The 65,877-nt window shown below is 42.0% G+C and overlaps 1 non-coding gene across 1 annotated transcript; it reads left to right on the top strand.

Moving 5' to 3' along the window:
- Positions 1–20,843: 20,843 nt before the first annotated feature.
- Positions 20,844–20,950, top strand: LOC115873976. Its single transcript, XR_004048732.1, has one exon. It is a non-coding gene; the product is annotated as a U6 spliceosomal RNA (small nuclear RNA).
- The last annotated feature ends 44,927 nt before the right edge of the window (positions 20,951–65,877 follow it).

Raw genomic sequence — 65,877 nt, 5'->3', positions numbered from 1 at the left:
CTTTGTCTTCAGCAGTTGTGTCAGGAAGGTGAGCATCATAGAAAGCCATTTAATAGAACAAGGTATTCTTGCGTTGAGGGAGTACTTGAGTGGAGGGCCAATGTCCTTCTGTGACCTTAATACAAAACCTATAAATATAGGCACATGGATCTATTTCCACATCCTCATATATAAATATATTTGTATATGTACATGTCTTTATTTAGACCTCTATAAATGCCCTTTGCCTCCCAGTTCTTTCCTCTATTCCCCTTGACTTTCCTTCTGTCCCACTATCATGCTTAGTTCCCACCAGGGTTTCAGCAATTCCTCTTTGTTACATTACCCTTGATCATGCCCTACCAGGCCTCCCACACCCACCTCACCACCAATTTGGATCACTTGTTATTCCCTTGTCCCTGGGTTTGTTAACGCCACTTCTTTTACCCCCACCTCCCCCTCTCCCATGTCCCCCCAGAACTGTCGGTCTCGTTGTTTTCTCCTCCAAATTTTTCATCCAGCCTATCTTATTTAGATAGACCTTGGGAGATAATAACAAGCACAAAAACAAGACAGAGCAAAACCAAGCAACAATATACAACAAAACAACAACAACAACATACCACTGACAACAAATCAAAACACAACAAGAAAGAAAAGCTTGTAGTTAGTTCAAGGATCATACGTTGGCCTTTAGGAGTGTTTTCCAGTCCAGTCAGTTGGGGCGCCATGCCCTGGCCCCAAAGTCTGCCTTCAGCATTCCCTGGGGACCTTGCTGCTCCATTCACTTGCTGTTCTGCTGCACTCCCCCAGTGCTTTGCTTCAGTGTGACGGGATCAGATCGGGTGCAATTCCCACACTGTGTCTTCGGTGCTGTCCCCCGCAGGGCCATGGGTCAGTGAGGGGCATCATGTCTCATAGTGGGGCTGGCCATGTGGTCCTCTCTGTGGACTGGCTGCTCTAATTGGGGTCATCATCCTCAAGGCCTGGTGGGCCAGGATGTGCTCCAGTCTCTCCTCCTCCCCCGTCATCTGCTCCTGTGTGTTCTGATCAGATATATCCCTTTCCCGGAGCTGCAGATTCAGTGCCCTCCTTTGAAATAAATTCTTCTGGGGGGAGGATCAGGCATCCACTTAGTATTTGGGACTGGGGCCAGCCCCTCAGACCTCTCCACTGGATCCCTACTCCACGCCAGCATGTTGCATTCACACCTTGGAGCACTGGGTTGAAGTCTGGTCCCTCTTTTCCTGTGGAGATATAAACAATACCCTTCCCTTGGGTGAGTTAACATCCTGTGGCCCCGCTACCCATTTCTTCCTTATTTTCCTCATTTTCCCCCCTTCTTCACTCTTCCTTATTCATCTGAATTCTCATTCTACTCAAGGCAAAATTGTACTTGCATGTGATATCAATGACATTTTTCTATAATTTGAGCATTGTATTGGGTCACTTTTCTTTGGAATGGGTACAAATATGGATCTCTTCCAGTCAGTTGGCCAAGTAGCTGTCTTACAAATTTCCTATCACAGATGAGTGAGTGCTTCCAGTGCGTCATCTGCTTGTTGAAACTTTTCAATTGGTGTCCCATCAGTTCCTGGGCCTTGTTTTTGCTAATGCTTTCAGTGTAGCTTGAAGTTCTTTTTTTAGTATCTTTGGTTCTTGATCATATGCCACCTCTTTAAATAGTTGACTGTTGCCTAGTTATTTTTGGAACAGTGACTGTATATTCTTTCCATCTTCTTTTGTTTTCCCTCTTGAGAGCATCATTTAATTCAGCTCTTGAATACACACACGCTGTGTGTGCTAACAAGCAAATCTGAGGAGACAGCCTATAAAACTTCCTGTAATCTGCCCTTGAATTCAAGTGACTCCACCCAGGGGCTGACATGACTGCTTGATAGAGGAGTTGGTTTTTCCAGTTAAGGGAATAATACATTAGGAGGAAACCATTAAATTTTAGTGTGTTTTAAACAACAACAACTAAATCAGAAAACCACACAGACTTCCTCTAAGGCAGCGGTTCTCAACCTGTGGGTCGCAACCTATTTGGGGGTTGAACAACCATTTCACAGGGGTCGCCTTAGACTATTGGAAAACACAAAATTTCCCATGGTCTTAGGAACTGAGGTGGGTCCAGCCAAATGCAGATATGCCCACATACGAGTACCCTGAGGGAAGACTGTTACCCATGCTCCACCATGCTTCAAGACAAAATTTCATTTATTTTTCATTAGAAATAAACATTTCACAATCTATAATTCCATATTGTTTTTGTGATGAATCCCTTTGCTTTAATTATGTTCAATTTGTAACAAAGAAAATACATCCTGCGTATCAGATATTTACATGACGATTCATAACAGTAGCAAAAGTACAATTATGAAGTAGCAACGAAAATAATTTTATGTTTGGGGGTCACCATGACATGAGGAACTATATTAAAGGGTTATGCATTAGGAAGGTTGAGAACCACTGGTCTAGAGAAACAAAATCATAAATATGGGCTTCTCAAATTGTATCTCCAGCCTGATTAGGCCTAACAGCACTGATAATACATTTCTATCCCTAAAGGCATGGATAAGTTGATTGGCTGGTCCTCCTTACAATGGAGAATGTGATCAAGGAGAGGGATAGTCTCAGAAACTCAGAGGCACATCTCAGGTACCCAATAACAGACCTAAAGGCTTCTGCATGTGCAACAAAGCAGAGCCTCCTCTCCTCTAGTAATAGAGCTGACAGTGCCAAGAGTCTCATCATACGAGTAGCTGAATTATAGCATCAGCTGAATTGCAGGTCTAGAACAGTGTCTGATATTAAAGTAAGGGCATTGATCGGCAAGAACTGGGACCCTGAAACATGGGATGGGAACATATGAGCTGATGATCCAAAAGAGGAGGATATTGAGCCCCTAGAGTCGATTGAGCCACCCCAGTCAATAGATCCACCCCTCCCACCTGAGGGGATTAATCCACTATCAGTAAAACAACCCACACCTGAGCAGATTAACCAACCTGTTTAAGCTGAAATTCCAGGTGGGGCTGCATCTGTAGCATTGCCTGGGGGAGATGTCTTACAAGATAATGCTGAGAGCTCCCAGGAAACATCCCCATTACCCATTATTTCCCCTAGGGCTGTAACTAGGATTTAGTCTCAGAAATTTCCTAAAGGTGAAGTTCAGATGATGACTCAGGAAGAAGTGCGCTATACTCATAAAGATCTGCTCAAGTTTTCTAACACATGCAAGCAGAAGCTTGGGGAATATCCATGGGAATGGTTACTAAGGGTGTGGGATACCGGTGCAAGAATGTAACATTAAACCAGTCTGAGTTTCTGGATATGGCGCCCCTAAGCACAGATTCTTCTTTCAATGTCTTAGGGAGAGAGGCTAAGAGAGGATCTAATTCCTTATTTATTTGGTTCACTGAAGCATGGGCTGCCAGATGGCCTAGATTAGACCAAATTGAGGTACCTGACCTACCTTGGTACATTGTAGAGGAAGGCATCCAAAAGCTTAGGGAAATTAGTATGTTGGAATGGATCTATCAGAATGCTCCCATAGACCCACCACAAACATTAGGAATAAATAAGTTTGTATACAATGCTCCTGGCAAAACTATTCCTAAACTTCTTATAAAAACAATGTCATGATGACTACTTACTATGAAACAAAGTGACCAAAGTCTCAGGGGTCAGATATCTTGCCAACCAACTAAGGGTGGCCTCCCAACCACCGTCAGGTCCCCTGACCTAGCTTCCAGAGGCACGACAGCAGAATCCCTCCCTGAAATGTGGCACTCAGAACAACCATCCCGGGTAAGGGAGGTTCCAGTTGCATGGCTCAATGGACCATTGAGAGAACACAATTTCCACCCGCCTGCTACTTACATCTGTGCATCCAGAAAAGCACTCCCATCACTTTACGATGAACATATTTAAGTGTGTTGTGTGTGTTTGTATGTGTGTATGTGAGAGAGAGACACGCACACACACACACACACACACAATCCTCTTGATGTCGTATGTGCAACACTCTGATTTTAAGATCAAAATCCTTTCTTAATAGTTATGATCAGCATAAACGCATCCCAATGCTGGCTGGCTCTTCCTGCAGTCCACACTGGATTCATGCTAAACGCCTTCAGTTGCAAGAGATAGTGGGTGCAACTCACAGACCACCAGGTACCACCCTTTGCCCTCAGGTCCCCTGCAGCCAGCCTCAGGGGCCACTTCACTAAGTTTTAACCACATGGCTATAACTTTTGAATAGTCTTGTTCCCTTTTGATTATTTTTAAATATTCAACTTTCTTTTTTTAAAAAAAATCATTTTATTAGGGGCTCATACAACTCTTATCACAATCCATACATACATCAATTGTGTAAAGCACATTTGTACATTCATTGCCCTCATCATTCTCAAAACATTTCCTCTCTACTTAAGTCCCCGGCATTAGGTCCTCATTTTTCCCCTCCCTCCCCGCTACCCCCTCCCTCATGAGCCCTTGATAATTTATAAATTGTTATTTTGTCATATCTTGCCCTGTCTGACATCTCCCTTCACCCACTTTTCAGTTGTCCATCCCCCAGGGAGGAGGTCACATTAGTTCCTTATAATTGGTTCCCTCTTTCCAACCCACTCTCCCTCTACCCTCCCAGTATCGCCACTCACACCACTGGTCCTGTAGGGATCATCCGCCCTGGATTCCCTGTATTTCCAGAACTTTCTTTTATAACACATACCCTTGGTCCTTCTTTGTGTGTGTTGGTCAGAGCTTGTGTGGAGGGAAATGAGAGAGGCGGAGGGCTTTCGAAGGCACCCTCACAGGACTCATTAACACAACACAAACACAAATCACAAAGTAGAGGACAGCCTGTCCAACAAGTGGGCTAAGAATGTGGAAGGCCAGAGAGGTCGCCTTCGGGGCCCTGGGAGAAGAGAAAAGGGGTGTCACTTCAGTATAAAGACAAAGCTGAATAAAAAAGGGCTTGGGGCTCTTCATGAGGCACAGCTAGGGAGGGGGGTGGCGGGAGAGCCAGCGAGGGAAGCAGAAGTTGTCACAAAGTTTGCATTTTCTAGGATCCATAGACGCAGTTCAAGGTGCGCGCACTTGTCAAGGTGAATGGGGCGGGGGCGAGAAGCACTGTGAACTGACCAAACGAGAGCACAATGCGAGGGAAGCGGGACTTGAGTGAACCGCGTTTCCCCACAAATGATGGTCTAGAGCAGCAGTTCTCAACCTGTGGGTCGCGACCCCTTTGGGGGACCAACGACCCTTTCACGGGGGTCCCCCGATTCATAACAGCAACAAAACTCCAGTTGTGAAGTAGCAACGAAAATAATTTTATGGTTGGGGGGGGGTCACCGCAACATGAGGAACTGTATTAAAGGGTTGCGGCAAAGGAGGCTTAGACGGTCCCCACCCTGCAGGAAAGGTACTAGGTAGGCAGATCCAGAACTTTGTGGATAGAAGTCTCTCTCTTCTTCTTTTTTTTTTTTTTCAGGGATGTTGGCATTGACCAAGATAGCTGTAGGACAGGTCAAAGGACACATAGAAGCTTCCGCATCTGGCTACCAAGTCAAGATGCTTTGCAGGGTAGCCTGGCGGGCTAATATGGTTCTTGTGAACTCACCAGAGCCGGTTTCCCAGCTGTTGCATCTGGGTACTCACTCACAGCCATCCGGTCGATTCCGATTCCTAGTGACCCTAAAGAACAAGGTAGAACGGTCCCCGTGGGTTTCCGAGACTGTGACTCTTTACTGGAGTAGTTTGTCTGATCTTGCTCCCGTGCATGGTGATAACAGCACTCACTCCCAGAGTTGTTGAGGGATTCATGTATTCTTGCTTGTGGTACTCGATGAACCGGGGCTCCTCCCTTTGCCCCTATAAACTCTTAACTTGGAGAGCAACTTTTGTAAAACACTATGCACAGTACCTGGGAAGAATGATGTACACACTGAACATTCATTTTCTTACCGTTTTATAGGGCTCTACAAATGCTATCATATTCGTTCCTCACCAGTCTGTTAAATGAAAGACAGCACTTCTTGCAGCCCTGTTATAGGAGGGATTGAAATCGATGATATACTTAAAAAAAATAAACCATTTCGGATCGAGTCAATTCTGACTCCTGTTGCCCCCCTGTGTCAGAGTAGAACTGCTCTCCACAGGGCTTTCAATTGCTGCGTTTTAAAAATAGATCACACCAGGCCTTTCTTCCAAGGCACTCCTGAGTGGCCTTATACCTCCAACTTTTTGGTCAACAGCCACGCATGTAGGGGGGTAATTGAAGGGGAGGAAGACCCTCTCTGCTTTTGAGATTTAAAGCACAGTTTCTCTAACGGTGGTCTTCGGAATCCGAGTGACCTGGATCGCTGCGTTTGGAACACTAACGATTTTTCAGTTTAAGGAATGTAAGTTTTACAAGGGGGAAAGATAGTTTATCAGTCAATCACATATCAGAATTAACGACATTAAACTTATTTGTAAAAGAGTTAGTGGGTTGGGATACAATTGCATGCATCAACTCATGGTTGAATTGCAACCACAGGTTGGCCACAGGTATAAGAATTGGGCAAACATCAACAGAAGGATTCTGTGGGAAGCAGTTGGCCATGGGAAAGACAACAAAGAATATTATTTGTAAATTGGGTGTTCCACATCCCTTTATAGAAGCAAACTCTTTAGTAAACTCATGTTGGCTTACTAAGTGCATCTGTGAGTACTGTCCTGGTGAGCTGGCTATTGCGTATTTGCTAGCATACCACTGCTAATGAGGAAAAGGACCATCCTACAAATAACCATGATCAAAGAACTCAAGCAGGGCCAGTGCTTGACAACTACACAGTGCATGTTTAAAGACTCAAGATTTAGGGTTTTTCTAAGCATGGCTCCCTATCTCAAACTTAAAACTCGTTTTTTTCATTTAAAATTAAACCCTGGTCTTTATTTTTTCTTATTCTACTTTCATGCCTCTAGAATCCACGGAAATCAACAGAGCACAAGATGCCTTTGCATCCAGGCAAATACCCCCTATTCAACCAGTATTTGTTGGGCATCCATTATGTGCCTGGTACTGGGTTGGTGCTGGGGGTACAGTGGTGAACATCGTCACTACTCTCACTGGGCATGTTATTTGTCATACTCATCAGGAGTTGGCTCTCTAGGGCTCCCCTTTGCTGATACGGCCGGTAAGGTCATCTGACTAGTAACATTTGATGGTGCCAATGACATCCAATACCCATTATCTCCTCTCTAAGAAATGGCTTGTGAATACTCTTTCTAGTAGTCCTGGAAATTTCCTCAGCTCATGTTTCAAGGCATTGAGTCGTCACCAAGCTTAATTTTTCCTTTCAAACCAAACTACATTTTTCTCTTGAGAGGTATTCCCCTCCCCCGCCTTTTATTAGATTATTTCCAAACTCTTCGTCTACTTTTTAGACCATCAGTTCTCCTACTGTTGTGAGATGCAAACCAGTTCAGTGGCTGGTTCATCAATCCAGGCAACAGATTCAAGTGGCATCAGCTGAGATGTTGGTGATTGACAAATGGAGAAGTGGATGCTTTAATGCATCAATTTATCCACTTTTGTATGTATCAGTATCATTCATGGAGTTGGTTCCAATCGTATATCTCCTAAGTTTACCTGGGGAAATTCTGACTCAGTAGAAGCCAGTGGCCCTAGGATTATACTTTGAGAAACACTGAGTTAGAGCACAGGATGTTCATGAGAGAAGGGCACACATTAGGATGAGAGGTCAGGAACACGCCACCAGGAGTCTTTAGAGCCAGGGTCAGTAACCTGGGCCTTGGACATTCTGCTCAAGGTGATAGATGGGAGGCTAAGGCACTCTAGGGAGCCCCACAAACAGAACTTTGGTCTGATGGGAGCATTTGCCTCATCAGGGGAGAAGGAGGAGGTTGTATGAGGTGTGGGAGACCAGCAAGGACAGTAGGGGCAAGAGTCCCAGGGAGCAGTGAAGAATGGGGGTGTGGCCTGGCATGCTCTTGTATGAACACATTCCTTCTGCATGCATGCCGGAAGCCCAGGCCAGGAAGGAAGCAAAGGAGCTGCTCTTTCCCATGTGGCATGTGGATTTTTGTGGATGATTTACTGGGATTCTTCCGAAAGCGAGGGATTACTCAAATGCCTCACGGAAGCCTCTTGGAAGAGATCTGATACTGCAATCTGTTTTCCGAAGTCGACTCTTCAGAGATATAAATGTCAGTGATTTGTTGTGATTGCAAAGAAAAAGAGATTTCCCCAAACTTTATTCTTGGAAACAGAACACATTAATTCCGAACAGAATCTTAAAACTCACTTAGTCCAAGTCTCTAGATGACAACTGAGAAGATAAATTTCTCTCTCACTAAGCCTTCAACTAAATACTCTGAACTTCAAACCTCGTGGTTTTCAGATTTTAGGCTACCTGTAAAAATACAGGCTCCTGCTCCTTCTCCTCCAAGATGTTTACAGGTGTAGAGGAGGCTTGAGGTCTACCCTTCAAAACAAATCACAACCATGTTCCTACTTCCACTCCACTCCCAGTGATTTGGATGCAGGTAGTCAAGGTGCACACATTAAGAAACATTTCCATAGATATCACACACACACACACACACACACACACACACACACACATCTAAACATTCATCTTTTCAGAGTTCACATCCTTTGGGCTTGTTATTGGAAACAGGCCAAGCCATGGAAAAGGGCATCTTGCTTGAACCCCCAACAAGATGGGTTGACCCAGTGGCTCCCACAATGGGCTCCAGCATAGCAATTGTGAGGCTGGTGCAAAACTGAGCAGTGCTCTGTTCTGTTGCATCTGGGGTCTTGATGAATCAGAGCTCCCTCAATGGTACCTTGCAATCACATCATGACATTTAAGGAGTTCAAAGTAAAAGAAGCTGAGTTCCTGTCTCAGATCTCTAGTGATATACTGTAACAGAAATATCACAAGTGGCTGGTTTTAACAAATGAAAATTTACTTTCTCACCGTTTATGAGATCAGAACGGTCAGATCTAGGGAAGGCTTTCTCTCCACGTCAACCTCTGGGGGAAGCTTCTTGTCTCCTTTCAGCGTCTGTGGGCCTGGTGTTCCTTGGAGGAACAGCAATCTCCCCATGGGTCTTGGAGGTTCTCAGCACAGGAATCTCTGGCCTAAAGGATGTGATCTGCTCCTGGCTATTGTTTCGTGGTGGTTTGTGGTCCCTTTTCTCTCTGCTCCTCTCTCTTTTCATATCTTGTAAGATGAAAGGTGATGCTGGTCACACCCTAGGGAAACCCCTTTTACATCATATCTGGGCTGTGATCTAAGGGTGATGATTTAAGAAAGGGTGATGCATACCATCCAAGTCCTGCCTCATTAGCAAAACAAACAGAATCGAATCCTCTTTAACAACAGAACCTTATCCTGACTCATTAACCACTGGCAGATGGTAGGATTTACAATGCATTACCAATTGGATGTTAATCATATAGCACTGGAAATCATGGCCTAGCCACATGGACATATATTTTTGGAGGACACAAGTTGGTTCATGCTATTCCCTATTCTTACCTTTTTCCAATTCTCTGAGATGGATGAGCACATAACTCAACTTCAAAGAAAAGTGTGACAAATGCCCTAAATATACCCCCCCCCAAAGTCAAGATTTATTTACTCACCCAACAGCCTTTGTAAGATCAGCTGCAGAGACAGTGTTGTTCTTAGGTGCCAGGAGGTGTGGACAAACTGCGGCTCTTGGGTCATCTGAGGCTCTTTCTGTACATATATGTGGCTCTGAAGTAAGACTGAAATATTTTAAAGGATATTATTCAGATAATGGTGATTTCATTTGTAAAAATGTACTTATGGCTTTTGAGTAATTTTTAAGTTGTTGTAAGGGACAGGATTGGATCTTCTATCTCAATGTTTAACGACCTCTGTTAGATGCCATCAAGTCAGTTCCACCCCACAGATTCCCTATGCCCAACAGGACAAAACACTTTCTCCCACAGAGTGACTGGTAAGTTCAAACTGCCAACCTTGCAGATCACAGCCCAACATTTAACTACTATGTCACCAGGGCTCCATGTTCATGGATTGGAAGGCTTACTATTGTTAAAATATTAATACCCCCTTAAGCAATCTACAAATACAATGCAATTCTGATCCAGATTCCGACTTTATTCTTTAAAGAAATGGAAAATTAATGACCAACTTCATGTGAAGAAGGAAGAGGCTCAGAATAAGCGAGAACTTCTGAAAAACAAGAACAAAGTAGGAAGCTTTGCACTACCCAACCTCAAAACCTACTACACAGTCACAGTAGTCAAAAACAGCCTGATACTGGTACAATGATAGATACACGGAACAATTGGGACACAATAGAAACCCACAAAGTATCCACCTACAAGCAACTTGGTTTCAACCAAGGACCAAAAGCCTTTCAATGGAAAAGGCACACTATCTTCAACAAATGGTGCTGGTAAATTGGACCTCCTTGTGCAGAAGAATGAAATAGGACCCATACCTCAACCAATGCATAAAAACGAAATCAAGATGGATTAGAGACCTAAATGTAAACCATAAAGCTATAAGGATCATCAATAAGAAAACTGGGACAAACTTAATGGCCCTATTGAAGGGCATGCACGGACTTAAGAAGCACATACAGTGGAGGACAAAATAGATGACCAGGACCTATTAAATCGTGTCTAGCAACACTTAAGCTTTGAATCTGTACAAGTCAACAATTCATGTATTGTGGACTGAAAAGATGCCCTGTATAATGTATAATTTCTTTTCTCTACAGTGTTTTAGATTCTGTAGCATTGGATACATTCATGATACTATCCATAGGTCAGCAATTCAAAACCACCAGTCACTCGACAGGAGCAATATGGGGCTTTCTACTCTTGTAAAGAGTTACAGCCTCAGAAATTCCTATAGCACCGTTAAGAGTCGGCATCGACGCAACGGCAGTGAGTTTGGGTTTTTGATATCCATAGAATTACTTTATGGAGATGATCTTTTCTCTGTCATAAAATGATAATGCTGTCCCCCAAATGGACCAGAGACACAGATAGATCATGGATACATGAATGAATTTGGGGCTCTCAATTAATGGTAGACCTAATCTAAGACAATTCATTATTATGACATGGCCCTGCTTGATGCTCGCCCTCACGAAGAGATCTCTGAAGATATAGATGCTCTAGAAAAGCATGGTGAAGAAACTAGATAGTGCCTGGCTATCAGAAAGAATTGTGTCTGGAGTCTTAAAGGCTTTTCTGCAGACTAGTAGCCCTCTAACTAAGGCATCAGCTAAGTCCATGAGGACAAAGCACATTGACCTGTGTTATCTGAAGACTAAATACTGAAATCCAAATTCAGAATGGTATCAGGGCTTAAATTCTGAATACCTGGTTTGCAAAATTCACTTACAGGGTCCCCACATAGATTAAGCCTGTAGTGAATCCCTTCTGACCCTAGTCCAGGGGTGTGAATAGCCTTGCTATCAAAGAACATTGTGAAGTTGATTATGGTAAATGTAGTTATCATTTGATCTCCCTTGTGACCCATTTTTTCTTGTGTCAGATTTTAATATTTTCTGCTTTCTTTTCAACTGAAGTTTTTCTGTTTTGTTTTCTCCTTGGTTTAGGGGATTTTTGTTTGTTGCTTTTGTTTTGTATGATTTTCTGTATATGAAATCCAGGATAGGTAGAGCTATTGATTAAGTCACTAGATAAATAATTACCTAGGGGAATGAATGGCAGGGGAGGTTTGGGGGAGATGGGGAACTAACAAGAATGGGTATGAGAAAGAAGAAAATATTCTGAAATTGACTATGGTTTGCATGATTCATCTTAATATGATTGAACTATTAAATTGTATGATGTACAAATGATAAACCAATGTGACAATATCTAAAAATCATATTGTAATGACTTTGGAACCGGTATGCTTGGTTCTGATCCTATTTCCCCTATTAACACCCCCAAGCTTTGTTTAGATCCTGTCTTCCCTAGACCTTGGTCTTGCCCTCTATCAAATGAAAGTGGGGCCCCTTTAGACATCAGCCATGTCTCACAGACTCTCTCCTCCCTTCATTACATCTAAGCCATATGCAACCTTTAGACAGAGCAGGGGCAAATTCATGGCATGATCTTGCCTCTGGCTTTATACTCTATGAGACGTGTTCCAAGTTTTCATATTATATTCAAAAGTGTGGGGTACATAAGTTGGGGAGGAGGAAAGAAAGAGGTTAGAAGTTTAAGAGTTGGGGAAAAGGAGAGCATCTTGGGCAGTTTATGGTAGCTCTGTGGCAGGCCTAACAGAGAGCACAAGAAGCACACTGGAAGCGCAAAACTTGCCGAACTCCAAGACCAAGGCTTAAACAGGCCAGATCCTGACAGACAAACCAAGGTTACCTTGACAGCATGCCCTGGGATTAAGTTAGCAATCCAATGAATATAAGACTTTGGACCCTTGATGCTCACAGAGCCCGAGTCAAGACCCTGGATTCCAGGGGATATAGGCCAGAGGATGCTGGACCATCTAGGCAGGCTGGGGCCAGCCTTCCTAGCTCCTTAAAGAAAAAAGAAAGACGTGGGAGCTCAAAATTAGGAGCTATACAATCTTATAATGCAAGAATGCGTCTACTGATGAGGAAATGGAGATTCAGAAAAGTGAAGTAACTTGCCTCAAATCACACAGCCACTAAGCAGTGAGGCCCCAAATCAAAGCCAGGCTGTGTGATTGAAAGGGCCTCTCTCCCTGCTCCAGGATGTTCCTTTGCTTAAGCCTTCTTTGGCTAATCCTTAATGGCTAATTAGTTGCTCCATCATTAAACTGAAAGAAGTGGGGCTCCCATGACCTACTGACCTTGGTGGGTCATTAAAAGGAGATAACTTTGAGTCAAAACATGGTAGCTTTTTTCTAAACAAGTTTCATATTACCAGCATCCTTTTGTTTCCAAATATTCGCCTTCAACCCTCCCCCACGGAAACACTTTATTACTTCTATTTTTTTATTCTTAAGAAATGAGTAAATATTTGTAAAGTTTTTGGAACGCATCTAGCATATAGTAAATATTATAGAAATGTGTGTTGAATAAAATAAAACAGAACAAACATTATTTGCACTTAAAAATCCCAGATAATTCGGAAGTATAAAGAGGCATGTCAAAATCAATTTTAATCCCATACTAACGAAATCATAATAAAATGCTTAACGCAGGTGTAGGCTCTTAATACGTGCAAATCAGCTCTTACCAAAAAGAAAAAAACATTTTGTGCATATTGTTTTGTAAGCTAATGTTCTCATTTAACAATACGCTGAGGAAATTTAATGTCAATAAATATAGATTTATGTCATAATTTTTAACACATTTACAACACTCCATGGTGTGAATGCTCCAATATGTTTGTTAATTAAATGCCATTGATGGATATTTCAACTATTTCTGAGAAGCTGCTTTTTCAAACAAGGCTGTGATGCTTATCCCTCTTACAGCTCTTTGCCACCTGTTTGGTTTCTACACTTTTTAGGGGTACCCTACCGAAAACGTGCACCTATCCATATTCACCCCAAGGATGCCTGGTGGTGTAGTAAGTTATGTATTGGGTTTCTAACTGCAAGGTCAGCAGTTTGAAAACACCAGCCTTTCTACCCCCGTATAGAATTACAGTCTCACTCAGAAACCCACAGGGGCAGTTCTACCCTGTCCTTTAGGTCACTAGGAGTTGGAATTGACACAATGACAATGAGCTTGGGTTTTTAGGTATACTCAAACCAGCACTATATTTCTCAGATTAATAGTTTGGTTGGAAATCCTTACAAAACTTTATAAAATTTTGGTGAGTTTCCATATTTTGCTCATTTTTCTGGTGACTTGAGTGAGGTAAAGTCTGTGGCAGTAGAGCCATGGGGATCTTCATTTGCTGATGGGCACCACTCAAGATGAGAAATCGTTGCAAAGTATAAATCTAGGAAAATTAGTCGTGATAAAAATTGAAATCGAATCCGCAAAGATCGATATCCTAGGCTGACTGAGCAGAAATGCACTGGTATGGGCCATTTTGAATAAGAAAATTATATGATTTACTATGCTAGGAATAACACAATCAAGAGGAATGGCATGACATTTATTGTAAAAAATCTTGAAGTAAGATGCTGCCTTCAAGGAAACCCAATCAATACAACTGTTATGCACAAACCACAAAAGCTAGCGGTGAAGAAATTAAAGAATTCTATCAAGGATTTCATTTGGAAATGGATCAAACATGCCATTGACATGCGTTGAGAGCTCTTGGTGATCGGAATGCAGAGGTTGGAAACAAAGAGGAAGGAACAGTAGTGGGGCACTATAGAGATAAAGCTGGAGGTGACAGGATAGAATTTTGCAAGACCAGCAACCAATTCATAGCAAATACCTTTTTCCAACAAGACAAAGGGACTTCTCCAGATGGAATACACAGAAATCCAATGGACCCCGTCTGTGAGAAGAGATGATGGAGCAGCTCCGTCTCAGCAGCTAAAACCAGGCCAGGGGTTGACTGTGGCCCAGACCATCAATTGTCCATCTGTAAGTTTAGGTTGAAACTGAAGAAAATGAAAAGTCCCTGAGAGCCAAAATATGAATTTGAGTCTATGCCACTTGAATTTCATAAACAGATTTGATGTATGAAACACTAATGATGGAATTCCCAATGAGCTGAGGGAGGATATCAAGACTATCATTCGTGAAGAAAGCAAAAGGTCATTTAAAAGACAGGAAAGAAAAAAGGGATAAAAGTGGGTCTCAGAAGAGACAGTAAAACCTGCTCTTAACCATAGAGCAGCTAAAGCAAATGGAAGAAAGGATGAAGTCAAAGAGCTGAATAGCACATTCCAAAGGGTAGCTCGAGAAGAGAAAGCCAAATATTATAATGAATTGTGCAAAGACCTAGATTTAGAAAAAAAGTGGGGGCGGGGGGAGAACATGCTCAATATATCTGTAACTGAAAGAACTCAAGAAAACATTTAATCCTCAGATTGAAAGATTCTATGGGCAAAATATTGAATGCCGTAGGACGCATCAAAAGAAAATGGCACAGAGCCACTGTGCCAGAAAGAACTGGTTGACAGTCCACCATTTCAGGAGGTGGCATAGGAGCAAGAACCAATGGGGCTGAAGGAAGAAGTTCAAACTGCACTGAAAACATTATCCAAAATCAAGGCTCTGAAAATTGATGGAATTGCAATGGAAATGTGTCAACATGCTGATGAAACATTGGAAGCTCATCCAGGCCAGGAAATTTAGAGACAGCTATTTGGTCAACTGAGTTGAAGAGATCCATATAGTCATCCATTACAACGAAATGACCCAGCAGAATGCCCAAATTATAGAAGAATAATATCATTGATATCACATGCAAGCAAATTTTTACGGAAGCTCATCCAACAAGGATTGTAGCAGTACATTGAGAGGGAGCTGCCAGAGGTTCAGGCTGGATTCAGAGGACATGGAACAAGGAATAACACTGCTGATGTCAGACGGATCTTGGCTGAAAGTAGAGATACCAGAAGGATGTTTACTTGTGTTTTATTTATGATGCCAAGGCACTGGCTTTGAGAAGAATTGGAATTCCAGAACACTAACTTGTGTTCATATGGAACCTGTACAGGGATAAGAGATAGCTGTGCGAATGGAACAAGGGATTACTGTATGGTTTAAAATCAGGAAAGGTGTGTGTCAGGGTTGTGTCCTCTCACCATAGTTATTCAATCTGTCTGCTGAGCAAACCACAGAGAAGCTGGATGATATGAAGAAGAGTGTGGCATCAGAATGGAAAGAAGGCTTATTAACAACCCTTGATATTAGATGAAACAAGCTTGCTTGCTGAAAGTGAGGAGGACTTGAAGCATTTGCTGATGAAGATCAAGGATTCCAGCCTTCAGCATGGATGACAACTCAATGTCAAGAAGACCAAACTTCTCACAAGTGGACCGAGAGATGACATCATGATGAAAGGGGAAAAGGTTGCAGTTGTCAAAGGTTTTTGTCCTCCTTGGAACCACAATCAGTTCTCATGATCGTACTAGGTAATTCTGCTGCACAAAACCTCTTTAGAGTATTGAAGAGCAAGGATGATACTTTGAGGACTGAGGTGCGCGTGGTCCAAGCTATGGTATTTTCAATTCCCTCATATGCAGGTGAAAGTTGAACATTGAATAAAGAAAGCTGAAGAAGAACTGATGCCATTGAATTGTGGTGCTGGAGAAGAGTATTGAGAGTATCATAGACTGCCAAAAGAACAAAGCTGTCTTGCAGGAAGTACAGTTGAAGTGCTCCTTAAAGGGAGGGCTTCTGAGACTTCATCTCAGGTGCTTGGGTCACCTTGTGAGGAAAGAGCAGGCCCTGGAGAAGGACATGCTGCTTGGTAAAGCGGAGGGGCCGTGAAAAGGAGGAAGGCCCTCAAGGAGATGGACTGACATCATGGTCCATCGATGGACTCCAATATAAGAACAGCTGTGAGGATGGTGCAGAACTGGGCGGTGTCCCATTCCGCAGCACATCGGCCGCTATGATTCAGAACCAATTTGATGGCATCTGACCTTAGAAACTGAACTTCTTTTGTAGCATGTTCTCCCCTCCCCACACCTTATCCTCCTCTTACTTCTGCTCCTCCACCTCCTCCTCCTGCCTCTTTTAAATGGCGACTGGGTTGAAAGTTTACATCTCTCTTTCCGATTTCTTTATGAAGGGAAGAAGTTCTTCCAATGCCCTTTCTCTTTCTCCTCCAACAGAAAGACCACAGATGATGCCTTTGAAAGAAACAGAGCAGCATGGCTCCCAAGTCCTACATCTCTGAGTTAATGGTTCTAACCACCCCCCCCCCCACACCTTTTATTCTCTCATTTAACAGGCATTAATAAGGTGTCTATTGTTATTGTTAGATGCATCAAATCGTTTCTAACTCATAACCACCCTAGGTACTTTGCCTAGTCCTGTGCCATTTCCATTGTTGTCGTCACTGTGTCAATCCAACCTCTTCAGGGACTTGTCCCACTGAGAACAAGTACAGTGTCTGAGAAACCACGTTCTGCCATCCTTGTTTCTTAGGAGCATTCTGTCTGTACTTCTTCCAACAAAGATTTGTTTGTTCTTCTGTCAGTCCATTGTAGTTACAATATCCCTTGACAGCCCCTTAATTCAAAGGCATCGATTCTTCTTTGTGTCTTAAATAAAATATTCAAACAAGGCATTTTCATTTCCTTCCCATTGGATTTTATATTTGTTGAGTATAGATGAGTAAATTAAGCGTTTGTTGAATGACTAAACACATGTCAAGCACTCTGTCAATGTTGGCAATTAAAAAATGAATAAGATGTTAGCTGCTCACAGTTCAGTGGTGAAAAGAAAAGATGTCAGTACTTATTAAAATCTTAGAGAGTGTAGAGTGAGTTCCCCTATGTTAGGTCTTTGGAAACGTATTGTCCTGCACAGAAGACAATGCAGGGGTTACTATTTGAATTTTACATGTAGAAAAATGGATTCAGAAACATGGTGAGTTTCCCAAGGATTCATGAGCATCAGAGGCAGGATTCCAAAGTCTCTCTTTCTTCCATTTGCCTAATTGGCATTGTTCTGTAGCCTTATGAATATCCCTTCTCAACGCCATAAGCGTTATAATTTCAGAAGGGCTGTCTGGACCCCAGGTCCCTTCACCTCTTTGCCTCGAAAACAATAACCCTCAAATATTTCCCACAGCCACATTGCCCAACAGTTTAAAAACAAATGAGTACAGCTCATTTCCTCTTGGAATAACCTTAGCACCCTTTCAGAAGCCTAGAAAATACGTAGCAAAACTGCTCTGAATTCTCTTGCTTTGAGTTTCATTTTGCTTCTCTTTATTTCCCCTAAACCGCTTCAGTTAACCACACATGGTGTATTTCACTAAGTGCTGCCCACAAAACAGGCATCGACAGCACAGGCGTTAGCGTTTGAGAAGCAACATACAGTATTACAAAAATAAACTTGCCCGTCTTTAGGAAAGTTTGTCTTTCACTAAACCAAGGGTCTCTTCTTGTATTCTCCTGGACCTGATTTCCAACATCATTCTTTGTTGCCTTGCAAAAGAGAGTTTCTTCATTAACCTTTCCACCATGCAGATAATGGGCTGGAATTCTCTCCAAGCTGTAGCGAGGAGGGACTGTAGTACGGTTGGCATCTTACCAAGATATTGGTCTGTGCTTTCCAGTGGGTAATAGCCTTATAAAAACACGTGCTTGATCAATAGCATGGATTTCCTGTTTGTTTGACGTTCAAAATACCTCTAATTTGCAACTATCAGGCAACTCCACAGACGGCTTTTTAAAGCTTCAAATATTCACTCCAGTGTCCCTACTCAAATGGACTTAGAAAGAGTTCTCCAGGGATGGTAGTGCTGTACTTGAACAAGTAGAGTCTTGACGCTTGAATAAGGCACTCCGGGCTGGACCTCCGCAGTGGCATCTGAATCTGCCTGAGCTTCCTTCCAAGGGCAATGTTTGAAAGTTCTTATTGCCTAGAATGTGATAGATTGATTTCTGATCCTGACACACCAGGCTTTCCCCAAATAAACTCACACACACTTACTTCTCCCACCTTGTTGACTATAACCTTTCATGTAATAAGCATCAGTTCTACCTCACCCCACCTCCAGGTCTAGTCACAGGGAGATCCGAACCTGAGGTCACCAATGTCTGTCTAGACAGTCCCTAGGCTTTGATTGAAGAATGACCCAACTGGCGGCCAGTACTTTAGCTATCCACTGGTTTTTCTTGCTCTCCATTCCACCCAAGGGTCCTTTTAAGGGGAGCTTGGCAGTTTTCACAGAAAGATACTAAGGAAACTTGGAGAAAAGAATGCTGATGCAAATTAAAAAGCAGAGGAGCGATGACATTTGTAAGCTAACTTTAACATTTTGTCCCCAATGCTCTTGTCTGGAAGAGATCATGAGGGCACTCAACCTTCTGAGGTCTTTCCTTTGGGTTGGACACTGCAGAACAAACAGAAAATGAGCAAAGTGAGTCACAGCAGATGATGCCATGATCATGGCCAGGTGTGGCACGATTCTCAGTCAGCTCCTCTCTGAACTTGTGCGGAGCTCTGCTTTTCACTTCTTCTCTGCAAGCACTCTGATCCTTGGTGTTGCCCTTTCTCTCTAGCCTCCTGGAGAGGAAGGTTCTTGAGAACCCTTCTTAGTGACCATGCAGATAGGCCCTTTGCTGAGGTCCTGCTCACTGAGGGAGCCATGAGTGTGCTTTGAGCCACTAGGTAAAGTCAAGGTGTCATTCTGTGTATGAGAGAATCATTGTTGTTGTTAGGTGCAATCAAGTTAGTTCTGACCCACAGTGACCCTAGACACAACAGAACGAAATACTGCCCAGTCTTGCACCATCTTGACAATTGTTTCTATGCCAGAAGCCACTGTTGCAGGGTCCATCTATCTTATTGAGAGCCTTCTTTTTCACCATCCCTCTGCTTTTCCAAGCATCATGTCCTTCTCTGAGGACTGGAAAGTTGTTCCTGTCACAGGCAGCACTGTACTTCACGATGGATTTTGCAATGTCCACACCATGAATGAATGGTGACAATGAATACCACACCATTCCTCTTGATTGTGCTGTTCCCAGCATAGTAAATGATATGGTTTTCTGATTCAAAATAGCATGTTCAATACCAGTCTCATTAATGCCTAGGATATAATCAATTTTTAAAATTCCATTTCATTTTTGTCAATTTCTAATTTTCCTTAATTCATACTTCACCCCTTCCAAGATCCAAACATTAAAAGATTTTTGTAGCTGTTTCTCTTTACCTTGAGTCGTACCTTATCAGCAAATGATGATTCCCAAGCCTCCACTCTCACAGTCTTGACCCGAGTCACATCACCATGGTCCACTCCAAGAAGTCAACAGCTCTTCAGTCCCATTTCAAGTGCCCTCAGACTTGAGGGTCCCATCCTCCAGCACTATCTCTGACAATGTTCTGCTTCCATTCTTTAGGCCTTCAATAGGTGACAATGTTTCAAAGTAATTGTGCTTAGCTCTGTATAAGCAAAGCAGCTCCTCCCTCCAAAATGGGAAGCCGAGTCCTTCTTCGTTGTCTGTTCTTATCCTGAAAGCTCCACTGAAACCTGGTCACTTTGGGGATCAGTGACAGAACTTCCAGTATCACAGCAACACACAAGCCACCACAGTACAACCAATTGACGGAGAAGTTGTAGGAGAGAATCACTAGCTTTTCTTTATGTCCAGCTCTCAGCTGGAAATTTTTAGACCTGCCATGCAGTCTTTTGTATAAGCTTCTTCTTACTGGTTCCCCGGAAGACTTTCCTTGGCCTTTGGACTGGTCCCATAGCCTAGGAAGCTAAGCCTGCTTGTGGGGTCTGCGTACATAATTGGGATACTCGTAGCCTCAGAGAACATCTAGAAGGGAAGGTATGTACATCTTGATGCGTGAATTCTGCTGCATCCATTTTCAACGATGGTAGAAACTTGATTTTGAAAAGTGGCAGGGGTGGGGGAAATGTTTTTTTCTTTCCTTTCTAATTCTTGAAAGTTTGGGGGGCTAAATTTAAGATTTCTGGATAAATGATGTGACATTCAGATAATTAAGGCTGGTTCAGAAGTCTTTGCCTTGCTCCATTCCTTCTCAAGTATAATTTTTGCATTCAAATAATTTAAGCCACTTAAAACTTTTCCTTAAAATGTTTGATTGTTCATGCCACCATAGGAATTATTTTTCCCTTTGCCACATGGAGACAGAGTGATCCGAATTGCAGTTACTGTACTATATGACTTAATGTGCTCAACTCATTTTTCTGCAAGTTGCCTCAAAACAAAGAGGGGGTGCTTGCTTTGGCGGCACATATACTAAAATTGGAACGATACAGAGAAGATTAGCATGGCCCCTGCGCAAGGATGACACGCGAATTCATGAAGCGTTCCATATTAAAAAAAAAAAGAGGGGAAGATGCATCTCATTGTGTAACTTCAGTGATTTGCTACAAGACACACATTTCTGGCAACTCTTTTTTGCTTACTTTATGGGTCTTGCTTACTTATGGGTCTTGGTGGCCTGGCCATTACACAATAGGCTTCTAAATGCAAGGTCAGTAATTCGAAACCACTGGCCACTCCATGGGAGAAAGAGGGGGCTTTGCACTCTCCTGAAGAGTGACAGTCTCAGAAACCCACAAGAGTAGTTCTACCCTGTCCTATAGGGTTGGGTATGAGTCAGAATTGACTTGATACAGTGAGTTTGGTTTGTGGTTTTGAAGAAAATCATATTACAAACCTGGAAAAAAATAACCCAGGACTTACAGAAACAAGAACTTGTGGCAATTTTAGACTTATCGAATCCAAAGTCCTCATTTTACAAGTAAATGAATTGGTGGCAAAGCGAAGCCAATGGCATATCTGTGAACAAAGTAAACGGAAAGATTTACAAATGATATGATGCCTAGGATTGGCTTCAGAATGACTCAAGACTGAGGAGCCAAGGAACGAAAAGGAAGGTAGGGCTAGAAATGCAACAAGTTTGCACGGAAGTTGACCACTGTTGAAGGTGGGTGATGAGTACCTGCAGGCACGTTCCATTATTCTCTGGGCTTCTGTACATGTTGGAAGTGTTCACAATAAGGTGGGGGTGGGATGGGTGTTGTTTTTAATGTAGGACCCTTTCACTCTAACAAGCAGTTCCCTACTGTACCCTCCATAATATTTTGTAAGCAGTAGGTCCTTAAACAGGGATGTTGATTGACTGGTAAAGGAGGAAAACATCATGGTGGTTGTCACAGAGGATTCGGCCCCATAGTCAACTGCCTCCTACATAGTCAAGGTCAGCTGCTGCACAACAGTCAGCTATGACTAAAGCTGACCTTTCACTTCAACTCTGACATGAAAATAACACCCACGTTCATCCCTATCCACTTAGGGACTATGGTAGGTAGAATAATGCCCCCCTTTCAAAGATGCTCATGTCCTTCTTATACCCTGGAATCTGTGACTATATTACATTACATAGCAAAGGAAAATTAAGATTTCAGCTTCTGGTAGTTATATAATCTGTTGTCAATTTGAGAGGATTATGAGTGAAGGGGTGGAGTCTAGCCTGTCAATCCTGGTATAGTCAATGAGCCTCTGTGTCGGCATGGTCTTCCCCTGAGGATTCTGGGAATTCCTGTATTTCCTCCTTGGAGGGGGAGACACCCTCTTTCTCAGCTCACTCCCTGTGAGACATTTCTGAGGAGAAGTCACAAGGACCTACCCTGATGCAGCCAGAACCCTGGGGGCTGGAGCAGCCACATGAAGACCCCTGCCAGCACTGAGATGCTTCTGTTGCTTCTGGATCCACAAGACTTCCCACCCACTGGCCTGAGATCTTCCTGCATTCGGCATCATTGCATGTGCTTTCTGAGTCAGAAGAGGACTTTATAGACTGGTATCGGACATATGGGCTAATATCAGACTTATGGACTTGATTTGGACTGGGCTGGGATGTTTTCTCAGTATTCAAATGCTCTTGTATATAAGCCTCTTTCTTTTTTTTTAACACTTTGTTTTATTTTTTTATTTTAAACATTTTATTAGGGGCTCATACAACTGTTATCGCAATCCATACACACATCAATTGTGTAAAGCGCATTTGTACATCATTCTCAAAACATTTTCTCTCCACTTAAACCCCTGGCATTAGGTCCTCATTTTTCCCCTCCCTCCCTGCTCTCCCCTCCCTCATGAGCCCTTGATAGTTTATAAATTGGTATTTTGTCATATCTATAAACCTCTTTCTTATACACATATGAGTATCCATGAATTTGTTTCTCTAGTCTACGCAGACTAACACACAGGTAGAATTAAATTGTCTAATTAAATGACCTTGAGATGGAGAGACTATCCTGGATTTTTCAAGTGGATCCAATGTCCCCACAACGAACTTCTAATGTAGAAGGAGGTAGGCAAGTCAGTATTTGAATGACGTGATATAAGGATTCAACTGCCATTGCTGGCTTTGAAGGCAGAGAATGGGGACCATAATTCAAATGATATGGAAAAAATGGGAAAGGAAAAGGCGTCTCCCCTGGAGTCTCCAGAAGGAATATAGTCCTATAACCCCATGATTTCAGCCCACTGAAGACCACTTCAGAACTCTGGCATCTAGAACTATAAGATTTGCATTGCTTTAAGCCAGTAGCAATAGAAAACCAACGCAGCGGCTAAGTTACATTCATACTAAATATCATTTTTATTTTAATTTGTATGTGTGTGTGTGTTATCTGTTGGCACCATAGGCTTGCATGTCATTTTTATGCACTGCCACTACATCCCGAAGCTGAGCTGGCAAAACCACCAATCACTTATGGGAGATGGATGCGGCAGCCTGCTTCCATAACGATTTACAGCTTTGGAAAGGGAACCCTACACGGCACCTCTGTCCTACAGGGTCACTATGAATTAGAATTGACTTGCTGTCAATGGGAATCTTTATATTCCATGTCTCTTTTCCCACGTTTGTCACAAGTCCTATATCTTTTGTCAGAATGGAGGTAGTCTCAACACAGGGGAAATTGTTGGGACTCAGGGTTCCTGATGAATCATTTGTCACGACACAAACATGTCGTGACTTTTTCTGACAGATGAAAGCTCCTCTCTGTGAAGCTTGCTTTTTGTTTTGTCTGCTGCCTCCATATCTGTGGCCATTATATCTGAGAAGAAAATACCAAGAATATCCTATTGATCAAAACAAACATCAGACTCCATCTTCAAGATATGTCCTGGCCCAAACCGATGGTCCTAAGAGTAAGGATGGGAGGCTCTGTGTTCCTCAAGCCCTTACTGCTCAAATGTGCACGGTTACGTCAGAAAGCGCTGCTCCAAAGCCATGGACACCTGTATGAAACCAAAAACAGCAAATTGGGAAGCCATGTCTTCTTGACAGATGTTTCCATCTCTTTAATCCTTCCCACAAAGAAATCTGCACTCCTCAATTTACATCGTGTTTTGACATCCTCCAGGGATGCAAACTGTGCTCCTTTGTCATGCTCTTTGAGTGGAGCCAGGAAAAAGAAGCCTCAGGGGCCATATGGGGACTCTATATAGATGTACCCCATCCAGCCACATTCTCTTAACACCGCCCTCGCTACCCTCATAGAATGAGCAGGCACATTGTCATGATGGGAGAAAAATATGCTGGTGCAAATTTCTGGGCTTTTTTCGCACCAGTACAATTTTCAATTTTCTTAAAATTTCTTCCTAAGAAGCCCCCATGGTTCTCTTGTATCCTTTGAGAAAAACTACCAGGACAAACCCTTTGGAATATCAAAAACAATAACCCCAACCTCCCAAGCTGACCTCTCCTGTTTTGATTGAACCTTTCTTTCCTTTCCTTTCCTTTTTCTTAAGGTGCCTTAACAAGACTAGAGGGAGCCCTAGTGGTGTAGTGGTTAAGCCTTGGGCTGTGATCTGCAAGGTCACCAATGAAAAACCAAGAGCTGCTATTTGGGAGAAAGATGGGGCTTTCTACTTCCATACACAGTTACAGTCTCAGAAACCCACAGGGGCAGTTCTAGTCTGTCCTATAGGGCCACTATGAGTCAGCATCGACCAGAAAGCAGTGAGTTTGGTTTGATCTGTGTGTGTGACAAGACGTTGACAAGTGTATTACTGAAAGAAGTTTTCTACAGCTATTCACTGATCACAAACACATGTTCAAGCACACTTTGTTTGGAGTAAGCCCTTATGTGTCAATGTCTGAATAAGAATCCTAGTAAGAATTCTTTTTGTTGTAAGTCTTAGTATCAACCTCTGAAGTGAAGTGTTAGAAGGCACATGTGCCACAAAAATATATGTATAGATATATACACGCATATAATATACATATTCTAATTTAAGTAGACATTTTAATAAGTACCCATTAAGTGGCATAAATATAACAAAAACATTGAGATGAAACAGTGTTCTATATGCTTCCACAAATCTCAGATAGCTTTAATAAACTAAAGTAAAATGGAATTTTGGGGAAATTATATTCAATATCTTTTTTGTAGTTCAATAATAGCTGATGTGTCATGAATATCTACTATGTGTCCCATGTGTTACTAAATCCTCGCCACTTATTCTCTCATTTGCTCAACATCGTAGTCCTGTAAATAAGTAGGATTAGTACATCAATTTTGCATATGAACACATAACTGTAATTTAAAAATAATTAATTAACTGTGGGTGAGTGTGCAGAATCTGACCTCAGGAACTCAGGCTCGGAATTAAAGTATTGCTGGTTTTCTTTTTTAAATTTTATTTTAGTGTGTTAGGTGGAAATTTGCAGTCAATTGGGTTACAATTTAACATTTTTTATACAAATTGCCCTGTGAAAATGATTACATTTTTCACAAGGTGTTGGTCTTCTCATTATTTATATTCTATTTTTTGTTTCCATTTATATAGCTTACTTGCCCTTTCTTGTGTTCTCATCGTTGTCTTTGGGTTAAAGTTGACCATTTGTTCTCATAGAGTCTATGATTTAAGAGAGCAAGGTACGCTCAAGCAAGCGTGTTTTTTAATGGAACTGTCTGTTAGTTGGGGGAAAGTGATCTGTCAGAGTGCCTAGAGTTCCCAGATCATAGAGCCTAGCAGGATGATCATCTGTGGGGTTGCCTTGTTTCTATAGGCCCTGCAGGCTTGGCCATTCTGAGAAATTTGAGTTTTATTCTATAATTTCCTGCCATCCTATAGATTTGTTACTCTGGTTCGCTGTAATTATCGAGAAACGTGACTAACCATGGAGCCCTGTGCACAACAGAAAAAAAACAGCGCCCTGTTCTGCGCCATCCTGTGTTTGAGGCCATGGTCGCAGCCACTGTGTCCACCCATCTTCCCATCTTTGTTTGATGCTCCTCTACTTTGCAAGCATGATGTCTTTCTGCAGGGACTGGTCTCTCTTGACGTATATCCAAAACACATGAGACGAAGTCTCCCCATCTGTGCCTCCAAGGAGCATCCCTGGCTGTACATCTTCTAAGAAAGACTGATCTGTCCTTTTGGCTGTCCACAGTAATTTCAATATTCTTCACCAACTGATCTAGGGGCTGCTTTGTTCTAGAGAGGAAAAAGCACCCACGCATCTGCAAGTACTTACAGGAGGCCCATCCGACAGATATCCAAGTTCAGAAAGGTGGATCTGGTCTCCACAGAAGTGCTTCCTTGCTTACCAGCAATGCACTTCAGTATCCATACTGTATTCAGAGCACCGTGCAGATCTAAACACATGACCCATGAGACAAATGCTGGACTTCCTTTTTAGCCTAATGGTTCCCTACGCTTTCTGTGCTTAAGACAGTGGCCAAGATAAGGCGAGGATTGTATGGTTGTGCTGTAGGAGATTTGCTAGACAGTAATAGAACAAACAAAAGCTTTTGTTTGTTTAAAACAGCGGTTCTCAACCAGTGGGTCGCGACCCCTTTGGGGACGAACGACCCTTTCACAGGGGTCGCCTGATTTATAACAGTAGCAAAATTACAGTTATGGAGTAGCAACGAAAATAATTTTATGGTTGGGGGGGGGTCACCACAACATGAGGAACTGTATGAAAGGGTCGTGGCATTAGGAAGGTTGAGAACCACTGGTTTAAACAAACAAAAGTGTTAAATCTAGGTGTTAAATCTTAACCTAACTATACCTGCAACAATCCACTTTTCAATGTCCTCTGCATGATAACAAGGCGAGTCACATCCCTGGTCTATGGTCAGAGGGGATTCCCTCAAGGCTTAGTCCACACTTTTTTTAAAAAAACGGAAGCATCTTTTCAATGGGTCACAGGGGAAATGAAATAAGATATTACATTTTAACCTAACTAATATCTACTCCAATCCACTGTAGAAACTCTCTGTCTGATAACAAGGGCCTTCCCGTCCCGTGGCTATGCTCCGAGGGAACTCACTGGAGGCTTCATCGGTATGGGCGCCTGCAAATGGACTTAAGGCTTCTACTGTCACCTTAGCCTTCGGCAAGCGAGGTGCTCACAATGGAAACTCTGGTAGTCTTTATTGCTGTTGCTGTCGTCATCGTTGTTCGTTGTTTGTCTGTTTTTCTGTCTATGAAATCCATGATAGGGAAATCTATAGAGACAATAACTGGATGAATGGTTTCTTGGGAGTGTGGCCCGAGAGGTTGGGGAGAAATGGGGAGGTTAAATTGATGAGTAAAAGATTGAAGAAAATGTTCTAGAATTTATTGTGGTAATGATTGTACAAATCTTCTTGATGTGATTGAAATATTGAATTGTATGATGTAAGGATTATGTCTCAATAGAACTGTTAAGATATTTTAAAATAAGGTGAAAGAAGATACTATAGTGGATGTTAAGACATCATTTTTTTCTCTTTTTTTGAGTGTGATTTTTAAATTAAATAATCATTTTATTAGGGGCTCATACAACTCATCACAATCCATACATATGTCATTTGTGTCCAGCACATGAGTACATATGTTGACTTCATCATTCTCACAACACCCGCTTTCCACTTGAGCCCTTGTTGTCAGCTCATTTTCTCCCTCCCTCCCTGCTCCTCCCTCCCCCAAGACACCATTTTTTTAAATTGGAAAGACTTTTTAAAGAAAAAGTCTAGAAACAAAACCTTTTTGCTTGCAACCAGCAGTTTGTTACAAAGAAATAAATGTATTCGCTTTTCTGTCTCTTCAGCATACTGCGCAATGATGAATATTGGCAGAGAATACCAGTTCAGTCCCAGTCTAGCCATCTCTAAAATGAGGAGAATGAGCTAGACTAATTTTAGGGACCGGTTCGTCACAGATATGTCCTGCTTCCAAGTCTACAATTTGAGGAGACCCTGTCTTTGAAACCATAACAAATCACTGCCGTGTACACATTGGAAGAGTCGACTTCGGAAAACAGATTGCAGTATCAGATCCCTTCCAAGAGGCTTCCGTGAGGCATTTGAGTAATCCCTCGCTTTCGGAAGAATCCCAGCAAATCATCCACAAAAATCCACATGCCACATGGGAAAGAGCAGCTCCTTTGCTTCCTTCCTGGCCTGGGCTTCCGGCATGCATGCAGAAGGAATGTGTTCATACAAGAGCATGCCAGACCACACCCCCATTCTTCACTGCTCCCTGGGACTCTTGCCCCCACTGTCCTTGCTGGTCTCCCACACCTCATACAACCTCCTCCTTCTCCCCTGATGAGGTGAATGCTCCCATCAGACCAAAGTTCTGTTTGTGCGGCTCCCCGGAGTGCCGAGCCTCCCCTCTATCACCTCGAGCAGAAAGTCCAAGGTCCAGGTTACTGACCCTGGCTCTGAAGAGTCCTGGTGGCGTGTTCCTGACCCCTCTGTTCCTAATGTGTGACTACTACCTTCAGAGTTACCTAGAGGTGTTCTAAATTCATTACCTGGAACCATGGTACATCATTTTGGCATTACGTAGTTGTCAAAAAGGTCCCCTTCATCTACGCACAAACTCTAGGAAGTCATATTTCAGGTTTACTATCTTGACCTTCTAAATGGAGAAAAGATAAACACTGTCAAGGATTTCATTTTACTTGGATCCACAATCAATGTTCATGGAAGCAGCAGTCAAGAAATCGAATGATGTATTGCATTAGGCAAGTCTGCTGCACAAGACCTCTTTAAAGTATTAAAGAGCAAAGACGTCCCTGAGGACTAAAGTATACCTGACCCACGGCAAGGTATTTTCAGTCACCTCATATGTATATGAAAACTAGACAATGAATATGGAAGAACTGATGCCTAAAAATTATGGTTTTGGCAAAGAATAATGAAAGTACCATGGACTTCCAGAAGAACAAATGAACCTGCCTTGGACAAAGTGCAACCAGAATCCTCCTTAGAGGCAAGGATGGTGTGACTTTCCCACATGTTCTTTGGCTATGTTATCAGGTGAGACCAGTTACTAGAGAAGGACATCATGCTTGGTTACGACCATGGCCAGCAAAAAAGAAGACGGTCAAGGACATGACTGATACAGTGACTGCAACAATAGGCTCAAATATAACCACCCATGGTGAGGATGGCCCAAGACCTGGCACTGTTTCTTTCTGTTGTACGTAGGGTTGCTATGAGTCAGAATTGTCCCGACAGCACATGACAATAGCACCTTGACCGTCTTGTATCCTGAAATCTCCAAGTGGAGCCAGTGTGTGTTTGTGTGTGCGTGTGGTGGCGGTAGTTGTTGTGGTTGGGTCAATGGGCCTATTTTGAATTGTCCAAGATCCCCATACTGAACTAGAGAGGCAAGTCCAAAACACGGAGCTTATGAGAAAGCTGAGAATCTGAAACCAAGAAGATCATTTGCGAATACCAGGAGATCATACGTAGAAGATTCCACCTAGAGTCAGAAGCCAGACTGAAGCAAGATTGAAAGGACATGATAAGAAGGAATGGGGTTAAGTATCAGCCTTCAAAGGCAATCGTGTTGAATTACGCTTGGATCTCCTTTACTTGTTTATAAGGTGTATGGTTCTGAAAAAGATCCCCCCACCTACTTAACATCTTTCGCTGTTTTTCCACTGCCTACTGAATAAAGCTCACCATCCTGATGCTGGAGTATAAGGTACTCCACAGTGTGCTCCCTTCTTCATCTTTCATTGTCTCTTTTTGGCCTTCCTGGACAATTTCGAATCCTCTTACCTGCCAATGTCTTTCCATTCTTGAAGTCTTCTTAGTACTCTCTCTCTTGTTTAATTGCCACTGCTACCTCTTGTCTGTCTGATAAACCCCTCCTCTGATCTAACACCTCTCTTCTGTGAGACTTTTCCTGAGTATCTATCTTGAATAAGTTTGCCTTCCGATGGACCCGTGACATCCTGCCCTGTCTCCAATGGCTTTGTAGTTGGTTTTATATATTTCTTCTTCTCGCATAGATTGGGAGCAGCTTGAAGGCAGCCTGGTCCCTGGACCCCAAGCTCTGTCCATATCCCTTGAAGGACACACTTAGCCACGCCCTTGTGCAGAGTGGACATTTAGGACTCTTGTTCGATTATCCTATGCAGGAAACAATTATTAAGTGATATAAGAGTAAAGTAGACCAGACTGAATCAGATGAGATGAGATATTTCTGGAAAGACAGGAACATAGGCACGAAAATAAGGGTCTCGGCCTCTGTCCTCAGGAAGGTGTGTGACATCTTTCTGCATGCTCCTTCTGCCTGTGAGATGGCTCAGCTAACTCTCTTTCTGTTTTGTCCACATCCCCAAGGGCCAGGGTATCAAGTGGGCCTGAGTGGATGATAGACTTAGTAGTACCTTTGTAGCAGAGAAACACTCATTTATTCCTCACGAATGTGCCCCTGCGCTCAGTCAATTGTTTGAGGCCCTCCCATAGGTCAAATGGGTCACCACCACTTCCTCCATCAATGATTATGATGTTGGTCAGAGATATTAAGTTTCATATTAAAAAAATGTGCTCACGCAGAACCTGTATATAGAGCAATAGGCAGGCCTTTGAACTGAACAAAGGGCTCTTTTGTGGTTTGGCGCCGTTGGACTGGTTTTACTCACAGGAACCCTATGTGGTGCAACTGAACAGTACCCTGCCTGCTACTGTGCCACCCTCAAAGGGCTAGTGTCTTTGGGTCCATTACTGCAGACACTATGTCCATGCAGCTCATTCTAGGTCTTCCTCATTTTCAAGTCTCATTTCAAGTCTTATCTAACATGGTGTTAGAACCATATTAATCCAATGAGCAATTCCCCCCCCCCCTATATCTGAAAGCCATGAAAAAAATCCAACGAGAGTATAGAAAAGTCCTTCATAAATCCCATGTTTCTTGGGGGTGGGATGGGAGGCACCACGAAAACAAACACAAAAATCCAATCCAACAAAACAACAAAAAGAAGACGAAGACGACAAAGCGAAGACAAGAAAAAACTTGACTATGGGGATGATATTTTTTTGTTTTATATTTAACCATTGATATAGTTGTATGATTGCTTCAAAACAATGAATAAGTTCCAAGGACCAATGGGTTTCCTGTATGTAGCTTTATAGAATGCAACCCGATCAACTGAAAAAAATGACAATCTAACATATTTGCGGCATATTCAATTTCATTTGGTTATTGGAACTTAATAGAGCTCATGTTAAGTGCACATATGCCCTTGGCTACATAAAATGTATGCTTATAAAGAATAGAATCAAATGTTCTGCTATGCAAATGCTCCAGATTTCTCTTAATTAATAGGAATGTAAAGGAAAAAGCCAAAATCAAATCTCGAATGGTGCCTATAACCAGGACCCAACAGACACATTTTCTTGGCAGCAATTTATAAACCACACACTTATTCCTACTGTGAAAAGATTCATTTCCCATTCTCCTTAGAGAAATTTCAGTAGTCTCTGGCCTGGTTTCTTGGGTGCTTGTGGCAGTTACATAATCTCCTGTCAACTTGTGTGAAGAAGTGGAGTCAAGCGTGTCTATTAGGTCACAGCCTGATCCCCCCTTGTGGGCGTGGCCTTCTCCTGAGGATTATGGGAACTCCTGTCTTCCTCCCTGGAGGTGGGACACACACTCTCTCTGTTCCACATTCTGTGGACAAGCCACATGAAGCTATACTGATAGCAGCCAGAGCCCTGGAGCTGCATGGAGAGCTGTGCTAGCGCTGAGATGCTTCCACAAGACTTTCCACCTACCAGCCTGTGATATTTCTGCATTCAGCATCATTGCTTGTGCGATGTGAGTCTAAAGAGGAATTTATGGACTACTATCAGACATATGGGCTAATATTGGATTTATGGACTTGATCTGGACTGGGCTGGGATGTGTTCTTGATATTCACTTGCTCTTTGATATAAAGCTCTCTCGCACACATATTAATATCTCTGAATTTGTTTCTCTAGTCTACCCAGACTAACACAGTGCTAGAAAAACAGAGCATGGGTCTCTACAGCTCTTCAAAAATAATTGACTTCATTTGGGCCAAGGTTCTGTTTCCCAACTGGAGAAATGACAATCTTTTTGCTCCCCAGGGTTATGTATGATTGAGAGTCTCCATGAGCTTTGCTGTTCAGTTCTATGAATGTTATTTGGTGTAGACCAGGTCATATTGTAGCAGCAAATTAACCCTCACATCTCAATAGTTTAAGATGATAAAAGTTATTTTCCACTCACTCAAAGTGCCATGCAAACAATCCTAGTAAAATGAATCTCCAGGGTGGGCATGCTTCAGTGGTGACTCAGAAATTCTAAGATCCTTGAATTTCTGGTTGTCATCTCTTAAATGCTTGGCTTCTGAGGCCACCATGGAAGAGGAAGAAAAATGTAGATGATGCCATCCCCAATGCTAAGCATTTTGACCTGGGAGTGACATAATTCACTTTCATTCACATTCCATTGAAAAAAATACTAAGAACATGAGCCCATGTAGGTGTAGGAGGTAACTGGGATATGTAGTCATTGGCTAAGAAGGTAATTCCCATTCAACACTGTGTAAAGGGAGTGCCCATAGTCACTGATACCTGTCTGTTTCAGGTTCTTCAATCTATAGTTTATCTAGTATTCATTTCACAAGCATTTATTGGGTGTCTCTTGTGTGCCAGCCTCTAAGCTAGATAGTGGACATTTAAAGGCAAACCAGTCAGAGTCTCTGATCTTTTTTTTTTGTTGTTGTTTTGTTTTTTGTTTTTTGAGGTTTTTATTTTTATTTATTTATTTATTATTTTTTTTTTTTAGTTTTTTTTTTTTTAATTTTTTAAACATTTTATTAGGGGCTCATACAACTGTTATCCCAATCCATACACACATCAATTGTGTAAAGCGTATTTGTACATCATTTCTCAAAACATTTTCTCTCCATTTAAACCCCCGACATTAGGTCCTCATTTTTCCCCTCCCTCCCCGCTCCCCTCTCCCACATGAGCCCTTGATAGTTAATAAATGGGTATTTTGTCATATCTTGCCCTGTCCGACCTCTCCCTTCACCCACCCTTCGGTTGTCTGTCCCCCAGGGAGGAGGTCACACACAGTTCCATGTAATCGGTTCCCTCTTTCCTACCCATTCTCCCTTTACCCTCCCTGTTTTGCCACTCACACCACTGGTCCTGTAGGGCTCATCCATCCTGGATTCCCTGTATTTTCAGTTCCCATCTGTACCAGTGTACCTCCTCTGGTCTAGCCAGTCTTGCAAGATAGAATTCGAGTCATGGTAGTGGGAGCGGGGAGGAAACCTTTAGGAACTAGAGGAAGGTTGTATTTCTCATCATTGTTACATCGCACCCTGACTGGCTCATCTCCTCCCCGAGACCCCTCTGCAAGGGGATCTCCAGTGGCCTACTAATGGGCTTTCAGAGTCTCTGATCTTAAGGAGCTTGAGCACACAGTCCAGTGGTAGACATGGTCACACAAGGACACCTGTTTCCTCCTTCCTGGCAACTTAATAATAAGATCATGTCTACTTATCCAAGGACAGAGACTAGCCTTGACGAGCTCATACGCTTTCGATTCTTTTGTCCTTTATTAGCAGAAGGTCAAGTGATTCAAGAAGAATTTGGATTATTGATCATCCCTTGGCTCTATTTGGCGGTATCAGGGGAAAAATAGAGTTAAAAATCAAGGTAGTACAACTGAAGAGTGTTGATGTTAGCCCAGTCCGAGTTCAGCTAACTCTCTCAGACTTTTCCCACTTTTGTTCTCTTAATATATGAAGGCAAGATTTCACTATAACTAATTTTAAAACAAAAAACCTTATATTACATAATCATCTATTTAAAAACTTTCTTGTGGGTTTTCATAGCTCCGAATAAACTCTAACCTTTTTACTCTAGCCTGTAAGCTCTTTGCAACTTTATATCCTGATGGCCTTTTTTAAAAAAGAGTCATTTTACTGGGGGTTCTTACAACTCTTATTACAATCCATACATACATCTATTGTGTCAAGCACATTTGTACATATGTTGCCATCATCATTCTCTAAACATTTTCTTTCTACTTCAGCCCTTGGTATCAGCTCACTTTTCCCCTCCCACGCCCCCACCTTTCCTAATGAACCCTTGATAATTCATAAATTATTATTTTTTCATGTCTTACCCCTATTGCTGCCTCCCTTCACCCACTTTTTGGTTGTCCATCACCCAGGAGGGGGTTCTATGTCTATCATTGTGCTCGGTTCCCCCTTTCTCCCCCAATCTTTCCCTTACCATCCTGGTATGGCTACTCTCATTGTTGGTCCTGAGGGGCTCATCCGCCCTGGATTCCCTGCATTTCCAGCTCTTATATGTACCCATGTACATGCTCTGTTGTAGCCAGATTTGTAAGGTAGAATTGCGGTCATGATAGTGGGCGTAGGGGGGAAAGCATTAAAAGGCTAGAGGAAAGTTGTATGTTTCATTGGTGCTATACTGTACCCTGACTGGCTCGTCTCTTCCTTGTGAGGCTTCTGTGAGGGGATGTCCAATTATCTACAGATGGGCTTTGGATCTCCACTCCACACTCCTCTTCATTCACATCAATACAATTTTTTGTTTTGGGTCTTTGATGCTTGATCCCTGATCCCATGGACACCTCATGATCACACAGGCTGGTATGCTTCTTCCATGTGGGCTTTGTTGCTTCTGAGCTTGTTTAACTTCAAGCCTTTAAGACCCCAGATGCTATATCTTTTTCTAGCCGGGTACCATCAACTTTATTCACCACATTTGCTTATGCACCCATTTTGTCTTCAGCAATCATGTCAGGAAGGTGAGCATCACAGAATGCCGGGTTATTAGAACAAAGTGTTTTTGCATTGAGGGAGCACTTGAGTAGAGGCCCAATGTCCATCTGCTACCTTAATACTTAACATGTAAATATATGTACATAGATCTATTTTCCTAGCATTATATAAAACATATTTCCATATGTACATGCCTGTATTTATTTTTTTTAAAGTACATGCCTGTATTTAGACCTCTATAAATGTCCGTTGCCTCCTAGTTCTTTCCTCTATCTCCTTTTAATTTCCTCTGTCCTACTATCATGTTCGACCTTCATTCAGCTTTCAGTAATTCCTCTTGGCTACATTGTACTTGATCAAGCCCCACCAGGCATCCTACGCCCTCCTGATGCTCTTATCACACTTGGTCTTGCTGGTCCTAAAACATGCCAAGTTTAGGTTACCTTCTGACTAGAATTCCCTTTCCTCTAATCTTTGCCTAACCGACATGTTCTTGCCACTCAAGTCTCAGCTCAAATGTTATTATTTCAGAGAGGCCTCCCTTGGCCACCCAGTTTCTTCCAGTTACATCACCTTGTTTTTGCGTTCTACACAGCACTTACATCTATCTGCAATGACTTTGTTTGTTTATTTTTATGTCATTATGGGTTGTCTTCCCCCACTTAAATGGCAGCTCCATACCAACAGAGATCTTGATTGTGTTGTTCATTGCTATTCCCTAATAACTAGAATTGTGGGGTGTAATAGAATCTTTGTCATATCAATGTTGCATGAATGTATGCATGTATGAATAAATGGAAATGGTGATTTTACTGTCTTGTCACTAATGTCACTGTCTTTACTCACTCTATTACCATCACTGTCACTGCCAGTATCTCCACAATTCTTTCTCCTTGTGCGCCTTGGATAAAGGATCCCTGGTGGCACAGTAGTTGAAAGCACTCTACTACTAAGCAACAGACTGGTGGTTCAAATACACCAGTTGCTCAGCGGAACAACGATATAGGAGTATGGCCCCATAAAGATTGACAGACTTGGAAACCTTATGGGGCAACTCTACTAAGTCTTAAAAAATTGTTATGAGTTGGAATCAACTTGATTGGCACCAGGTAGGTAGGTATGGTCACTCAAATATTTGTAGTATCCTCAGTATCTGTAAGGAGCTCCAACTGCTTACTGGGTAGCAAATGTCACCCAAAGGTCCGCCTCAAATTGTTAAACTAACTGTACTGGAATGGAAACTCATTAATCTCCTCTCTATAACCCCTCTCACATCCACCTGAATGCTTCCTGACCAAACCAAAAAACTGAACTCACTCTCATTGTTGTTCTAGATGTCAAATCAGTTAGAAGCCTCAAGGTCAATGCTATCCGTGACTACTTTGTATACCTTGTTCCCTATACTCAATTGATGTACACCTCCTGTTAATCCCACTTCAATAATCGCTCCTCCAAGAAGCTCTGGTGATGCAGTCAATGAAGTGTTCGGTTGCTAAAGGAAAGGTTGGCAGTTTGAGCCTACAAGGTACTCCACAGGGGAATGATTAGGCAGCCTGCTTCTGTAACAATTGTAGCCTTCAAAACCCATTGGGACAACTCTATTCCGCCCTACTAGATCACTATGAGTTGGAATTGACTCAATGACAGTGGGTTTGGTTTTACTATCTCTCAAACCTATCCATATCCACCATTTCCCCTCCATTCTTGGTGACATGGCCACAGTTCAGATTTCATTGCCATTGACCTAAAGTCATGATTTTTATTGCAAAGTCCTTGCTCAAAATTTTCAGTGAATCTCTACTTTCTAGGGAAACAAAGATCTTAATTCTTCAGCATACAACAACAACAACCATTAAAGGGCTGCCAAAATGCCTTTCCAATATTATTGGTGGTGTAGCATTGGGCTCTTAACTGCAAGCTTGGCAGTTTGAACCCAGCATCTCCTCCATGAGAGCAAGAGTAGACTTTTTGCTTCTGTGACAATTTACTACCTCTGAAACTCAAAGGGGCAGTTCTATTCTGCCCTATAAGGGTGCTCTGATTCAGAGTTGACTTAATGTCACTGGATTTTTTCTTTCTGCTTATGCTACCTAAAACAAAGTCCTCAATACACCATGAGATTTATTGCCTCCATGCTTTCATTTCATTATTTAATCATGTATTTATTTAGGTGTTCAGTCTTGTGGTTTTGCTGACATCACTCTTTCTGTCTGAAATGCCCTTCTTGTCATCCTTCTACTTCTAAACCTACTATTTTTGGATATCTAGCTCAAATGCCACCTCCTCGGAGAAATCTTCTCTAGTACCTTATCTGTAAATGATTTATCCCTCCACGGAATGCCCATAGCCCATACGCTCTGGCTGTAAGGGTGAAGATAAAGTGCTTAGTACACAGCTCTTTTCCACCACTGGATCAGAACTACCTTGAGAATAGATTAGTGTCTTATTCTCTTCGTTGGTCTCCGCTTGGCACATGTCATATATTCAAAAAACACTTTATGAATGAGTAAATTACTGAACAAATTTGTTCCTTTGTTTTTCCGCCTGCATTAGAAATAGCAGCATGAGGATGGAGGGCGAGGCTTGAAGAGACAAGCATTCCAGGTACTGGGAGGGGTCACGAACCGATTAGGAGGAAAAGACAGAAAATCTACACAAAGCTGACACTGTCAATTCCTATTCATAATGACCCTCCAGGACAGGGTCGAACCACCCCTATGGGTTTCCAAGACTTAACTCTTTACGGGAGTAGGAAACTTCATCTATCTCCGGTAGAATAGCTGCTGATTTCAAACTGCTGCTCTGAGGGTTAACATCCAAGCATAGAATCTTCTACGTCACCACAGCTCCTTGTTGGACCTGACAACAATCCTGTATTACTGCCCAATGCCCTCATTTTATTGACTTGGAGCATTGAATAAAGTCAGGTTTCAAATAGTATTTTCTTTAATCAATAGGCAAGTTTGTAAGCCATATTTCAGAATGTCATCAATAATGACTGAAGTGGTTTTTAAAGAGTGCTTGGGTTTAAACTTGGGTTACATTAAGTTATATGAAAAGTTCACATCAAAAGAATACATCATTTTCAGCAATGGTGAATAAATGAAGCATTACTCTAATAGATTAAACTGTGTATTTGTTTATCTAATTTATCTCTCCATCCCTTCCATCCTCCGTGTGTTCTGCATAGTGAAAGAAAAAGAAAACATGCATTTCAATCTTTTAATGCAATGTCAAGCCGTTACCTAGGTTGCCATGGGACAGTGTCCTCAGCACATTTGTCAGAGTTGTTATCCATCAACCTATCTCTTCTAGGCAGAAATGTGATTACTTCTTGGAACACTGTCAACAAGTTTGAACTGCAGAAAGTTGATCTTGTTTGAAATTATTCATAGAGGGTTGTGTTACTGGAAATATGAACACTTAAAAAATAACTATATCCTCATTGTATTTTGGTTATAAATCACAAATCAGTACTTGGAAATGTTGATCTTTCTTTTTTGTGCTGGACCTCAGATATACTGATTTCTATTGATCATGATGGTCATTGGTTTTAGTCCATGGTGTTTCATCATTTGAAGACTATGCAGGGCTTTATTTGTTTATTTATGAATATATAATAAACACCCATGAATTGAACACATAACCCAATCCTAGAACTAGTTATGGACTACCAAGAACATATTTCTATCTATGTGGTCCACCCCATCTCATCACCATATCTCCTACTCACTGAAGTTTGATCACATGTACGTGTTTGCCAAAACAATATCTTTGTTAGTTTATCACATTAAAACGATATCAAAATTAACAAGAGCTAAAGAACTTGTGGTTTTTTTGAATTTAACTTTATGACATATGCATTCATATTATTTTCAATAACTGAAACTCACTACTTTTTTTTCCTTCTTTTAAATAAACATCCCTATTTTTTCTTCTTATTGTGATTAGGTGACAGTTTATAGAGCAAATTGGTCTTCTGTTGAATAATTAGTATACAGTCTGATCCATGGCGTTGATTGCAATACTCACAATATAACAACACTCTTCCCACTTCCTCTTCATGTTTCCTATTTCCCTTCTTCCTTTGTTCCTATTGCTTCCTCCCTGGTGCTATTGTTCACCTTGTAGGTTTGTCTGTGGCTTGACAGAAAGTTGAGCTGTGCGGGGAAGTTCAGGTCCAGGCCTGAGTGGTGTCTAAGGGTTTCATCAGTTTCTATAAGGCCAGTAAACTTGATCTCTCTTTTTTTTTTTTTGGTTTACTTATATAAAACATTTTATTAGGGACTCATACAACTGTTATCGCAATCCATACACACATCAATTGTGTAAAGCGCATTTGTACATCATTCTCAAAACATTTTCTCTCCACTTAAACCCCCGACATTAGGTCCTCATTTTTCCCCTCCCTCCCCACTCCCCTCGCCTTCATGAGCCCTTGATAGTTTATAAATTGGTATTTTGTCATATCTTGCCCTGTCCGACGTCTCCCTTCACCTACTTTTCGGTTGTCCGTCCCCCAGGGAGGAGGTCACATATAGTTCCTTGTAATCGGTTACCTCTTTCCTACCCACTCTCCCTTTACCCTCCCTGTTTTGCCATTCACACCACTGGTCCTGTAGGGATCATCTGCCCTGGATTCCCTATATTTTCAGTTTCTATCTGTATCAGTGTACATCCTCTGGTCTAGCCAGACTTGCAAGGTCGAATTCGAGCCATGGTAGTGGGAGCGGGGAGGAAACATTTAGGAATTAGAGGAAAGTTGTATTTCTCATCGTTGCTACATCGCCCCCTGACTGGCTCATCTCCTCCCTGAGACCCCTCTGCAAGGGGATCTCCAGTGGCCTACTCATGGGCTTTGGATCTCCACTCTGCACTCCCCCCATCATTCACTTTGGCAAGATTTTTTGTTCTGATGATGCCTTATACCTGATCCCTTCGACACCTCGTGGTTGCATAGGCTGGCGTGCTTCTCCCATGTGGGCTTTGTTGCTTCTGAGCTTGATGGCCACTTGATTACCTTCAAGCCTTTAAGACGGGCACCATCAGCTTTCTTCGCCACATTTGCTTATGCACCCGCTTTGTCTTCAGCAATTGTGCTGGAAGGGTGGGCATCACAGAATGCCAGGTTGTTAGAACAAAGTGTTCTTGCATCGAGGGAGGACATGAGCAGAGGCCCGAAGTTAATCTACTATGTCAGTGTATTGCCATATAAGTATATGTACTGTATACACTCTAGTATAATCCGACCCGAATATCAGCCAAGGCACCTAATTTTACCACAAAAACTGCATTAAAAATGTGCTCAAAAACTCGGCTTATACATGAGTATATACGGTACATAGGCCAATACCTCTATTTTAATGAATTAATGTATTTCCATATGTACATACCTATGCTTAAACATCTACCCATAGATTTGCTTCCTAGATCTTTCCTCTGTTCCCTTTTTCCTTCCTCCTGCCCACCATCATGCTTGCCCTTCCGCCTCTTAGTAATTCCTCTCATTAAAGCGCTTTCTTATATGGGTGTCACTGAATTTGTTTCTCTAATCAACTTAGCCTAACATAAATACCCATGCTCATTAGTGAGTAATTATGTTTCTACAAATTTAGATGGCATCTGTGGAAGGTATATGTGATTTGTAAATCTTCTTCATTTTTTGCTATAAAAATATAAGTGAATGAGCTGATGTCTTGGGGAAAGGGGGAGGTACTTTCTTGCTCTCAAAATATTCAACCCTATTAATGAACACCGATGTTAGATAGTTAGGTTTTGACATGGAGACATATTTGTATTATAGTTCCTCAGGATGTCAGCAAGATTTATTGCCTCAGAATCCATAGCCCTGAAAGGCAGTGCTTCCTCCACCCTCATGAGAAGTCCTGCTGTGACTAAATCCTTCCGTTCTCTGAGTTTCAGTTTGCTAATTTTTAAAATAGGGATATGGGTCCTGCCTCTGGCTCCCTCAAAGTCGGTGTAGAGTCTATGTAACATAATAGAAATGGAAGCATCTAGCCATGAAGAAGGGACATACATGAAGAAGCTAATAAATGGGTGCAAAGCACAGCCACACAGCCCCTGAGGAACCCCCCAAATAGACTTCAGGCTAGGAGGGGCAGCTCCCAGAATTCCCCCAGGACTAGTGGGGAGATAGTCATAAAGGTCAGCAGACAGACCTGGAATTATGTATTTTATTGTCATTTTCAATCTTTTGATTTCTTTTTCTTTGATCTCTGTTATTGTTGGTTTGCCTACTTAAATAAGAAAGGCATGGGAATCAAGCTCCAGGAGAAAGCAATGGGACCAATAGTCCCCAGGGACTTGGGAGGAGAAGGAGAAGCGGGAAGGGAGCAGTGAGCAAACAACGCCATAGACAAGAGAATAACTAGGGAATTAAAATCAACACCAAGGAGGACATAGCGATCCTGGGGGTGTTGGAGCAACAGCAATCTAGCTGAGAAGAAGTACTAAGAGGCAGAAGTAGGGCGAGCCTGATGGTGGGGCAGGAGGAAGGTAAAAGGAAACAGAGGAACGGTCTAGGAAGCAAAGCTATGGAAAGAGGTATAAGCATAGGTGTGTTCATATGTTACATTAGTTGATAAAAATAGAGTATTGGCCCATGCACATATAGTTATATGGCAATATACTGAGGTAGTGGATGGATGTCAGGCCTCTGCTTATACCCTCCCTCAATGCAAGAATACTTTGTTCTAACAAACTGGCATTCTGTGATGCTTACCTTCCTGGCACAATCGCTGAAGACAAAATGGGTGCATAAGCAAATGTAGTGCAGGAAGCAGATGGCGCTGGCTATTAAAAGATATAGTGTCTGGGGTCTTAAAGGCTTGAAGGTAAACAAGTGGCCTTCTAGCAGAGAAGCAACAAGCCCACATGGACGAAGCACACCAACCTGTGTGATCATGAGAGGTCATCGGGTTAGGGTAACAGGCATCAGAAGACCGCAAACAAACAAAGCCACATTGTTGAGAACAAGGGAAGTGAGAGCAGAGACCCAAAACCCATCTGTAGACAATGGGACATCCCTTCACAAAAGGGTCACAAGGAGGGGAGGAGTCAACTAGTGCACAGTATAGCACCATGAAACACATAACATCCCTCTGGTTCCTTGAGGCTTCCTCACCCCCCACTATTATGACCCGGTGCTGCCTCTCACTTCGGAATAGACCAGAGCATGTTCACAAGTACAGATAGGAGATAAGAGCTCACACACATGGAATCCAGGAACAGGAATGGGAGTAGCAATACCAGGACGGTAGGGGTAAGGTGAAGAGAGGAGGAAAGGAAGGGGGAACCAATCGCAATGAGTGACACATAACCACACACACCCTCTCCAGGGGGAGGAACAACAGAAACCGTGGGGGAAGGGAGACAGTGGTCTGTGTAAGATATGAACATAATAATCATTTATAATTTATCAAGAGGTCACGAGGGTGCGAAAGGGAGGGAATAAAGAGGAGCTGATACCAAGGGCTCAAAAGAAAGTAAATGTCTAGAAAACAATGATGGCAACATATGTACGAATATGCTTGATACATTTGATGTATGAATTGTTATAAGAGTTGTAGGAACCCCCAATAAAAATGATCTTTTAATTAAAAAAAGAAGCTAGTGATATCATTACCACTTCCCATGCCATTATCAATAGTTGATGCCCCAGTCTTAAGAGGGGAGAAAGTCTCCCAAGGTTGTCTATAGACATGTCCACATCTCAAATTATGACAACAACAATGATAATGCATATTATCAGATGAGTGTTTATTATGTATGTGCATTTTCATTATACATATTTCATCTCATATAATTCCTATAACATTCTCATGAGATGAGTGCATGCATTACTCACATTTTACAGGTAAGGACATTGAGGTAAAGAGAGGTTAATTAGCTTACTCTAGGACAGGGCTAAGATTTGAACCCAGGTAGCCTGTCTTGGATTCTGTGTCCTTAATGTTCTACTTCAGTAGGGTTTGATCACCTATTCAATGCTGTTTAAAACCCCTTCAATTAAGGAAAATATCAAAAAAGAAAGAAAAAAAGAAAAAAGAAACAAAATGAGCAGTGGTTACCATGAGTGAAGGAGAAAGAATTGTTGTTTAAGGGGTATTGAGATTATGTTAATGGTGGTAGAATAATTTGGAAAAGGATATCAATAATGATTATACAAATGAAGAGGATAATCAAGGGTGTTGAATTATACATATAGAAGTTGTGGATGGAGAATGTTTTGTGGTGTATATTATTTTTGTCACAATTAGAATAAAAATAATTCCATGACTAACAATGAGTACAAGGAAGAAGAAAATGTTCTAGAATTGACTGTGGTGATAATTGTACAACTCTTCTTGATATGATTTAATTGTATGATTGAATCAAGTGACATGTGGATGAAGTGCTAATAAACCTGTTGAAAAGGCAAAAATGAAGGCCTTCACATGTGGAGAACATCTGGACAGTTTGCAGAATATTTGCATAACTATCATCTATGCATAACTATGCCTTACTCACTCTACAGAGAGAGTAACATCGTTTTAGTATCTTACTGCCTCAACTCCCTCAGCTCTCTTTCCACTTATGTGAGTTGTGGGAATCTTGCCAGAAATTTCCTGCTCTTTCCCTCATTGCCCCTCTTTGCTTTCCTTTTATATAGAGAGGAAGATCTATGCCATAAAGTTACATCCCTGATGAAAATCCCCTAAAACTGTTAGTGTCATCTTTGGTCTCTGTCCTCATTGTGTAGTGCTGCTGTCACAGACATGCCCTAACAAGCAGAAACGTATGTCTGCACAGTCTAGAAGGCTGAACGTCCAAATTCAGGGCGCCCTGAGAAGAGTTTATCTTCTTTCTCTCACAGCTCCGGAGGAAAGGTTCTTGTCATCAATCTTCTAGGTCTAAGAGTTTCCCAGCACGGGGACTCCAAGTCCAGAGTACATGCTGCTCCCCTAGCTCTATTTTCTTTTCTCACACACCCCCCACCTGAAATAAAAACTGTATTTACACAACACACAGTTACCCAAGGATTAATCAGGCGATGAGAGGTGGTGACAGTCAGGAGGGGCCACAGGGATGGCCGCAGTGAGGCCAAGGATGCTCGCCTTGAGGAGTGATTCCATCTGTTTCCCGGAAATGTCCTCCAAGCATTCCAGGTCTTCCACCTGGTCAGACAGGAGCCATGGGGAATGCCCGAGCTCTACTTTCTTGGTGGTAGGAGATCTATATTTCTTTCATCATGAAAACCAAAATTTGTGCCAAATTCAAGAATTTACTATTAATTAAGATGTTATTGCTTCTTTTGAGAATGACGAGGGCAATGAATGTACAAGTATGCTTTACACAATTGATGTATACATGGACTGTGATAAGAGTCGGAGGAGTCCCTAATAAAACAAATTTTAAAAAGATGTTATTGCTTCTTGTGATTCTTAAAAACTAGAACTGAGGGGAAAAAACCAGATCAATATTTGAATACCAGGTACCAGGAGATATATTCGTTTGCTCCAGCAATGAAACCACACATGGAATACAGCAGCAATTGGGTCATTATCTGGTTAAGTATGATAGTCCAGGGAACTACTGTGGAATAGACCATCAATTGCTCATATGTATAGGATAAAGCTGAAGAAAATTAAAACAAGTCCACAGAAACCAAGATTCGACCTTGAGTGTATTAACCTGATTTTGAGAACATCTTAGGAAGACTCTAGAAGAATCAATGTATTTGAATTGTGGTGCTGGAGGAGAATATTGAAAGTCCCATGAACTATTAAAAGGAAGACGTGTGGTCAGAGTGCTCCTTAGAGGCAAAGATGGCAAGACTTCATCTTACATACTTTGGACACATTATCAGGAGAGACCAGGCCCTGGAGAAGGATGTCATGCTTGGTGAAGGATGTCATGCTTGGGCAGCAAACAAGAGGAAGGTCCTAGAGGAGATGGATTAACACAGTGGTTGCATTAATGGGCTTGGGCATAGGAACCATTGTGAGGCTGGTGCAGGACTGGGCAGGGTTTCGTTCTGTGGTGCAGAGGGTCACTGACTTCATGGCACCTAACACCAACTGTCAGTCTCCCATATCCATCTGGTTTTCCACAGGCCAGATCGGCAAGTTGAATGGTGAGAATCATTTTCCCTGTAGCCTTGAAGTCCTTGATGGTGGCACTAATTTCTGCAATCCCTCAGGAAAAGTGGTTTATTATTTTCCTAAGTAGGGGCAGTTCTAATGTCAGCAATTCAATGTGGGGGTTCTGTCAATTGCTAAAGCATTCTGGAACTAGGAAAATCACTACAGGACTGGCTCAAGGACTCATTAGACCTGCTGGTCTCAACCTGTGAGTTGCGACCGCTTTGGGGGTTGAACGACCCTTTCACTGGGGTCGCCCAATTCGTAACAGTAGCAAAATGACAGTTATGAGGTAGCAACAAAAATAATTTTATAGTTGGGGGTTACTGCAACATGAGGAACTGTATTAAACGTTTGGGGCCTTAGGACGGTTGAGAACCACTGGACTAGACCCACTTATAAGTCTCCATTAATAATTTGACTATCATCCTTCAAGGGTAAGAAAGGTTGTCCTACTGGAATTTCACTGGGAAAAACATGTCCTATTTCAGGGCCAGTGAGTGCTTTAATGTGGCTTTTCTAGCCAAGTCTCTAACTTCCACTGAATGAGACCTTTCCTGCATGGGGCTGGTAAGAAGGGAGGAGGGGAGATAGGATTTACCTGTGAGTAATTGGGAGCAGGATTCCGTAGAGTAACATCTTGCTGTGTATAACATGAACCTTCTGAAAAGCAGGAGAAGGGACCTCATTACCAGTAAGAGCCAGGAGGGGAGCTTGTCCTCTGGATCGGAGATCCTTGGATAATGAACCTCCTGGATCCAAAAGACAGCTAGGCCACCAGAGGAGCAGCAGCAGAACCTGGAGCCAGAGCATGAACAAGAGTAATGGACTTCCTGATCCAGGAAGCAAGGTAAGAGGAGTGTTTTTGTGCTGGAGGCTGCTTTGCAGAATGGGATGCCTCTGGGCACTTCATCCAGGGAGCTGAGCTTACTGACTCAAGGAGTTTGAGCAGAATACCTCTGGGCTGAAGCTTACAGCAGAGTGGTATGCCCGTTGGGGCATTTATTAGCAGACCTGAGACTTTGTAACATGTCCTGGTAAAGAGCTAACCTGAGCATTTCTCATAGGCACTACAACTTGCTAGCTTCCTCAATAAACCCTTCAATCATGAAAAAATACAAATAAATAATTTGACTCTCATATGTTCCTACTCTGATCTGACTGGTGAGTCCAGTGGCATGTTGGGTCTCCTGCCCTTCGTGTCCGTTCTGAGGCAGAGTCCAGTCAATCCTGGAAGATCTGATGATTTCTTTTCCTTCAATGAACAGTCACTCTTTTAAAGGGCGTGGCTTTCTTCGGGGGAGGCTGGGAGAAGGCGTCACACTCGAACCATAAACCTTTGGGTTAGCAGCGGAGTCCATAACCATTGTGTCCCTAGGGACCCTGATAATACACTAGGTGATAGAATCCAGATCCAAAAAGGCATTAGCAGACTGTCTGTATGTGGTGTGATCAATAGTCCATGTCTCATTCATCTTTGCACTCCTCAAGCACCTCTCCGAGCGTTCCATCCTAAGTTCTCAGTGAATGTTTTACGAATAGACAAAGGAATGAAGGAATTCCACAGGAGAAAGAGGTGGCTCCCTGCCCCTGTACAAATTGCAGCCCTAGAAACACGATTTAGGGTTGCTATGAGCTCTTGTGGCATCATGGTTACATGTTGGGGTGCTTGCTGCAAGGTCAGCGGTTCAAAGCCACTAGGCGCTCTTCAGGAGAAAAAAAAAGGCTTTATACTCCTGTAAAGAAACCCACAGGGCTAGTTCTACACTGTCCTGTAGGGTCACTATGGGTCAGAATCAACAATATAGCAGTGGGTTTGTTAGTGTATTCTATAAACGGATTTTCCTTGGACACAGCTATGACAATATCAGATGGATCAATCAGGGAAATATTAAGAGAAATTTCCATGAAAGCAGAATGAACATTTGGTTTTGAGCTTTTTTTACATGACTCGTGAATATTTTTGGCCAGCATTTTCATTTAATCTCTATTTAGAGGCCTCCAATAGTCACAAAACGTCACTAGCAATATTATTTTAGGAGAGGCATGAAAGTCAAAGTATCATTCTTTGTGGTGTAGTTCCTATTGGGCAGCACACACTTTGATGGGGGCAGATTTTATGGAATCGTCAGGAAGCCTCATTAAATTGAGGCTTTTTGCCAATTACCACAGGGGCTATGCTTCGAATGGGGTTTCCAGGGAAGAGGGATGAAGAGCTCAAGCCTGCCAAGAGTTATTCGACTACCAGATAGAGAATGAGAGAACGTGAAATGAAATGTGATTCCAGAAAACTCTACCAAATCTCTACACTTAGGCTACATATTTTCAAACAGCAGCTTAAGCGGAACTAAAACTGTTTATGACACAAATTGCTTTATCCTCACACAATTAAAATAAACACTCATAGATTTGATCCCTCCCCCTTGCTCCCATAGCTGGGTGACAAACCAATAACCCTGACCACAAGTCTAGTTTTAAGGATAAAAACACTACTCAAGAAGACCGACATAAACAAATGTTTTATGTTTAAATGACCATGAAGGAAGAATATCTTCAGCTCCCCGCCACTCCCCCCTACTTTCTTCTTGTTCTTTTTACCCCACAGTAACTGCTTTCTTTGGTGGCATGCTCTGTGTCAGTTTGGGGCATCTGGGGTTTGGTCATCATTCTGCCTACCCACCATGCTATTTCAGATCCTTCCCAAGGAGAGCAAATTAAATCCTCGCGTGTATGCGATTAAGTCTACAAAGAACACCCACTTAATTTGCCACACAAATCTCCTCTGTGAGGAGATCAGAGATTACTCTTATGCTAACTAAATCCATCATATAACAGAAAGGCTAATCCAGCGGTTCTCAACCTGTGGGTCGCAACCCCTTTGAGAGTTCAAATGACCCTTTGACAGGGGTCACCTGATTCATCACAGTAGCAAAATGACACTGATGAAGTAGCAATGAAAATAATGTTATGATTGGAGGGTCACTGCCACATGAGGAACTGTATGAAAGGGTCGCGGCATGAGGAAGCTAGAGAATCACTGGTCTAATCTATTTTGGTGGCATGATAACAAAGTGCAGTTATAGGAGTTATTTCTATCATATAGTCAACTGGAAACATCTTCATCACAGCTTGGCCATTAGTTCTTGATCATAAACTACTTCCTGAAATGACTGAATATAGACCAATTCATTTTGGTATAGTGGCTCTTTGTATTCCCTTGACTTTTGATACTTCCCGCATCCTTCAATATTTTGTCCATGGTGCTCTTCGGTCGGTGCCTTTGAGACAGTTTCGACTCATAGTGACACTATGTACAATGAAGGTGTCATTGGTCTCGCAAAATTCTATGATAGGATCTTTGTTTCTTTGTTCAAGTTAAGAAATAATTTTATTGCCATATATGTCACATATCATTCAATTTAATTGCTTAATCATATTAAGAAGAGTTGTGAAATTATTACCACAATCAATTTCAGAACATTTTCTTCTCGAACTCAGTTAGGCCCCATTCCCCACTCCCACCCCTGCCCATCCTCCACTGCTATGCTCCTTGTCATTGTTGTAAGATGTCATTGAGATGATTCTGACCACGGTGACCTTATACACAACAGAAGGAAATGCTGTCCCATCTTGCGCCATCTTCACAATTGTTCCTATGCTCGAGCCCATTATTATAGCCACTGTTTCCATTCATATTGTAGAGGGCCATGCTCCCAGGGAATTATTAATCCAGTTACTATCTCTATAGATTTGCCTATCCTGGATTTCATATATAGCAAATCGTACAAAATACAAACAAGAAGCAAAAAAATAAAAAGACGACAAAGCATACAAAAAGCCTCAATTAAAAAAAAGCAGAAAATTAAAAACTAAAACAAATTTAAAATGGGTTAAAAGGGAGATCAAACGATAATATGTTACATTTTAAACCAACTACATCTGCATTAATCCATTTTCTACTGCACTCTGTCTGATAGCAAGGGTATTCATATCCTTGGTAAATGGTCAGAGGGTCAGATTCACCAAAGGCTTCATCCAGGTGGGGACCCTGCAAATGTAGTTGGGTCTTAACTGTTATCTACAGGCTTCTGCAAACTGGGTGCTCAGAATTTAAACTCTTAATACCAGTCCCATCTCTGGTTTTGGATTATATTGTGTACAATTCTTGGATCACATAGGCAGGCATGCTTCAAGGCTGTCAACTCACTTAGATGGCTGCTTGTTTTAAGACCCCAGACACTATTTTTCTGATAGCCAGGCACCATCTGATTTCTTCATCATACTTTGCTATAGCATCTGTATCTTCAATGATCACTTCATGAGGACAGGTATTGAGAAGGGCAATGTCATGAGCTATAATTATTCTTAGATTGGGGCTATGATTAAATGTGAACTCAAAATACATTCATATAGTTATGTTTTAAATTTGTCCCCAATTCACTTTAGAGACATCCAAGTCATCTCCATGGGGCATATGATAATTCTTTTGATACTATCATTAATTTAGTCAAATGGTATAGAATTTATGACACTGTTGAGGAAAGGAAAGTGTAGTATAAATTTATATGGGAGCGGACAGCCTCATCTTTCTTCTGCAGAGCAACTGGTGGATTTGAGCCACCAACCTATGTGGTTAGCAGCCTGATGGTTAACCAGCTGAGCCACCATGGATCCAATGGCTCAAATAGCCACTGACATTGAGTAGATTCTCACGCATAGCAACCTAACGTAGTGTTTCTGAGGCTGTAAATCTTTACAACTGCAGTTAGCCTCATCTTTCTCATACACAGCAGATGGTGGGTTTGAATTTCCAACCTTGAAATTAAGTAGTCTAATACTGACCCAACAGCATCATCAGGGCTCCAAAATCTATGTAAGCCACAGTAGAGCAGAATTCTAGGGCAGAAGGCACTACCTGGAGTTCTAGAATCTGGAAGCAGAAGCTCCCTTCTGGAGCAGAAAGAGAAGTAGTCAGGACAAATTCTGTCCTTTTTTAAAAAACGTATTATTATTGACTGGACCTTCTACAATCTTCCACTTCTTAGTCTTTAGTCACCTCTGGCTGTTTCACCCTTTCATTTAAGCATCTCTTTTAGGGTCGCTGTCCTCCCTAACTTCATCTCTGTAGGAGGAGAGCGGTGGATACAAAGCAATTCAGTGTTAAGAGGAAAGTGATCAAACTGAACCAAATCCCCTTGCAGTTGAAGCTAGCAAATAAGCAGTTTCACCTGGTCTTCCACTGCCTCCCACCCCCCACCCCCATGACTTCTGCCATGGGTGATCCTCTTACTCTGTTGTTCTGGAAAACTTACATGCTCAATTCATGTCCATGAGCTACAAGACCCAAAGAGCAGCATTTGTCCAAAAATAAAGTTAGAAGGCATGAAAGAAGGACTCATGGAAATGGAGAAGCCAGGGGGGAAATGGGTAGAGTGGGTGCTACCTCAAAGGCATGGCAACCAATGTCATTAAAAATGTGTTTACACTGATGAGGTGAAAACTAACATTCTCCAAAAAATCTCATCCAAATTACAATAAAAAGAAAAGGAACTCTACACTGAAGTAGTGGACAGACTTCGGGTCTCTACACATGCCCTCCCTCAATGCAGGAACACTTTGTTCTAACAAACTGACATTCTGTGATGCTCACCCTCCTAGCACAATTGCTGAGGACAAAATAGGTGCATAAGCAAATATAGTGAAGAAAGCGGATGGTGCCGGGCTATCAAAAGATATACTGTCTGGGCTCTTAAAGGCTTGAAATTAAACAAGGGCCATCTAGCAGAGAAGTAACAAGCCCACATGGAAGAAGCACACCAGCTTGTGCGATCATCAGGTGTCATCAGGAACAGGTAACAGGCATCAGAAGGCCCCAAACAAACACAAAAAACAAAAACACATTGTTGAGAATGAGGGGGCTTGGAGCAGAGTCTCAAAGCCCATCTGTAAACAATGGGGCATCCCCTCACAGAGGGGCCACAGGGAAGGATGAGTCAACCAGGGCACAGTAAAGCACCGATGAAACACAATATTTATCTAATTCCTTGAGGCTTCCTCACCCCCCACTACCATGAGCCCAGTGCTGCCTTTCACTTTGGGTTAGACCAGAGCACAGGTACAGATGAGAGATATGTGCTCACGACACACAGAATCCAGGAACAGGAATGGGAATAGCGATACCAGAAGGGTAGGGTCAAGGTGGGGAGAGGATGGGAGGAAGGGAGAACCGATTACACTGATCAACACATAACCATACCCCACCCCCAGAGGGACAAACAATGGAAACCATGAGGGAAGGGAGACAGCGGTTGACGTAAGATATGAAAATAATAATAATAATTTATAATTTACCAAAGGGTCTCAAGGTGGGGGAGAGGAAGGGAAAAAAGAGGAGCTGATGCCAAGGGCTCAATAGAAAGTAAAGGTCTGGCTAGACCAGAGGGTGTACACTGTACAGATAGGAACAGGAAACACAGGGAAACCTGGACAGATGATCCCTTAAGGACCAGTGGTGAGAGTGGCGATACCGGGAGAGTGGAGGGAGGCTGGAGTAGAGAGAGGGAACCGATTACAAAGATCTACATATAACCTCCTCCCTCGGGGACGGACAACAGTAAAGTGGGTGGAGGGAGATGTCGGACAGTGTAAGACTTAACAAAATAATGACTTATAAATTATCAAGGGTTCATGAGGGAGGGAGGAGTGGGGAGGGAGGGGACAAATGAGGAGCTGATGCCAGGGGCTTATGTGGAGAGAAAATGTTTTGAGAACAATGAGGGCAATGAATGTACAAATGTGCTTTACACAACTGATGTATGTATGGATTGTGATAAGAGTTGTATGAGCCCCTAATAAAATGATTAAAAATTTAAAAAAAGAAAGTAAATGTCTAGAAACTGATGATGGCAACATATGTACAAATATGCTTGACACAAATGATGTATGGATTGTAATAAGAGTTGTAAGAACCCCCAAGAAAATGACATTTTAATTAAAAAAAACAAATGCACAAGTACTAATATATTGCACTTTTTCAGAAAATGAAACACACACACACACACACAGACACCCCAAAATAAAATAAATTTGTGTTATTTCCCTCCACCACCTACTTCATATACTCTCAAAGGTATCCTCATAAAACCTTAAGGATTGTTACTACTGTCATTAAAATCCATCTGTTATTGGAATAATAAACATTTTATCTGAGTTCTTAAAGTGAAAAATAAACTAAACTTTATGTCCATGAGCATCTTCACAGCAGCTGTTAAGCTCCACTTAGGGCATAGGGACACAGGTGGAGGAAGAAGGCACAGAGATGATCAGATATAAGTCAGGGACTGGGTTGGACAGAGCTGATTCATCCATACTCCTCACACACCGAAGCAAAGCAAATGTACTGCCTTCGAGCTGACTCTGACTCAGCGATCATATAGGACAGAGGTAGTTGCCTGATAGTTTGAACGCAATTTCTCATAGAGGCAAGAACCAGGCCTCAATGTTATCTCATTGATCCAACACCAGGTTGATGGACCAGCAGTTGAGCCAACATCACTCAAGATGTTGGAAAGCAGAATGCCTCAGGTCTGTGATGTATCATTGTCCACCCCCTTTCCCTTCCGTGAATGTGCTCAGAGGAATACAAGTCTTCTCCACGAGGTGATGAAAAGTTTTACAGGGCCAAGAAAGTTTCTGTTTATGACTTAATCATAACAAAGGTGCTGAAATTAAAAACTAGTCTCTAGAGTTGTTGATTTCAAAATAAGCAAGTTTCTGGTTATTGTCATATATCAAAACTGTATTACAAGGAGAAGAAAGAAATTTGTCCTGCAAAAGTGAATTCAGATAGGGAGCAGGTTTCCTTTTAGTTAAACTTATTTGAAAACACCCAAAATAACAAATGTGAACTGATCATGGAACAACTGATCAACGATGACTAAGTGTGGCTCAATATTGATTTGTTTGTATGGCAACAGAGCTAGTTGTCAAAAAAATATGTTAGCGCAACTGCACTGAACAGATTTTTGAGAAAGTGTTTTGTGGAGAGAAGATTTTTGTTCTTAGAACAGGAGAAAGGTGTTACACAGTGAGAGGGGTGAATGTGCTTCCAAACGTAAATGGGAAGCATTTTCAAGAGAAATGTATTTTGACTTAGAATCTAAACCAGCAATGGAGGTAGATGAAGGATTTATGGTTTCATTAGATGAAATCACTTTTTGTTTTCCAAGTTGCTAAGACAGATTCCTGCCATTACAGTCATATTGGGGAGTGTCATTAAGACCATTCTGAGGCAAGAAAAATAATGGAACTTCTAAACTGGATGTGTTGTGCAGATATTTCCTGATGCCTTACCAAAGGAAGCAACGTGAGGTGAATGTAAACTATGTTTTTGTAACAATCTCTACACCACTCACAGCATGTCTGGGAACATGTATGTGGGGTATGGAGTGGACTTTACGGAGACCATATGCAGCACTGATTCTGGTTTGTGGTTTCCTACAGCACTCAGTGGCACCCTTCCGTTGACCTTAAAATGTATATAGTGTTTTTTATTTCCATCAGGTCTGGAGGTTGCGATGGAAGGATTCATAATACTTGTCTGCTTGACAGGCTTCTCTCTCTGTCCAACTATGAAAGGGGCACATTTCTCAGGATTCTTCTGTCCTAGACTGCCTTCTTTCCTGAGCCCACACATCATTTCCTAGGCTGGTTCAGTCCATTTTATGACTTCAGTTACTAACTGTATGCATTTATAATCTTCTTTTCACCTTAGACATCAAAATGACATGTTAAAAAATCCCCTTTGATTTTGAATTATATGAACCCTAATTTCCTCATCTACTGGCTGGAGATAACCAAAGCATCTAATGCACAGGAATGAATGGGAGAGTACCCATGACGTACTTATTATCAGTCCCTGCTGTCTTTACTGGGCAAGTCCCCACTGAAGACCCTGGTCAATACTACGTCCTCTGTGAAGGTCTCCTTGGTTAATGAAGCCCGAGCGGGTCCTTCGCATCTGTCTATACCCAGGAGTAAAGACGGTCGTTGTGTTAGACGACTTGTTTTGTCACTTGCTCCTTTGTGCTCTAAGATTTTATTTATGCCTCGGTTTGCTTCCTAGGACCTGGCATAGCACCCAACAGAGTGAGAGCTGAACTTTGAATAAATGAGGCCGACTTTCGAAAAGCTAGCTGTGTCCTCTAGATTCAAAGACACGATATATCACAGGAAACCCTCCGCGATGAGAGATTCTCTTAGTGCTTGAATGTCCCTTCGGTATTTTTATTTATGAAATAGAACTCTTTGCCCAGTTTTTGTTTATATACGACCTTGACATTTTATCCAGCGCTGTCTGGTAAGGGGAGTGTTTCCAGAGATAGTTTCCACCTAAACGTTCAGAGCCATCACTGCTTGCCAACATCCCTTTGCTCTGCCAGAGGCCGCATCTGGGAAGGCTAAACCAAAGTCATATTTATATCCGACTAGGAATTCTTGGGGGAGCAAATGGTTAATGTAGTCTCAGCTGCTAAGTGAAAGGTTGGAGGTTTGATTCCACTTCAAGGCACCTCAGGGAAATCAAGGTCTGGTAATCTACTGAAAACTCAGTCCGTGCAAACCCTATGGAGCAGCTCCACACTGACGCCTATAGGGTCATCCTGAGTTGGAATTGATTCAAGGACAGTGGAAAGAAAAGTCTCTCCCGCACTCTGATTGTCATCTGTGTTAAAGGAAAACAGCAGCCATGGAACCAGTGCACTGTCCTGTGACTTGCCCTTTCAGGGCATCAGTTTCCTCAGGTGTCACTGAGGTCTCACTAAATGACCTCAAAGTCCCCTTTAGGAAAGAAAACCTATTTCCATACCTACTTTTCAAATTAGGAAATTGAGGCTTCCAGTGAGTGGGTGAAAGGACTTGATGGGTTTTTAGAATTCCTATAGAAGTGGCAGTCAGCTCCTAGGACTCCCAATCCTTTGCTCCAGCCTATTGTTAAAGAGTTTTGGTGGCAAAACAGTGAAGCACTCAGCTACTAACCAAAAAGTTGGTGGTTCTTACCCACCTACTGGTTCCCTGGAATAAAGATTTGGTGATGTGTAGAGATTACAGGCTAGAAAACCATATAGGGCAGTCTGTCATCTGAGGTTGCTATGTGCCAGAATAGAATCAACGGCACATCTTGTTGTTAGGAGGTCTGCCATGCGAACCTAACGGAGCAACGTGCCCATGTCTGGTGCTACATTTGAAAAAGGGAGGGTTCTAGTATCACATACACCTTCTCTCTCTCTCTCTCTTTTTCTGTTCTTTCTTTAAAAATCATTTTATTGTGGGCTCATGCAACTCTTATCACAATCCATCCATCCATCCATTGTGTCAAGCACATGTGTACATTTGTTGCCATCATCATTCTCAAAACATTTTCTTTCCACTTGAGCCCTTGGTATCAGCTCCTCATTTTTCCCACTCTCTCCCCAGTCCTCCCCCACCCCCTCACAAACCCTTGATAATTTACAAAGTGTTATTATTTTTTCAGCTCTTACACTGACCGATGTCTCCCTTCACCCACTTTTCTGTTGTCCATGACCCAGGGAGGGGGTTATATGTAGATCCCTGTAATTGGTTCCCCCTTTCCACCCCACCCTCCCTCCACCATCTTGGTATCAATACTCTCATTATTGGTCTTTATTCTATCTGTGCTTGTTTATATGCCCTGGATTCCCTGTGTTTCCAGCTCTGATCTGTACCAGCATACATGCTCTGGTCTAGCCAGATTTGTAAGATATAATTGGGGTCATGATAGTGGAGGGGGTCATTAAATTCTCAAGATTTCCATGTTGGACAGTAGAGCTCAGAGCAGTGTGACGATAGAGGGATCAAAAAGAAGATGTCCTATTGCCCCTCCCCACAGAAGAATTTACATTGAAGCTGCAGCTAGGGGAGAGGGACATGTCTGATCAGAGCACATGGGAGCAAATTAAGGGGGAGGAAGCGAGAGTGGAGCACATCCTGGCCCATCAGGCCTGGAGGACAATATCCCTGCTCTGAACAGCCGTGTACAGAGTGGACCATATGGCTGATTCCACTACGAGACACTACGAAACACACTGTCCCTTACTGGCCCAGGGCCCTAAGGGGTACATCATTGGAGACTTGGTGTCAGGACTGGCCCGGACTAACCCGGTGAAACCGAGGCAAACCACTAAAGGTGTGCGGCAGAGCAGAGCAACCGTGGGAGCAGAGAAGGGAGCCCTTGAGGGAGTACAAAGGACAGACTCGGGGGCCAGAGCATGGTAACCCATCGGACCTGACTGAAGGACAGGCCTAGAGATAAAAAATCAGACCTTGATCTATTTACAGGTTTTTCTTTCTTTAAAAATTTTTTTCTTTTAATTAAGTAATTTATTCTTTTATGGGTCATTGGTTTTCTTTTTTGTTGTCATCGCTGTGTTTTCATTCGTCGCCTCTCTTGCTATGGCTTGATTTTTGGTGCATATTATTATCTCTACAGATCTATCTAGATAAGGTAGACTGGATGAATTGTCTGGAGGATAAAACGACAAGCAATGGTTCCAGGGGGACACGGGAGAAGGGAAGGCGTGGGTAAGGAGGTGGTGCTGACCAACCCAGGGACAGGGGAGCAACAAGTGATCCAAAATTAGTGGCAAGGAGGGTGTGAGAGGCCTGGTAGGGATTCAGCAAGGGCAATGTAACTGAGAGAAATTACTGAAACCCAAATGAAGGCTGAGCATGATAGTGGGACAAGAGGAAAGTAAAAGGAAATAGATGAAATAACTTGCTGACAAAGGGTATTTATAGAGGTCTAAATACTGGCATGTACATATGTAAATATATTTATATAGGAGGGTGGGGAAATAGATTTACATTCATAATATTTGTAGGTTTCATATTAAGGCAGCAGATGGACATTGGGCCTCCGCTCAAGTACTTACTCAATGCAAGAACACGTTGTTCTATTAAATTGGCATTCCATGATGCACACCTTCCCAACACGATCGCTGAAGAAAAAATGTGTGGATAAGCAAATGTGGTGAAGAAAGCTGATGGTGCCCGACTATCAAAAGATATAGCATCTGGGGTCTTAAAGACTTGAAGATAAACAAGCGACCATTTAGCTGAGAAGCACCAAAGCCCATATGGAAGAAGCACACCAGCCTGTCTGACCACGAGGTGTAAAAGGGACCTGTTATCAGACATCAAAGAAGAAAAAATCATATCAGTGGATGCCCACCTTCCCGAAGACAAACTGAAGACAAACGTGTGCATAAGCAAATGTGGTGAAGAAAGCTGATCAGGTATCAAGCATCAAAGAACAAAAAAAATCATATCATTGTAAATGAGGGTGAGTGCAGAGTGTAGACTCAAAGCCCATCGGTAGGCAACTGGACATCCCTTACTGAAGGGTTGTGGGGAGGAGATGAGCCAGTCAGGGTGCAAGGTAGCAATGATGAAACATATAATTTTCCTCTAGTTCGTAAATGCTCCCCCCCCACTATCATGATCCCAATTCTACCTTACAAATCTGGTACAGATAGCAACTGGAAACACAGGGAATCCAGGACAGATGACTCCTTCAGGACCAGTGGTGAGAGTGGCGATGCCTGGAGGGTGGAGAGAATATGGGAGTGGAAAGGGGGAACCAATTACAATAATCTATGTATAGCCTCCTCCCTGGGGGATGGACAGCAGAGAAGAGGGCGGAGGGAGACGTCAGACAGTGTAACATATGACAAAATAATAATAATTTATGAATTATGAAGGGTTCATGAGGGAGGGGTGTGGGGGCAAATGTTTTAAGAATGATGATGGCAACAAATGTGTATAGGTGCTTGACACAATGGATGTATGTATGGATTGTGATAAGAATTGTACGAGCCCCCAATAAAATGATTTTTTAAAAAAGAAGATGTCCTTATATAATGGGAGGTGTTTGGCAGGAGAGGACACAGATAATCCCAGGAAAAATAAAAATAAAGGCAAAGGATGAGATAAAATTGAACATTGAGATCTCAGTTCCACTCATAGAGAGAAGCCAGTTTTACAGAATTCGGCTCCATCAATACCATGTTTCTGAAGATATTTTGGGAAAGTGAAACAAATTGTTAATACAACTATTAGCAAAAATTACCATTGAGAAAGAAGGTACTCTATATATTCCACTGATTCTTACAATGTTTGGGACTGTAATGAATCCTAGTGATTATTTAACCCAACTCCCTTATTTTACATACATGGGAACTTCAGTTTAGAGTTTGCTCAAAGCCATTCTGAAAGTTAGTAAAAGAATGAAATGATTATCTGAGCCTTCAAAACTGCAGTCCAAGTTTTTTTGTATAGCATACTTTATATCAAAACTGCTGGCAATGCCTCAGTAGAAGACGAGGGGAATAAAGATCCGTCTCTATTTCTGTTTAAAATAAAAGACAGTCTAAAACCAAAATGACTCAGATTAGTCATTAATCAGTTCAAAGAATATAAAAATCTCTCTAATACCATCACTAGCACATACCTCCTCGCCTCATTCCTCCACCATACCCACACATACACACCCCTCCCACTTGCCATGAAAAAACTCAGGTCTGTAAATGATTAAAACTATACCAATATCTAGAATTAACAAAGCTCAAAAATTACCCTACACCAATTTCTGGGCAAGATCAGTTTCCTGTCAAATGAAGACATTTTCTGGAAACCTTGGAATGATGATTATGACTCTCTGTGGCCCTGAATAAGCAGTATATTGATGCAATATATGAGGATAGTGGAAGATTTTTTTTTTGGAAGATTTTTTTTAACATTCTATCCATTTATCATTCTTCAAGAAAGTTGATCAAGTATCAAAAATGACCTCATTAGGAAAGAGGGGGAGGGGAAGGAAAGGAAGTGGGTGTTAACAAACCCAGGGACATGGGAACAACAAGTGATCCAAAATCATGGCGAGGAGGGTGTAGGAGGCCTGGTAGGGCTTGATCAAGTGTAATGTAACCGAGAGGAATTACTGAAATCCAAATGAAGGCTGAGCATGATAGTAGGACAAGAGTAGAGTAAAGGAAATAGAGGAAAGAACTAGGAGGCAAAGGGCATTTATAGAAGTCTAAATATAGGCATGTACATATATAAATATATTTATATATGATGATGGGGAAATTGCTCTATGTGCATTAAGTATTAAGGTAGCAGATGGACATTGGACCTCCACTCAACTACTCCCAAGAATACTTTGTTCTGTTAGACTGGCATTCCATGATGTTCACCTTCCTGACACATGTGCTGAAGACAAAGTGGATGCATAAGCAAATATGGTGAAGAAAGCTGATGGTTCCCAGCTATCAAAAGATATAGTGTCTGAGGTCTTAAAGGCTTAAAGATAAACAAGCAGCCATCTAGCTGAGAAGCAATGAAGCCCACATGGAAGAAGCACACCAGTCTGTGTGATCACGAGGTGTCGATGGGATCAGGGATCAGGCATCAAAGAACAAAAAAATCATATCATTGTGAATGAGGGGAAGTGTGGAGTGGGGACCCAAGGCCCATCTGTAGGCAACTGGACATCCCCTTACAAAAGGGTCGCGGGGAGGTGATCAGCCAGTCAAGGTGCAGTGTAGCAACTATGAAACATACAACTTTCCTCTAGTTCTTTAATGCTTCCCCCAACAACTCTCCGCTATCATGATCCCAATTATACCTTACAAATCCAGCTAGACAAGAACATATACACTGGTACAGATAGGAACTGGAAACACAGGGAATCCAGGACAGATGAACCCCCCAGGACAAGTGGTGAGAGTGGTGATACTGGGAGGATGGAGGGAAGGTGAGGTAGAAAGGGGGAACTGATTACAAGGATTTACATGTAAGCCCCTCCCATGGAGACAGACAACAGAAAAGTGGGTGAAGGGAGACATTGTACAGTATAAGACATGAAAAAATAATAATTTATAAATTATCAAGAGTTCGTGAGGGAGGGAAAAATTGAGGAGCTGATACCAAGGGCTCAAGTAGAAAGCAAATGTTTTGAGAATGATGATGGCAACAAATGTACAAATGTGCTTGCCACAATGGATGGATGTATGGATTGTGATAAGCATTGTATAAGCCCCCAACAAAATGATTTAAAAAAAATCATCCTATGATTCATAGCTTTTCAAAAGCTGAAATTCAGACTTAAGAGCAACAGTTTGTTTACTGTAGTTCATTACATTTGCATATTTATAATCATAATCTTCCCTGGCTTACGATGCTGCACACTCTAAAGGGTCACTTCAAAAGGTAAGTAAAATTGATGGCAGGCTCACTGTGAAATCACTGTTTTGTGAGATGATGACTTTTACTCCAGATGCAGGACCTCAAACAGTAGCTTTGGTGCTAGGAGGGGGGTCAGTGGAGTTCTTAACCCAGGCATATGAATGCTGGAGCTGCCCATCAAATGGGTGAGGGGGCACAAGAAGCCATGGTTCAAGAGGCCAGTTGCTAGTAGGACAGATAATTGGATAGCCTTTCGTATACTAAGCTTGATTCTCAATGGCTCAGGCTGAGCCAAAGACTGGAAAGTCTTCAGTTCTTGTGGCTCAGTGGAATTTCACCAGTCAAGGACTGACATTAACTATCCATAGAGGCATGTCAGGTAATTAACAGAAAGGGAAGAAGAAGGAAGTCTAGGAGAGCAAAATCATGAAAGGTCATACAATGGGATTTGCTGTATTGAACACGAATGGCCTGAGGAGCTCTGGGATGATATCAAGGTCATATAGGGAGAAAGCAAAAATTAATTTAAAAGACAGGAAAGAAAAGATCAAAGTTGAATAGAGCCTACAAAATGGAGTAACCATGGGCAAAAAAAAAGGCTGACAAGCTGGCCACCAAGAATAAAGAAGTTGTGAGATGGAAGGGGGGAACCGATTACAAGGATCTACGATATAACCTCATCCCTGGGGGATGGACAACAGAAAAGTGGGTGAAGGGAGACGTCAGACAGGGCAAGATATGACAAAATAATAATAATTTATAAATCATCAATGTTTCATGAGGGAGACGGGAGCGGGGAGGGAAGGGGAAAATAAAGAGCTGATACCAAGGGCTCAAGTAGAAAGCAAATGTTTTGAGAATGATGAGGGTAACAAATGTACATATGTGCTTGACACAATGGATGGATGTGTGGATTGTGATAAGAGTTGTAAAAGCCCCCAATAAAATGATTTAAACAAAATAATAAAGAAGTCAACAACGAAATAGCTGACAAGAAGGAATTCATAACTGGTCATAATTCAAGGCTTCCGGACTAAACACTTCACCCCTTATCAGACTAACCACTTGAGGTTGCACCCCTTATTGGACTGAACACCCACGACCACACCTATAGTAACCCCCCCCCCCAGCCCCACTCCCCATCCTCCAAATTGTATAATAATCCAGCTAAAAGCCCAGAGGACCACTATTTTTCTTGACTTGCTAATGATGTGTGAATGCCCATTGGAATAAATTGGTTAAAAGACTATTTGGCTCATTGTTTCTTATGCTCATAAAAGAACCTGGCCTAGTCACTGTGCGAAGCTTACAGACTGAAAGGCCACTGCCCTAGTGCATCAACCAGCTGATTCCTAAGCCACATATTCGGGAAGGCAATCCAAAGACTGCAAGGGCACTGCCCCAGGGCATAAGCTGACTCGTCCTTAAACTCCGTCTCTGGAACTGTCATAAGGTGCTCAAGACAAAAGTGGATATCACAAGAGACTGAACATGTATAGTAATCATAGACTAGCTAAGGCAAATGGAAGAAATTATGGAGTGAAAAAGCGGAACAGAACATTTGACAGGGCAGCTTGAGAAGACAAAGTAAATATTATAAAGAAATGGCCTGGAGTTAGAAAATCAACAAGGAAGAATGAGTTTAGCTCATCTTAAACCTTTCAAGAAAAAAAATTCAAGCCTCAGATTGTAACAGTGAAATATTCTAAGAGTTAAAATAGCGAATGATGCAGGAAGCACATGCAAAAAGAAGGTGGAAAGAATAGATCGAATCACTTTACTAAAAAGAGGTAGTCAACATGTGGCCACTTCAAGCAGTAGCATATAAGCAAGAAACAATGGTGCTCAAGGAAGAAGTTCAAGCTGCACTGAAATCATTAGCCAAAAACAAGGCTCCAGGAATTGATGGACTACCAATTGCAATGTTTTGATAAGCTGGTGAAGTACTGGAAGCACTCCCTTGTCTATGTGAGGACATTTGGAAGACAGCTACTTGGCCAACTGACTAGAAGGGATCCATATTCATTCCCATTCCCAAGAAAAGTGACCCAACAGAACACTCAAGTTATAGAACAATATCATTGCTATCTCGTGACAGTAAAATTTTTTGGAAGATCATCCAACAACAGTTACTGTAGTACGTCGACAGAGGTTCAGGCCGGATTCAGAAAAGGACATGGAACAAGAGATAGCATTGTTAGTGTCAGATGGACCTTGGCATAAAGCAGAGTACCAGAAAGATGTCTATTTCTGATAGTGTTCACAATGCAAAGGCATTTGATGGTGTGGACCATGACAGACAACGGAGAGTCTAGAGAAGAATGGGGATTGCACAACATTACAATGTGCTCATGGGGAGCCTGTATGTGGATCAAGAGGCATCTGTTCCAACAGAACAAGGGCCTGCTGTGGCGTTCCGGAAAGGTGTGTCTCAGGATTTCATCCTGTCACCCTACTTATTCAATCTGTATGCGGAGCAGTTAATCAGAGAACCTGGTTTATATAAAGATGAATGGGGCATCAGAATTGGAGGAAGGCTTGTGAACAGCCTTTGTTCGATTTGCAGATGATACAACTTTGCTTGCTCAACGTGAGGAAGAATTGAAGCACTTGCTGATGAGGATCGAGGACTGCAGTCTGCAATATGGATTACAACTCAGTGTAAAGAAGACCAAAATCCTCATCACTGGACCATGGTAACATCACTAGTAACATCATGATAAAAGAATAAAAGATTGAAGTTTCCAAGGATGTTGTCTTCTTGGATGCCCAATCAATGCTCATGGAAGCAGCAGTCAATAGATCAAAGAACACATTGCTTTGGGTAAATCTGCTGCCCAAAATGGCTTTAAAGTGTTGAAAAGCAAGGATATTACTTTGAAAACTAAGCTGCCCTTGACCCAAGACATGGTATTTTCAATGGCCTCATATGCATGTGAAAGTTGAACACAGAGTAAGGAAAGTAGAAGAATCACCGCTTTTAAATTATGATGTTGGTAAGGAATATTACAAGTGCCAATCATGTCAAAAGAACAAACAAGTGTGTCTAGGAAGAAGAGCAGCCAGAATGCTCCTTATAAGCAAGGATGGCAAGACTGCTCACATACCATGGACACGTTTTCTGGCGAGACTGGTCCCTGGGAGAAGAACATCAAGCTTGGTAAAGCACCAAAGAAGAGGAAGGCCCGTGAGCAGATGGATGGACACAATGACTGCAGCAGTGGGCTCAACCATAAGAACAATTGTGAGGATGGCACAGGACAAGAATAGGTTTTATCATTATGGGTCAGATCAGACACAATGGGACCTGACACCAACAAAAAGGACATCAAAAGGTTTCCCAACTCTTACTCTCTCCCTTTCTCTCTCTTTTTGATATTTTTCAGAAGAAAAAGTTTTCACTTAAGAATGTTAAAAGTAATTATTTTAGATGTACAGAAATATTTGTAAAACATTTTATTGAGGGCTCTTACAGCTCTTTTAATAATCCACACATCAATTGTATCAAGCACATTTGCACATATGTTGCCATCATTATTTTCTAGACATTTTTATGTATTTGTTTATTTATTTTTAATGTTCTCCCTTCACCTTTCTTTTTGTTTTTTAAATAATTTTATTGGGGCTTCACACAACTCTTATCACATTCCATACATACATCAATTGTGTAAAACACATTTGTACATTCATTCCCCTCATTATTCTCAAAACATTTGCTCTCAACGTAAGCCCCTAGCATCAGCTCCTTATTTTCCTCCTCCTTCCCCGCTCCCCCCTCCCTCATGAACCCTTAATAAATTATAAATTATTATTATTTTGTCATATAAGTATTTTTAAGCTCTTTTTTGTTTTGCTTTCCTTATGAGAAGTTTCTCCTCCTGGTTGACCCGCCAATAGAAACGTAATCACCTTCTCAGATGCCCTCCTTCCCTCATCTTGATTTGAATTTCCAGGAAGTTTCACTTATCACCTTTGTAGGAATGCCTGTTGATTTGGGGATGTCTTTAGCACAAGGTAGCATGGCAGTAACTGAGTGGTCTCCCTCTTCCCCAATGCGAGGTCTCCTCTGTTGAAGTTGAAAAGAAAGGGCATAATATCGGGTTCATGGGCGCTAGGCAGGCTCTCCACCTCATTGCTTGGGAGAGCAGATTAGATTACATGGCATGAGAGCGCAGGCCTGCCTACTCCTTGGCGTTTGTTGTTCGTCCCCCTTGGGAGGGGATGTGTGTGTGCCCTTATCATCAGGATCAGTTCCCCCTTCCTCCTTTCCTCTCCCCACCTTCCCCCTGCCCTCCCGGTATTTATTAAGGACTTGAAAACAATGGGTGCAGCTTATCCACCAGCGTGTATGTCCTAGGGGCAAAGAAAAAACTTGTTTAAAAGAATTAAAATAACAACAGATAAAAGAATAAGCATATTAGAGCCCTGAATAAAACAAGTAAAAAAATTAGCATATTAGAGCAAATGATCTCAAATACTGAACTTTAGAATTGAGTGTGTCAGCAGCTAAAGTGGCCATGCAGGAAAGAGGAGATAGAGACAGAAGAGGGAAGCAAAACTAAGCTGCAATTTGACCTGTATTCAAATGAAAAACAACCCAGCCTGCATGATGTTCCTTTTGGAAACCCGGCAGCAGGAGTGAATCGCTCTTCTTCACCTCTTTCATGTCTTCATTTATATAATTTGTTTTTCACTCTTTCTGCTTTAATCAGATTGTTCTAGCAAAGGAAGTCATTCATTCATCCACTCAAAAATATGTACTAAGGAGCCCTGGTACTATAGTGGGTTGTGTTGAGTGGCTAATTTGACTGTCAGCAGTTTGAAACCACTAACCACTCTGGAATCTACTACTGTAATAATTTAAACCCTAGAAACCTTAAGGGACAGTTCTACCATGCCCTAAAGGGTTGCTCTGAGACAGACTGTCACTGGATACCAGTGAGGTTTTTTGTTTGTTTGTTTTTAATACAGTTTGACAGTGAACTTGGCACTTGAGATCCAGAAAGAATGAAATAAGATTCCTGCCCCCAAGGGGCATCCAGGGCTGTAAGAGAGGTATTTATGTAATTTAGTTAGTGCATTGATGTTTCTGAAGTTTTATGACACTAATTTTTTGGTGGCAGAATGAGGAAGGAGTAGTTCACTCTCTGTGAGAGTGTTAGGAAGGATGACTATTTTCCCCTCATCCACACTTCAGGTAAACTACAATAAGGACCCTAAACCAGAAATCAAAATTCACCTCTCTTTCCCACCCCATACCCAACCTTTTGACAAATTCTGTGAATGCTACCTCTTAAATATGGCTTGGTGTTGTCTCCTGCTCTCCATTCTTTCTGCTATGAAGTACCAGCCTCATCATCTTTTACAAAGTTTTGGACATTTTTGTAAGACAAAATTGGCTTCTGTCCTAGCCAAAGTTTGATGTAAGACTTCCTTGTAAAATATGGTTCTTCATTGTGGCAGAACCAAAGTCATAGAATTACAACAGAGGTGCTCAGATTTAAAGGTCAGATTATGAGGAGACTTCTGGGTTGCCTTGTGGTTCACATTGTGATTCAGGGACCACTAGCCATTCTTTTTTAAATTGGCATATACTTCACAGATCATGGAATTTAATTATTTAATCATATTAAGAAGATTTGTGCAACCATCACCACAATTTCAGAACCGTTTCTTCTCATACTTGTTGTTAGCTTCCCATGTACCTATCCAGCTACTGTCTTTATATATGTACCTATCTTGGAATTTATCTGGAGAAATTCATTCAAAATACAAATAGGAAGAAAACAAAACAAAC

This window comes from Echinops telfairi, unplaced genomic scaffold (genome assembly GCF_000313985.2).
Source record: "Echinops telfairi isolate 266 unplaced genomic scaffold, ASM31398v2 ScPeMD7_7472;HRSCAF=8510, whole genome shotgun sequence".
Classification (NCBI taxonomy): domain Eukaryota; kingdom Metazoa; phylum Chordata; class Mammalia; order Afrosoricida; family Tenrecidae; genus Echinops; species Echinops telfairi.
Note: the sequence above shows the minus strand (reverse complement) of the source record. Positions and strands in the feature narration are given on the sequence as shown.